Consider the following 72,089-nt stretch of genomic DNA (forward strand, 5'->3'; position numbering starts at 1 on the left):
TATATATATATATTTATCGATGTGACACACATGTATTTATGCTTGAAAAGGGCTTATCTAAGGCTAAAACGCATTGCATCCATCTGTTATTGTGTTCTGTTTGAATAAATCCCTAAATTGAAACACCTTTGGATCTGAGGACTACTTCTCTTAACTGCCCTCACACGCTCCAGTGGGGACTCATGGAGAGATCCCCCTAAACCAGTAAGTGATGTTTTTTATATTACACAGGCACATTCATGCAGTAGCTCATATAGAGATGCTTCCTTAGTGTAAGCTGTTTACAATCTCCCATTGAGCATAAGCCCCTTTTTTTCTTCTTTTCCTGCATTCATTATCCTAGATCAGTGATGATGAATCTTTTAGAGACCGAGTGCCCAAACTGCAACCCAAAACCCACTTATTTATCACAAAGTTCCAACACGTCAGGGGGCGGGGCTTATCACACCTTATGATTTTACCTCTGTTGTTATAAAAAGGACAGGCTGTTACAAAATAGACCGGGTGCAGATTTTGCCTGCTTTTTGGATGCAGAAATGCTGCAGAATTTGCCACGGAAATGTCCACTGAGGACATTATGTAGCATTTCCGCCATGTGTAAACATACCCCAGTAGTAATAGGGACCCCCCACAGTGGCCTCAGCAGTAATAGTGACCCCACAGTGGTCTCAACAGTAATAGTGACCCCCCCCACAGTGGTCTCAACATTAATAGTGACCCCCACAGTGGCCTCAGTAGAAATAGTGTCCCCCAAAATGGCTTCAGTAGTAATAGTGATGCACACAGTGTCCTCAGCAGTAATAGTGACCCCCACAATAGTCCCAGTAGGATTAGTGACCCCCACAGTGGCCTCAGTAGAAATAGTGAGAAAGAACAATAAGGACAGCGCTCCTCCCTCTGATACCAGTATAAGCGATGATCACAATAATGTGAAAAATGACTTACCCGGTGTAGGTGGAAAGGGCCCCCCCGTCCGTATGGGAGTCCTTCCACCTGACACCTCCAAATCCCAGTCTGCACGTAGAATCAATAGATTGAGATCCAGAAGATGAATGGGATGAAAACAGATAGTTCCCTCACTTCCCCGGTATGCAGGAAGGAGCTAGCCCAGGTTAGTTGTATCCCCAAAATGTGAGGGGCTCAACTCCTTAAAAAGGCAGCAATGTAGCAACGGATAAGAAATGGTACCTTGGGCGCTCTAAGGAACTGTAGATGCCATGGTATAAAATGCAGGTATGACCCGCTGAATTTATTGTAAACGATAGTAATAGTACAAATATGCAAATGTGCAAATATGCAACGCGTTTCGTCGCGCCCTATGGCGACTTTATCAAGCATAACAACACATAATAAAATCCTTCATTATAACTCTAAAATGTGGGACTTACATTTTGATGTGAACCAATCCTGGGCCCTCTGTCTCAGTCCGCTTCAGCATGCGAATGAATGCAGTCAGAGGGCCCAGGATTGGTTCACATCAAAATGAAAGTCCCACATTTTAGAGTTATAATGAAGGATTTTATTATGTGTTGTTATGCTTGATAAAGTCACCATAGGGTGCGACGAAACGCGTTGCATATTTGCACATTTGCATATTTGTACTATTACTATCGTTTACAATAAATTCAGCGGGTCATACCTGCATTTTATACCATGGCATCTACAGTTCCTTAGAGCGCCCAAGGTACCATTTTTTATCCGTTACTACATCAGTAGAAATAGTGTCCCCCCAAATGGCTTCAGTAGTAATAGTGATGCACACAGTGTCCTCAGCAGTAATAGTTACCCCCACAGTAGTCCCAGTAGGATTAGTGACCCCCACAGTTGCCCCAGTAGTTAGTGACCCCTCAGCAGCAATAGTGACCCCCCACAGTAGCCCAAGTAGTAATTGTGACCCCCACAGCAGCCCAACTAGTAATAGTCACCCCCACAGTGGTCTCATCAGTAATAGTGACCCCCACAGTAGCCCCAGCAGTAATAGTGACCCCCGCAGCGGCCCCTAGTAGTAATAGTGACCCTATAGCAACCCCAGTAGTAATAGTGACCCTATAGCGGCCCCAGTAGTAATAGTGACCCCCACAGTGGCCCCAGTAGTAATAGTGGCCACCCACAGTAGCCCTGACAGTAATAGTGACCCCTACAGTGGTCTCAGCAGTAATAGTGACACCCAACAGCGGCTTAAGTAGTAATAGTTTCCCCCACAGTGGTCTCAGCAGTAATAGTGACCCCGACAGCAGCCCCAGTAGTAATAGTGACCCCCACAACAGCCTCAGCAGTAATAGTAACCCCTACAGTAACCCCAGCAGTAATAGTGAGCCCCCACAGCAGCCCCAGCAATAACAGTGACCCTTCACAGTGGCCCCAGTTGTAATAGTGACCCTCACAGTTGCCTAAGTAGTAATAGTGACTTCCATAGTAGCTATAGTAGTAATAGTGACCCTCTCGGCGGTGCCAGTAGTAATAGTGACCCCCACATTTGCCCCAGTAGTAATAATGATCCCTACAGCAGCCTCAGTAATAAGTGACCCCCACAGTACCCCTAGTAGTAATAGTGACCCCCACAGCAGCTCCAGAAGTAGTAGTGAGCCCCACAGCGGCCCCAGTAGTAATGTTATTACTACTAAGTCCAATATAAGAGACACTATTACTAATAGTATCCCCTATATCCCTATAACCCCAGTAGTAATAGTGTCCCTCTGAGAACCATATGCTTATCCTCTCCTCCTCATCAAAGTGCCACTGCTCCTCCCCTCAGTGCTGCTGCTGGCGCTGATCCTAGGTGCACAGTGTGACATCAGTGTGTGCGTCCGGATGCTTCCTCCCATCTTCTCTCACGGAACCAAAGAGGAGACGTCAGGGAAGGAGGATCCCGGGTGCACACTGACGTGAGTGTGCGCCTGGGATCAGCAGCGCTAAGTGAATACGGTCCGGGGAGCTGTGGCACCCCGGCCGGTATTCACTACCATGGTGAGCTGCCGCCAGCGCACATGCCAGCCAAAAAGGCTCTGCGTGCCGCCTCTGGCACGCATGCCATAGGTTCGCCACCACTGCCCTAGATGGAAGGCACACGCCTTCCGGTGTACGGGCTGTTTGCTCTCAATCTTGCTGTGGATAAAGGACTTTTGGAACACCTTACCATCTGTCTTTAACTATTGGAGCACCGTCCCGCACTCACTTGTCAACATTGCTAATGTTGTGTGGGATCTATATGCAACAGAAATTACTCTTTTGTGAGTTAAAATATATGATATGTCCAAGTGTTAGACTGTGATCTTAGGCAAAAAGTTCCCAGAGCCAACTCTGGCTTGGCTGATGGAAAGGTAGTTGTTGGCGTGGAAGCCCTCATCAGAGAAATCAATGATAGCTCAAAAAAAGAAGTTAGGTTGATCACCCAAGGATTGATAGACAGATGACTTTTCTAGCTGAGAGCTGAAAAGGGTAATCCCATCGAGAGGGAATGCCCCTCACAGGCAGTGTGTCCAGTAGGGCCTTAAAGTTCAGTGAAGTTGGTGGGTACAATTGGCTAGGTCAAGCATGATGGCGATTGGGGGATACCGCAATAATTCAAAATCTTTGCTGCTTTTCAGGATGGCTTCCTTAGAGTTATAGAGTGCTTAATAATTTTATATGTGCACAATATCTTAAACAAATAAAGTAATTGTGGCATCCATATCATCCTTATTAGGTTTGTTCTGCCTATTACTGACAGAGGGAGCCCACACCACACGTCCATCTTCTGCTTAAATTTAGATAATAATGGATCCAGTTGTAACTTAATAGAAGGTGGGGTTCAAACAGGGGAGATTAGTTGTGGAATTTCCGTGTGGACTCTCCGCACAGAAATTCCACAGAACTTACAGTAGCAGCAAAGTGGACAAGATTCTGAAAATCTCGTCCACAAGCTGCAGCAATAGCCAGCACAAAACCCATATGGAAATAGACATTAGGTGCGGAATTCAGTTCCACAGCATTTCAACTTTGTTGCCGTTTTCCTCAATGAGGGGGTAAATTCCACAGAGGAATTCATGAAAAAAGGGCAGCAAATGCTGCAAGTTTGGAGGCAGGCTTTCTGCGACTGATCTGCAGCAGAATACCTGCTGTGGACATTCCCCTGTAAATCAGCCCCCGTGTGGACCAGCCTTAAAGTGTGCGTTTTAAGCAAACAATCGTGGGAAGCCGCCCTAAGCCTTCATAGCCCTCCATTCTATAAATATATTAGGCTTCCGATTATTTAAAATAAAGTATTCATCCATTCGCCCCAATATGTTTAGACAATCTATTATGTTTAACCAGAAAGCATTTAGTTTCCATAAAGAGCATCCTAACCTGGCTTTTCCAGCATGCTATATTTCAATTGACATTGGTCAGTGGTCAGATAGCGATCTAGGCATATACTGGATCATTGTTATATTGCTGTATAGCAAGGCATTGAGCCCCATTTACACTGGACGAATGTTGGGCAAACGATGCCTGACACTCGTCCCTGTGTGTCCTCGCTCACGTGCTGTTACACAGGAGAAAATATCACTGGCTCTCTGACAGAGCATCCAGCAAGGGGCCAGGGCAGCTGGAGATTTCACTTCTCGCTCGCCCCCGCCCTTCTCTGTTCATTTAACACAGCGGCCATTCAGTACTGAACAGCTGCTGCATATACTGAAGAATCATCGTTCAGGATTTTATGTGTCTTAAAATCCTGAACGATGATCGTTAGTGTAAATAGCAGCCGTTCAGTACTGAACGGCCACTATGTTAAGTGAACAGAGAGGAACGGGGGAGAAAGTCAGCGATACTCACTCCTGTGCAGCAGCTCAGGAGCGAGTACATGTGGGGACAAGTGTCAGGCATCATTTACCTGACAGTCATCTCATGTAAATGGGGCTTTACCCACTGCCAGATCAATATGCGTTAGGGATTGATAGTAGCTGGAGTGCCAAGAATAGTATTTAATTCCTGGATTTCTAATCTGCCATAAAATATATAAGGAGCGCCCACAGCCTTCCAAAAAGAGTCAAGTTGGTGTGTATGCATGCTTATTTCACCAATGGACACCATAAGAATAGGAGACTGGCTGAGCGCAAAAAAGAGGCTACCCGGACTCATCACCTAAACTATAAACACCATAACTTAGTTTACAGTGCTTTTAGGCTACGATAGGTTTCCTTTATTTGTATTACTGGTAGAGAATCAATTAAACGTAAATACTTATAGATTTGTGTGCTATTCTATCTGCCTGTATCACAAACGTAGGTGAAAAGCCTTAGTCCATTGTTGCAATGCATAAGAGGAATGGGAAAAGTTAACCTTGCATAGTTGGGTAAATGCTACACTTACTACAGTCTAATGTAGTAAAGTATGGAATGTGTAAAGTTTGTTGTGACCTAGCCATGGGCCAAGAGAGAAAGGCCTGGAAGCCTGCTGAGAGGTCAGGAGCAGCCTGAATGCGTGAGCTCTGAGAGAATCCTAGAAGGCTCCCGATTAGAGCTAAAAGTACTTTGTCAGTCAGAACAGTCGAGCTATGGTATCTCCAGTCTTTGACCCACCTTACATCATGAAGGCTGTAAATGCACAGCATAGTGTTGAGAGTCCACAGAGTTTCACCTGGTCTGCTTAATAGTGAAAGACTGACTAGCCAAATGTGTAATCTATAAAGAGCATAGGGTAGGCAAGATGGACATAAGGAATGTGTCGCAGACAGGATTAACCTACGGTCTTCTCTTTTTTTGCCCCCTTGATAGAAACATGGTACACATTTTAGAAGATGCAGGTATTCTTCTTGGATGAGTGAGATAAATGGCAGCATCATTCAGAGCACAGAACAGACGTGACCGCGGCTGGAGTTAGAAGCATTTTCAGTACTTAAAAGTGATGGTCCAAGATCAACATCCGTTTTCTTCACTTGTGTGGAATGAAACCCATCAACATTCGTCAGTTGAGTAAGACAGGTGCTGAAGGTGGTATGAAATGTGAAAAATGTGCATTCACGGGTGGCACAGTTCAAAGTCTGAACATCATGTGAGAATGAACCAACTGCAGCAACCAGTCAGAGAACAAGATTGCGTAAGGAGGACTGCTGACTATGGAAGGGACTGCTTGCAAAATCAGCATTGCGATTGGATCTGTGCACACCATCCTGTGCGAAGACCTGCAGATGTGGAAAGTTTCCTTCAGATGAGTGCCATGATTGTTGACCAACTCTCACAAGGCTGCATGTGTGGCAAGGTGGTGATCTTAACATGTGACGACATTAATTATGCCTTCATTTTGTCAACTGTCACACTGGATGAAAAGTGTATGTTGTGTTTCAGTCCTGAAACCAAATGGCAGTCGGTGCAATGGAAGCACACTGACTCACCGCCACCAAAGAAATTCCAGGTTACCGCCAGTACTAAGAAAACAATGGTGGCCATACTTTGGGAACATAAAAACACTCTTCTTTTTTGCATTAACTTAATTTTGGTTTCAAAATACTGATGCAAAATGGGGACCAAACCTGCAATTTATAAGGCCACCTGTCCACGGGCGGGGCGGATTATCATGAGCAGATTTCCACTGCAGATGATCATTTAAAGTCAGCACAATGAACCTATCATTATGATAGGTTCATTGTGGAAATCGCGGCATGCTGCGGTTTTTAGAGGCGAGCGGAAAATCGCGATGGATTTCCCACTCATGTACATTGGGTTGCACTTTCCATAGTTATCCTATTAAAATCCGTGTGCTATTTATTGCGGCGGATCACGCTATGGACTATCGGCCGTGGACAGCCAGCCTAAGGGAGGTCAAAATAGTTCAAAAACAAGCCACATTCTTTCTGCACAGTTAAACTGCATTAAGTAATTTTAGAAAATAACAGACATTTCTTAAACTGTATTTAAGTTTCTTTATTTATCCAACACAATTCTTTGTTTAAAAAAATACAGTTTTATTTTCTCTTAAGGTGGAAAAAGAGCCCATAAAAGGCAGAATCTGCACCATTTTATAAAAAAAAGCATTAGTTAAATTGAAAGAAAATGGCAAAAGGATTAATAGGTGATAAAGCCATAACATCCGATAAATGTCAATGAGAATGATACATAAGACACTGTAAACACATAATAGTATGAACTATGTGCCAGCTTAGCTGTAGGACTTCTTCACATAATGCAGTTTTGGTGGAGGGGTCCATCCACATATACTGGCTTGGTTATGGAAAATCTAGAGGTAGCCGCAGGGAAGTGAATACCGAATTGTATGACTTTTGGTGTAGTTTTTTTTTTGCGTAGTTCCCTGCGTTAAACAGCCAGGCATCTAACAATAAACAAGACCCTCGGTACTCAACTAGCCTGTTCCTTCCAAGGTAAAATTCTCATGTGTTCTACAGGAGAGGGGAGTACTGTGGATTAGTTCTATACAAATATGTTAAAGCTTTTTTTTTTTTTTTTGAAGGGAGGGGGGTGGGTGGGGGGGGGGGGGGGGGGGAGACACGGATGAGGAGGCTTACATCAAATATACAAAAGTTGCTTTTTGTTGTGTTTTTGACTTCCCCGTTCAACTCTGAGAAAAAAGGGAAAATCTGCCAATTCAGAGATTGTCAAACTGTAGACTTATTCTGCATCACAAGTAAACTTCCACACAAAGTTTCCACTGCATGTGGATGAAATTCAATAAAATTGCATTTACTGCTACTCCATTCCAGTGCTAATTTTCAGTCTGAAATTCTGGATGAAAAAAATCTGCAACATTTTTGTCCTGTGTAAAAAAATGCCCATATTTTCAAACTATTTATGCTCCTCTAATAGTCGATGTGTCTCAGTCTTGTAATATAATTTCATTAACACTTTTTTTTACCACTGTTGAAGGCTGAATTACAGCTCCTCTGCATTGCACTGCTTGTCATTCAGCATTCAGCTTCCCTAGAAACAGGGACACTCGGACAATTCCTTAGCTTTGGGAGAAAGACTGCCTTTACAGGCTCAACTTTTCTTAACTTACCCAGCTCTCAGATCTGCAGTCAGTGTGTACATAATATCAGCCTCTCCAGATATTAGATTTACTGATCTGCAGTTATCGCTAAATTGTAGGCGTTAATTAGGTATCCTGTGGTCAAAGCAGCAAACTTCTTATTGGAGTGATCTTTATTAGCTGCTTTTCTAGGTCTTGTATGTTTGCATGATAATAGGAAAATAGAGAGACATAATGCCTACAACATAAAGATAACTGCACATACCAGGTTAGGTAAATCAAACATCAGGAGAGGTGGAGATTGTGTACACACTGACTGCAGATCTAAGAGCTGTGGGGGTGCAGGGAGGCCGAGCCATTAAAGGCAGCCCCTCCCCCACAACTAAGATGATGCGCCAATGCACCAGTTGCTAGGGAAGTTGCACGCCTTACAAGCAGCAGTGGTTTGCAGAGGGGCTGCATTTCAACCTTGATTTTCAGTGCTAAAAATAAGAAAAAATTAAAGTCTACTACAAGATTGCTGAGACACACACACAAGCCATTAGATGAGCACAGGTTGTCTGAAACGTTAGGTACACTTCAAGTCTATGGATTTACTGCTGGTTTTGACAGGTAACAAAAATGATCTACAGGGATCTAATGAAAAGCAACTCTTGTATACTTCGCATATAACTTATTTTCAATATGTCAGCTTGTTACTGAATATAAACATTATCACTTACATTCAGAGACTGAAATCCTGTCCCGACACACTGGCTATTAAGCAGTGCAGCTATGTGCAAGGTTGGGTTAATAAAATATATGTTTTCTAACTGTGGGTCCCCTCCGCCACCCCTTCCCAAAATTAAAAATAGATTGTGTCCCCCTTTCCTGTGTTATTTTTCTCTTAAAAACACAGCATCCTTTAGATATGGACTTTTATGTATGTGGGAAAAAATGCTGAAAAAGGCAGGTGTGGGACAAAAGAATGCCTTGTCAAAGCATGAAAATAATGGCTTTTTTTTTACCTAAGCTGCAACAAAATACAGTACAAACTTTTAAAGGGAGTCCAAGCAGGAGATTGAGGACAGGTTTGCAGTCTCAGAATACAAACAAGTATTTTTTCATTCAATGACAGCAAGCATTCTGAAAACAAGGAATTAAACAAAGTTTACTTTTCACTAGCTAGCGAATCAGCTGCATTTACATGAAACTGGAAAACATTGTTAATAATGGAGGTCACCTTAAAGCTTTTCAGACAAAATTTTGTGGCATAAATCAGAACAAGTTAAACATTCCTATTACTAGAAGTGGTTTGAATCGTCAACCATAATAGTAACACGGATCGTCGGGTATGAAGAGAAAAGTCTACAGTAAATGTAGCATCTGATCTGCATCTGTTACAAAATAAATAAATAAATAGCATTGAAAACCACCGTAGAAGCCTTTATAGATGCAGCAAACACCAAACCAAGGAAAAAAACCTTGATTATGAAATGGGTTGAATATAGCGAGTAAAAAGAGAGATCTCATCATAAAAATGTAACTGTAAACCTGCTGGAGCGCAACAGGTTATGAGATCTCCATGGCAGTGCGACGTATGTAGGATTGTAGAGCCGTAGAATAACAACTCTCCCAACCCAGTCACAGCTTCAGTGCGCTCCGAATGTTAGTCATCTGGATGGGATGACACTGCGATTTCTCATTACATTATAATACTGCAATGTGATGGTTTTAAAGGAGTTAAAAAAAATAGAAAATATGGATACATCCGATTGTCTATGTTGCAAACGATATCTTCAGAGCTCCTATCGCACCATACTTTTACCTCTTAGTCTCACATTAACTTGGCCCCTTCCCAGACATTCATCATCGACTCACTAGAAATACAAACCTCTACAGAACAAAAATAGACGTTTCTTACTTGGAAAAGTTAGAGAGAATATTACATAACGTCTTCGGCTTGCATTACCAACCTGCATTAATGACAACATGTAAGTAATGCTTTAACGTGGTCTCCTGAGTATAATGGGACACACAAAGTATAGTGGACGGTCACACAACACTAATCACATGGCATGTATACTAGGGACAGTGTGAATGTGTTTAATGTTAGGATTCGTTACAAGTCGCCAACTCTCACCGGTGAAGAGATGAAGCACAGAAATTAATGGTTGTCAGCATTTTAAATAAACCAAGAAGTGCTTGAAATACCAGTTGTGGCAAATGGCTCTTTCCTGCACCGGGCAATCTCCAAAAACACACAGACATACTGCCTAATAAGAGCATCGATAGCCAGGGCAAACATGCGTAATAAGATTCTTTTGGTAGTGAATATAACCCATGCTAAGGTAAAATTACCATAAAACACAAATCTTTTAGCCTAAAATGAACGTAAACTTTTTATATGCATCCAAGTGATTAAAGGGTTAAAGAGGACTCTTTTTTTAATAAAAAAATAAAAGAGCTATTACTCACCTCTCCCCACCAGTGGCTCCGAGTTTAAAGGCTGCAGCAATCTGTTTATGGTATGTCCCGGGCTGCTGCAGCCTGTAAACAATACATCAAGCAGCCACTAGTGGGGAATTTGCAGGCAGAGGTGAGTAATACACAAGGGGGACTTGTTTTTACAAAGAAGTTACAAATGAATACGCTGCACAGTTGTACTGAAAGCTGAAAATTAAAAGTCTACCGAGCCTGGAAACAATATTCAACTTTGGTAGGAAATCCAATACATATTATGTGCAAAAAAAGCCCCACAAAATAAAAAACACTTGTACATGAAAACTAAAGCTATGATATAATCCTATACACTGGTTGGTGCAGCGGGTTACACGTGCACAGAAGGTATATAAATGCTACATATGTGAACCACATACAGGGGTAATAATAAAAAAAAAGTGAGTGCAATAAATTAACCTGCCAAAAAAGACCCACAAAAAACCTCCCCAAACACCCAACGGTATGAAGGCCGCGGTCGAGCAGTATTCAGAGCCCGCGAAAACAAACTACACTACAAGAAAGTTACATTAAAAAAAAAAACCAACACATTAAATCTGGAATAGCAACAACATGGAAACACTGAAATTAGTAGGATTAGGGAAAAAAAAAGGAAACAGAAGAGATTCATTGCCCCAAAGGACAATTACATAATGGTTCATGAAAGACTCAGACACTGCCATCTCGATGGGGGAGGTTGGAAAAGAGACTACGGGGAAACTTGGATCAATCTTCGTTACTGAAAAGCAGAAATCACAGGCACAAATAAGCGGCCCTCACAATGCCACAGCAGTGGACTACTTCTAAGGTCTTTGATATGAGCCGCAGTCTCCTGCTAAATCCTTAATATCCAGCAGGTATTCTCAGACGGTAGCAGCATCTTTGCGGTTTTTTGGCCATAAAGAAGATATGGGCATTCAACAGAGCAAAACCTACAAGAACTGATTTGACAAGGTACCTACTGCAGTGGTAAGTGTCTAATAATCGGGCCGTGTTCAGTCTCCGGTGTCAGTTATTGTAACCATAATGACAACCCTGTAGTAAATAATGTATATGGTATTAAAAGGATCACTTTTAAACATTTGTTCCACAGGACTTCCGGAGTTACACAAAACGGATGTCCCACTCTTTGTTGGATAGGCAATGATTCTGGCCTTCCCCAATCAGTTGTTTTATTGGGGCTGAGACATTCCAGCGAGCTAGCACCCCCTCATTGGATACCAAGCACTGTTCTGTAGTGGCTGCGCCTCGTATTACAGCCCAAAGCAGCTTAGTTCCTTGCACACCAATGGGACTGATCTGCAATATCGGGCACAATAAACCATAAGGCTGTGCCTAGTGAACAAAAAATGGGTAGCAGCACGCTAGGGAGCACTGCCAGACCCTTCCATCAGCTGATTGGCAGGGGGTTTTAGTGCTAGCCCACATCAGTAAGGTCCATCTTAAGGATAGGGAATCAAGTTTGTAAGGCCGGATTCATATGACCATATTTGCACACACACAATGCGCAGTGAATAGGAACCATCGATTTTAATGGATCCATTCACAAGCACATAGTTTGCGTGCACAATTCCATTGCGCAGGGAAATAGAACGTATGGAACGAATTAGTCATTTCAGCGGCTGGAATCGTGGTTGCATGTTTACTTGCACGCGTAAATGCACATGATTTGCGCACACAAAAAGTACAGTAAAAAACAGAAGTATGCACAAAAACGCAACACCCAATTTACATGAGTGTGTAAATGTGAATACTCCAGTGTTAATCCGGCCTAAAGCTGGAGAACCCCTTAAATCTCATGATCATAACATGTCTGCATCACGAGAAGGGCAGATATGCAGTATAGAAATTACAATAGAAATGTTTCAAATGAAACAGTCTCCTTGCTGCTGCAGATATTTAATGTATTCCAATTTAACAACCACTGTCCAAATAGATAAAAAATATATACAAGTACGTTTACACCGTGAAGTCAGACACCGATTTTTCAACATGCATTCCACCTCTAAAAACCGCAATGCAAATGTATGGCACAGATCCACATGCAGATTTAGCTCTTTTCAATGGGCAAATCCCATTCAATGCAGAATTCCCACCGCAGAGACATTGTGGAATCTGTACCAAGCTTAAAAGGGAACCAGTCAGCTCCAACCCACTGTCCAATCTGCAGGTATGAGGTTATAGAGCCGGAGCAGCCGAGCAGACCAATATATAGTTTTATGGGGAAATATTCAGTAGAACTTGTATTCACAGTCATTTAAAGGTAGTTTTGAGCTTAGAGGTCCAGTGGGCGGTCCTATCAGGGATTGCTAGTTGTGTCTGAGTACATATAAGGCCAGCTGTCAATCACTAATAGCTCCACCCACTGGACCTTTAAGCTCAAATGAGCAGAGATCTAAATGAATACAATACAAGGTATACTAAATCTTTCACTATAAAGCTATTGATCTGCTTGACTCTTCCTGCTTTATCACATGATGCCTGCAGTTTGGACTGTGTGTTTAAACTAACAGGTTATGGTTAAAGGGGTGCTCCATTTGGGTAATTTTTTTCAATTTTCACCATCCACTAGCTAGGTCTAAACATCGGTGGAGGTACAACTTCTGGGAACCTTGCCAAATCGCCATGAACATGGCCAATCCATTCATTCCAATGGGTCTGCCAGAGATCAGGAGTTCAAGCTCTCGGGGCCCCAAGTGATATTTTTTATGAAGCCAGTGGATGGGTGAAAACAGCACTTAACTGGAATACCCCTTTAAGTTGTTAGTGCTGTAGTGATTGACTAGCTGCCATTGTTCTGAGTGGTTATGGAGTTGGTGTGGTGTCACCATTACCCATAATTTGCCAGTATAGCCCTAGTCTTCCTCCTACAGGATCTTCAGTAAAGGCTAGCCAGTTCACAAACAGCACGTGGCCCAGAAATAAAGCCACGTTTTCCATAGACCACACACAGCCGCATTATAGCTTAAGGAGCTAGTCACATGCATGATTCAACACTAAGGGTCTGTTTACATAGGGCAAAAATGCTGTGTAGAGGCCCATTTGGACAACGATTATCGCTCAAAAGCCATCTTTTGCGCGATAATCGTATGTAAGTGTGCCCATCTTTCACTGTTCAGCCGAACCACGAATTTCAGTTCCGCCTGAAAAGCATCATTCAGCAGAACAGCTGATAAGCAGGACTGCACGCTGTGCTCTGCCCGGGAGAGCTGATAACAGCTGATTGCATTGTATCAGGTGTTCTCAGCTGTCAGCCCTGCAGGCAGAACAAAGTGAAAGTAATCAGGGAACAGCGGGTGGTCTGTTCCCTGATTACAGCTCCTGGCGGTTCACACACTACTCATAGGCATTAGTACCAAGTAGTAGTTTATGCAAAATGATTGCTCTAAAGCCAACTTTTGAGCGATCATCTTTGGGGTGTAAATGCACCTTAATGTTCACTATGGCAATGCTGCAGCACTTCCACATCCAAAACACAGTCACTATCTGTACAGATGGTGCAATGTTTGGACACAGCCAATTTCAGAAGGTATGGCACTTGCCTCTGAAGTCTTCCACCATCAGCACTACCTTCACGGGGCATCCTGCAGCCTTTATTGAGTACAGCGGAAGTGACCAGTACAGGCTGCCGGGAGCCCAGTGAAGAAAGCACCTACAGCGAAAGACTTCGGGGGAGAGTGCTGTATTTTCTGAAATCAGCTGCCAAGACGCAACTGATTTTGAGTCAAAATTCACACCAACAGTGCAGACTTTGTCTACTTTAGGTTGTGGAAATGCAATGGAATTTCGACTGCGGACATTCTGCAGTAATTGTGCCCCATATAAAACATACCCAAAAATTGTAATTTCTCGAGCACTGAGTTATTAGGTTGGCTAGAAAAAAAATAAATAAAAGATTTAGGATAAACATAATTCTGGTTGAAAGTCTTATAAGAAGTTTAGCATGAATATAGACTCCAATAACCAAGAACTTTGAAAGCCATCTATTTCAATAACCAATTCTGCTCAGAAATGTGTTTTCTATGTTCAGTTAATCAAGTATATGTGCAGAACTATACTGCTGCTTGGCAATCAATTCTAGGGATCAGTTAATGAAAAGATGTAAAAAAACAAAAAAAACAAAACAAAACAAAAAAAACCCCACACACTTGACAGGTGAATTTCACGTGACACGGATGCAACATGTAAAACAATCTGGCCAGAGCCACTGCTATCCAAAATTCCTTAAAAAACTTTGGTTTCTTCCCTTCTATGCATGTTACCAGATATTTAACACGGACATTCCCCCTTACACAATTGGTTAAATGGGTATTCCAGTTATGCAGAGTTGCTGTCAAATGAATAATAATCAAAAAGTTTACAATGTGCTTCCTCCTTGGATTTGGTCTGTATCTCCAAAAACAGTCACCTTCTCTTGGCGCTTCAGAAGTGTTTATTCTCAGGTTGCCCTAGGTTACGTCCTGTAGACATTCCAGCACTCAGTTGGAATGACCAGGGACGGCTTTTGTTCTGTTCAGCGCTCAGGACCAGATTACTGACCAACAACGCACAAAAGGAAGGAAGTACACAATGGGGAATTGTGTGAAATTTTCTTTCAAAGTGCACATTGGCAGGGATGCGGCTGCCATCTGGGAAAATAGTGATGCAGGTAAATATCAGAAACAGGGCAGGATAAGAAGGCAACGTCTGCAGGATTCATACCTATAACCAGCTGTGCATAAACATGGTGCACACACCTTCCAGACCTGGAATTTCTGAAATTCCCTTAACTGGAATACCCCTTCAAGACCCCAAACAACATAGAAAATGATTAGACTAAACAGAATTAATCATTTAAGAAAATTCAATCCCCGATGGAAATTAGTTTTTAAAGAACGAGTTTTGAGTAGCAGTTCATGGACAGAGGCTTACCACTAGATTAGCAGAGATTGATCTGTGTCCAAATTCAAAGGGCAGCAAATAGTCGCATTTTCCCTTTCATGCCACGTTGGCATTTTTCACATTCTATGTGGGGCTCTGAGCGATTACATGCAGCGCAAAGTCAGTGAGGAGTATCATGCTGGTTGAAAGTGAGCAACAAACGAAAAGTAAAGAATGGTAAACGATCTTTTTACATTTAGACATAATGATTACCGCGCATTTTCATTAGTTTGAATTTTGCGGGGTAATCGTCCCGTGTAAAACGTCCCTTTACACTTTAATCTAAATTGTCAATTCTAACAGGTTGTCTAGTTTAGAAAACCTACTTGATATACTCTGTAAGGCCATCTTCACACACAGCGGCAAGTCTGAAGTTTCCTCTGCCAGAATCGCAATGGAAACGCCACAGTATTTACAGCACAAGGGACGTGGAGACTTCTAAAATCGCCTTCACATGCGGTGGAACATTCCCACCATAAATCTGCAGTGTTCTTGAAAAAAGCTGCCGATTCTAAATCCACATCATCAATTTTTGCGGCAGCATTCAACCCCTGAAATACAACGGTTAGATCCCACCGCTGACCCGTTGTAAAGACTGCAGCCACCTCCATACCATTTAGCTGCGGGTTTGGCCGCTGCGGTTCTCCAGCATAAGTTCTGCAGGTTTTCTATTGTGGAATGCCCACAGCACCTATGTCGTGTGTGACCGTACCCGTAGGGAATTCTGAGTCAGGGTGGTGGGGGTTCCTTTGTTGCAGATCTTGTTTAGAGCAAGCAGCGGGTTACGGAGACCATCTCTTGCTCTGAATGACCTGTCCTTTATTACTCTAACACAATGGTGTGAATGTGACTCTTAATTTCACCTGTGGGGGGGCTGCAGAAAAAAACAAACCCAAAACCATAGAGAACAGCTGATCGCTGGGGGTCCAAGAAGGTGGATTATAAATGGGATCTTTCCAACAGGTAGCGATTGTCCAGAATAGAAAACAACTTTACGGTGGTTGCACAGGGAGGAAATATTTTTAAACCTTTTCTGCTGCATTTTCTTGTCTTTTTACTTGCATTATTTATTAAAATTTTGATGTAGGTGATGCACTACAATAGGGTGGTTTTTGCTCACTTTGAAGATGCAGCATACTTAATCTGTGGGTTTTGTCATGGACTTTGCTATAAAAAAAAAAGAATGCACGAAAAAGAACACATCAAAAAACCAGGCAAGGCCCCGTGTGGACAGGCTGTGGGAGCCTGGTGGGCACTGTAATTGCTGCAGGGAAGTTGAGAAGTTTATAAATACTTTTCCTGCCAAAAACAAACAGAATTACAATTTGTAGTCAACGGACATCAATGTTAAAGTGAAACTTCAGCTCAAGAGCCAAAAGATTTAGAAAAGATAAAAATATAGGAGGCAGCAGATCACTTTGTAGCTACGATTGGTTTCTTCAAGATTACAGCAGTGTACCAAAAATTATTAATGGGACATCCAAGAAATGAATAAAGGAGCCTTGCAGGCAGCGCCCACGGTCACACCCCCGGGGGGGGGGGGGGGGGGAATTTGAGCGGAAGCTGCTGCTCCGATTCCGCTGTAGGGGCTAACGCTTGTAATTAAAGGCGCAGCTCTGACTGAAATCAATGGGACTCCAGCCTGCAATTATAAGCACAATACCCATTGATTGCAATGAGAGCTGCACCTGCAACTACAAGCACCAGCCACTACAGAGAGGTCAGAGCAGCGGCTTTCCCTCTGAGCCCGATGTCGCCTGGATGGGACAGCTGGCGCCACTTGGAAAACTCTTCCAAGACATCAGATATTTCACAACTAGTATACAGCCGTCAGACCCCCACCCCATCCCCAATCAACCTGACTCAGGCCTCGTTTACACAAGCGTGATTTTAGCGCAATATAGGCGTGTGAAAAGATTGCGGCTATACTGCACTAAAAATAGAGTGACAGGGCGATTTCTAGCTATTAAGTCTCCAGCTTAATTGGCAGTGAGATTGCCCATTCACATGATCAGGAGCTTCGTGTTATGCAGTTCTCAATAGGAGTCTATGCAAGCTCCTGCACATTACGCACCAAAGACAGGTCAGGCCCCATCTTTTCTCACAGCTTTGCCCGCCCACACCTGTCCCATTCTTGTTAGGTGCAAGTTTTTTGCACATATAAAATTCCGTCATGTGAACACTTCTATAGAAAACCATTGGTTCTATTAAAACACAATTTTTTTTCACACGCCCATTCTGCACGAAAACCACACTTGCGTGAACGAGCCCTTGAGTCACGTTTTCTCCATACCAGTCTACATTGACGCATTAGTAAAACAAGCTGGCCAGACAAAGAAGACAGATTGCTCACTTGGCTTAGTAGAGCATGTGCTACCGGAGAGAACAAGCGACTGCAAGCACTTATCACCCTGCGCAACAAAGGACTGGGTACACCGAAAGCCAACAGACCTGGATTTGATGTATATAGTCAGTTTTAATATTGCAGACCCTCCATATTTCTAGGGAAGCGCTAGCACCAGGACAGAACTGAAGCTCTGTGGTGTTGATCCAATGGACAAGCTCTTCTGATTTCTATGGAATACAAACATTTCTTGACTGACCCCAGGAGCCCCCTTCAGTGCAAAACATGGTGACTGTCAAGAGACCGTGGCGTCACCAACATGGCGGTAGAAGTCATCACAGAATGCAGGTTTAGGCTTTATATAAAATAAAGCTGTGGAGGGTTTTAGTAAAGACATTTTCATTAAAATATTTGTGCAGCAATTATGAAAGGCATTCTCTGACATCCGGGATCATTACAGCCAGAATACCTTCAACAGCGTTACAGATGGACAAGGCCTGATGGGAACACAACAATGACACCAGCAGGGGGCGCTGCCGCTCTATTGTGTTGTGTGAGGTCGATGTGGTCAAGGGAGAAAAACTTATATGCAAATGCTCATTCAGGTTTACATGTAGGCTCCTCCCCTGACGGAGCTGCAGATTACACAATGGCGAAAACATTAAATTTTAGTGTTTGTAGAGGCTTGTGACACGACAGACAATTCACTTTCATTGCTAAATTGGAATTGCCCTGAAGTTAGTTTTGCCCCGCACACATAATTTAGTGTTCTTCTATATTTTTACTATTAAATAATGAATGTTATTAGGATATAAACAGGCCCTAAGTGTAAAGGCTGGTAGATGATCACAGCGGCTAGACAACAGGGGGAGAGACGTACTAAAAAGTTACTTAACCTTGCTCGAAACATCATGCAAAATCCCTGATAGAGTAGAAAGAAAGAAAAAAAAAAAGCACAGTACTTGTTGTTTCCACAGTCCCAATAGTGGACGAGTAGGAGAGACACTGCTAAACAAAGACCCCTCAAACCCAACAAATCACAGCATTTCCCTCAAGTTACAGAAAACATTGGATATCTCAGCTTACAGAAGTTGGGGCCCACGGCACCCCAAGACTTCAGCTTCAATACTCAAGCAACAAAAATTCAAATGGGGGGCCAAGACTATGGTACATTAATCAGCAGCGTCCCTCCCGTGTATGATGGCAGTGTGAGAGTACGTCAGCCCACTAGGATACCAATGTCTCTATAACCTAGAAGTCTTAGGAGTCATCCAAGCCAATGGAGTTTTTTCTGAACCCCCTCAGACTGAGTTAAGCACCTTCTCCTCACTTAAGTCATACCCCTGCTGTACCCATGCTGCCATGTCCCCGCTGCCCCACCAGTCTGTTCATCTGACTCCAATGATGTCATCACGACACTCGGCTTCTGTAATGAATCCCTGGCACCGCAGTGTTAAGTCACCGTTGCATCCAGTGATTGGTTGAAGCAGTTAGGTTTAAACATGTCATCACTGGATGCCAGTAGGTGTCAGCACGGGAGGAGAAGGGGATTGGCAGGGTATTCTTTATTTCATAGTAGTTGGAAAACCAGTTTAAACTGGAGGTTTGCTGTAAACGTTTGCAACCAAGCAGCTACCTAAGAGGCACCAGTTGATAACCTCATTGGAATCAACACCTCCACCTAATCATTACAGCAGCTCCATCCATAATTCAATGCTTATAGATTACGCTACAAATTGTCAGATTTACAAGAAGCCGGTGGATCTTAAAGAGGAATGCGGCCCCAGTTCTTAGCCTAGAATAGTGTAGTTTTAGTGTTTCCAACACATTTTTTTTTCATGGAGGTTGATTAAAGCATACCTGTAGTAAAGAGGTTTGAATATTTTCTGCACCTTGCGTAAATGAAGGGGAGCCCAAGACTTTAGAGCTGCCTACTGACGCCTACTCCGCCATTCAGGTCCTAGGAGGCGGACTGCTGAAAAATGAGGCGAGTGAAAATGATACAGCTCAGCCCACCCACCAGGCCGCTCTCCATCTACATACGGCGCAGGAAATATTAAACTTCTTTATACAGGAATGCTTTTATCAACCTCTGTAAAAACAGTATGGGAGACGGAAACAACTCGATTCTAGTGCTGGTATTGGTTTACTAGGCTTAAAATTGGTGACAGGTTCCCTTTAGGTCAACGGCCTCCCACACGTATATTTGGTTTCAACATTAACATAAGTTTCATAAGTCAGTTAGAAGATCTGGTGCCATAAATAGCAAACTTATCAAGACATACATGGTCAGTGGCTAGGAGGAATTGAAACCACTGAAATGCCACTAGTGATTCAGCCAGTCCCATGACCAGTTCCACTTTACCCACAAATATTCACGTAGAACATAGTTTAACATTTGTATGAAAAATAGGTGGCAAATCCTGATGGGTATGTGCTGCATACAGATGCTACTGGATTGCACAGCTGAGGTAAGACACCTTTCCATTCTGTCAGTAACTCCATACATGTAATAGTTCTTCATTGTCAGTGGCAGGCAAAAACATTAAAAAGTGGGTGAGTGGAAAACCCGCATTAAATACTGAAAATATAAATGAAAAAAAAAAAAAAAGTAGTAAAAACACACAAACTGTATAACTGGGTAGATATATAGGAACACGGTAGATGTATCACATGTCCTGGCCTGTGGACGCTTCTGAATACAAACCTGATCCTGAGCAGAAATATGTCAAAAGAAACGTGACTTCACAAGTCCTAATGTGGAAAAATTGTCCACTGAACAGCAGCGGTGTCAGTTGCTGGAGACCAATCTAAATACTTTTATTTGCAAAAAAGGTTAAGAAAACAATGCTTGTCAGTTCTCCGTGAGTATTCCCCTATAGCTTGGTGTGTCGGCCCGGCCGGGGCATTAGGGAGGCGGAGGTTGAGGCGGTGGCGGAGGCGGCTGCGTCCTCCGCTTCTTCCAGTTCTTCCTGCAGCTCCTGGCTGACACTGGATTGGAGGGCAGCAGGCGTCAACCATTCCTTAGGTAGACAGCTTTGTAAAAAAGGTACACAAGAACTAAAGTATGCCAACCGGTTCACCCAACGGGGAATCTCCTTACCACAAAGGATCTGCAAAAAGAAATACAAAAAATGTGGTTAACAATACTTAGGTTGAACTTTGACTCCTATAAAGAGGCTGACATTTCCAGAAATTAATCATTTTTGGTATGAGCCAGCACTACTCTGGCCTACTCTTGCTGTCCAAAATGCTGGTAAACCAGAAAGAATCCCAGATGGCCCACATTCCAACAGTTTGAAATCTGGGACGGAACCTTTGTTATGTACTATGTAACATCATCTAATACATAAACTACCTTAGGGCTGGCTAACACAAGCGGAATTTCTTTGCATATTACACGTACATAATATATGGTGAATGAAGTTAATCAAAGTACATTGATTTTCATTGATCCAATCACACTTGCACCTTTTATTTATTTATTTATTTTTTTAACAAAATACCCCAAAACAAAACACAGCAGGTTTTATTTTACTGTGTATTGTGTAAGAAGGCCCTTTTGTTCTTTATTGGTGCGTACAAGATGCTATACATAAGCAATGTCACTAAAGGCCCTTTTACACATAACGAGTGTTGGGCAAACGATGCCCGACACTCGTCCCCGTGTATACTCGCTCCCATGCTGCTACACGGGAGCGTGTATCACTGGCTTGCTGACAGCGCAACCAGCAGGGCGGCTGGAGATTTCTCTCCTCGCTCTTCCCCGCCCCTCTGCAGGTCACTGTAAGCAGCGTCCGTTCAGTAATGAATGGCTACCCGTTACCCTGAACAGAGTGTCGTATGGACAAGAGTGTCAATTTCTGCATGCTTTTACACGGGACAATTATTCAAAAACCTGTGTAAAAGGGCCTTAAGTGACAGAGCGGTAAAATAACGCTGCTGTACGTGGCAATACTGCAGTAAAACTCTGTTTTACCATACTTGTGTAAGCCTGGCCTTATGCTGGTGGTTTCCAAGGCGGGAAGGAGTGGGATATATTTTTCTATACGGCCATTGTGCCGACTTTCTTCCATCTGGTCAAGACTTCCATGCTCCTCCACATACATATTTGGTTAATACCACTTTTTAGAATGTCATAAAATTTGCTTTTATATTGACATATTTGATAACTGTTTTATTAAAAAGTTTTAAAAAGGGGTTTTCCCCATTACTTAAAATTGCTCCAATCCCCTCTGTCCTGCCTGGTTGCCGCTGGCCAGGCCATGTAACTGCTGCAGCCAATCACTGTCTACAGAAGATCACTGGTGGTCAATGATTGGCTGCTGCAGTCACATGTATTGGTCAGTGGCAACCAGGAAGGATAGAGAGGCTGTGGAGTAATTTTAGGTAATAGGAAACCCCCTTTAAGTTGGGTCAGTAGTCTCTTATGGCTTTGTTCACATGAATTAAAAAGTTGCCCCAGAAGTCAGTAAAGTTTAACTGATAAAAGCAGGTTTGGTTGTTAAGAATACGATAGACTTGTTACTTTGAATTCTGACAGGTGATCAATTGCTAGCCAGAGGAATCCGCCACCAAAACAGCGTGTCTGAAAACAGGAATCTTGTGGGGCGAGAGTGGTAGCAGTCTATTTGTCAGTCTTCTAATTGTGACTGTGCATTGTCAATACAGTCAGAAAAAGTTGTAGGATTTAATTTCCAGCAAATAGTAGATCATCATCTGTGAAAAAGTTATTCTGTTTGTGCTCGTTTGGGGCACAAGAAAAAAAAAAAAAAATCCAAGGCGACTAATTTTGAGGCACTCCATATTTGTGATTTTGATCGAGCTAATCACCCCTGGAAAGTGAGCAGGTTTTATAGAATGGTGCAGGACTTTGTAATTCGGCTAAGCACATGATATATCTATATGGTCCTCACCTAAATGCATCAATAGATAGCTTTGATGGCTATTGTGAAGCATCTAAGAGGAAAAAGTAGAAAGTTATAATATATAGAAAAAAAAACAAACAAAAAAAAAACGGACAAAACCAAAGAGGATCACAGAAAAATCAAGCACTAGCAGAAAGTCATGAAGACATACCTGTAATCCTGCCGTGTGTTTCATGTTACTGCATGAGATGTTAAAATAGGATCCCATATAGATAGTAAATGCAATTGCCCCATGTGAAGAACGCAAAATGCACATCAGGATTGGGGCTCGTTCACATGGCCATATGTGTACGATGCTGCAAGTGTTCTCCTGCAGCGCTGTACACATTACAGTCCATACACTCTGCCGGGAGAGAGCGCGTAGGACCCTGTGACACATGCGAATGACACTCATGGACATGCGCAGTGTGGATTTCCCCCCCCCCCCCCCTTTAATTCCCTGCTCTGTGTATGGAAATGCTGCCCACTTGCAATGTATTGCACAGACAGCGGATCACATGCAGCCATTGACAAATTTAGAATTGTATAGTTACGTAATTTTATTACAAGTTGGATGAATATTCAAGACCTTCAACTAGTGCACGTTTCTTCCTGTAATCCTCTTTGTTCCTTTGTGTATGTGTAGTTTTTATATGGTGTAATAAATATATATAGCATTATACTCCTTTTCTTTTGGTTTTGAGGGTTTAGTAGGAGTAACATGGCCTACAGTGGATCGACAAACTTCGTTTAAAGCCAGAAAATGACTCAAAGAGCAGCACAAATCCCTGTCTGCTCGCAGCAAGTGTAGATTTCATCTTCTGGCTTTACAGCAGACAAAAGTGTGCCCAGTTTATTGTACCTTTTACTCCAATAAATGTTTGTTAATAAAGCTTTCCTTGCATCTTCAGTTTTGGCTACACAATCATTTGACTTTCTATAGAATATGGACATAATCGCTTATAGGTTAGGCCAAGTTTCACGCAGAGGTATATGTTGGGAAAGACATTGGGCATATGCTATACAGCGGCATATAACAGAGGCCTCCCTTTGGAGGTATACATAGCCCACTGACTATACTGATAGTTTAGGAAAGGACGTTATGTACATGTAACCTGCCCAAAAGCTTGTCCGGAGTGTCCCCTTTTGGCACATGTTGGGTTGGTACATGGTAGAGGAGCCCTTCAGCATACTGTTTGGCCATAGCAGGATGTGCCCAGGTTGCACCATTAGTTTGGGGTTTGTTGCAGAAATCTGTCCAACTTGTTAAAACCACTATTACCCTTCCTCTACTACAGTACGAATCCCATCCAAAACGTATGGAACAGATTTTTCAGTTGCAGGAAGGCCTTCAGCCCGAGGGGGTGCAGAACTCCTCATCTTTGAATCTTTAGGTCCTATCAATGTGAAGAGTTGTTGATGTAAATGCCAACCCTGACAAACCATTCCCAAGATCCAGGCCGCCCATACACACGGTGCAACCATATCACAGAGAACTCTAATTCGGTTTTTAGGAATCCCAGAGGTCCTAATGATAAGCTGTGAGATTCTCAGACGCGAATACCCTGTAGTTCTCCCCGCAATGATTATTTAAGAAAGAAACACTGATTTACCTCAGATAAAGCAGATGAGAAGTGGTTGCAGTTTTTGTGCATGAGATGGTAGGCATTTCCTTTGAATTCCTTCCCAAGTTCTTCAACAATTTTTTCTATGTCATTCTCAGTGAAATCTGTGCTTCCCAAAGCGATCGCTTCCCTAAAAGAAACCGTTAGAAGTCAATAAGTTCTCCCAACTTTAAGAATCAATTTGGTAATAGGGTCGAGTCACAAAGTCTTCAAGGAACTGCAAGCAGTCAGAATAGGTAAAGTTGCTGAAACAATATCTAAAGTTATCCCCTGTCCACAGGATGGAGTATAACTGATCAGTGAGGGTCCAACCACTGGGACCCTCACAGATCCCAATACTCCCCGCATGAATGGAGCAGAGGTCACACATCTGTGCTGATGCTCCATTCATGTGAGGACTGTCAGGTCCCCTGGTCTCTGGTTGGGGGGGGGGGGTCTGACCACTGGGACCCCCACTGATCCTAAGTTGCTTCCTATTCTGTGGATGGGGATAATCAGATCATGGTACAACCACTCTAAGCAATGCTGAGCTAAACTGCACATTCATTCCCAAGACAGTCCAGGCATTTAGGGGATCCCAAGCAGAGGGGTCTCACCGACTTCTGTATCTCAAAATAATGTACAAGGAGGTGCCCAAAGAAACAAATAGTCTTCTGGGGGGCAGGTGTTACTACTACAGGCTTCTGTCATTAGGTGAAGGTCTGCGGACCTTCTGAGGCGGTACGCCAGCGGATGTTGTTGGGAAGGTTACATTCAGCTCCAGCAATTTTTTTTCTTTTCAAAAAGTTGCAGTTTTCTCCTGTTTTGTGATGGTGGACTGGAAAAAGTTGCACTGAGTGAGATTGGGTGAATATGGAGGGTGATGCGAGGGAAATGGGGTCCATGCTAGGTTTTTTGGGGGTCAGAAATTCCTTAAAACACTCAGCGCTGTGTGGGCAAACAGAATCTTCCATGTTTTTGAGCAGTAGAAAAGCAAACAAAATTTCACAGCGGTGTGTTTGTAAGAAACGGCCATCACAAAGTAGACAAAATAACTGAACTGGTTGAAATAAAAATAAAATCAGTGCAGTCGAAAGGAACCTTCCCCAACGTAACATTCCTGTTTCTATTGGGCACCCCCTCATAAACAGGCAGAGGTGGTTATCATGATAAACACGCTCAACTATCTATATGGAGAACACACAGCCGTGCTGCTCCTTTACTGAGAACAGGGCTTTGGAGGGGAGGAGGGAGATTCTTAGTATCAATGGATGCAAACAAGTCAGACCCTCAAGCTCTTTCACAAAAGTCTGCTCCTTGTGACAGTACCCCAAGCCTGAACTCACACACTGCCCCTTACCACTTTTACTTTTAACCCCTTGAGTGGCGGGTTTCCTACCACCTTGTCGTGCCCACCAGGGCAGGTTTTTTAAATGGTCTAATCATTTAATTTCAACTAATTTTCCAATCGAGTTCCAAGAGCCATAACTTTTTCATATTCCATTGACCCAGCCATATGAGGGCTTGTTTTTTGCGGGACAAGTTGTACTTTTTGATGGCATCATTTTTGGGTATATATATATATTTTTGTAAAAACAAAAAATGTAGGGAAATTGGGGGGAGGGGAGAAATCCTGCCATTTGTTTTTTGGATTTCATTTTTACGGCGTTCGGCGTGCAGAATAAATGATAACATTTTTTTTGCCATTTTCGTACATTTAAAACATTTCTTTTTCTTAAAGGTCTGCTTTTGTGGCGCCACATTCCAAGAGCCGTATAATTTATTTTTTCCATTGTCAGAGCTCTAGAAGGCCTTGTTTTGTGCGGGATGAACTCCAGTCTTCATTTATTACATTTTTGGGAACATGTAAAATTTTGATCGCTTTTTATTCCATTTTTTCTAGTGGCAAGATTAACAAAATCTGTAATTCTGGCATGTTTTTTTTTTCACTGCATTCTCTGAGCAGTATAAATAATTTAGGGGATATTTAGGGGTTAAATAACATTAACTTCCTTCTTTGGGTCATTATGAACGCGGGGATACCACGTGTAATTTTTCTTTACATTTTTTAGTTTTGGCGTTTATTTTTTTTTTTACTATTTTTTTTCTACTTTAGACTTGCATAATACTTTTTTTCTTTTTAATTCTTCTAATACTCTGCTATGCTAAGGCACAGCAGTGTAGACAGAATCTGAGAGTCATAGCCTAAAGTGGCAGACCCAGAGACTATATCCAAAAGCCTCCGGGTGCCACAGAGACCCATCAGGTTGCCCTGATCACAGCCCTTTACATGCTGCGGTCGCACAGACCACGGCATGTAAAGCGTTAAACAGCAGAGCTTGGAGGTTTTCTCCGTTCTCTACTGTAAGAGCTTGGTGCCCAGCTATGCTCTGACAGCCGATCACCAGCTCTCCCTGCTACAGGGACCATCGGCCGGCTTCTGGCAAGCCAATGGTCTTCCTGCTTCTTTTTTTTTTTAAAGTCCTGCACTGTTCTCTGTGGGACTGTGCAGGTTGGTGTGTGTGTGCGTGTGCGCGTGGGGGGGGGGGGGGGGGTCTTACCACAGCCGTGTTTCTGCGATTTTGTAGCGTTGGTGATGCGTTTTTCTTGGGAAAAATTGTGCATCGCTTCGCTGCCAGCGACAAGCTCGCACAATTTTATTCAAATTCTGCTCAGCCAATCACGTTGTGCAGGTGGGATTTATGAATTAGCCAATCAATGGCGCAGCTCAGCCAATTCATAAATCCCACACCTCAACGTGATTGGCTGAACAGAGTTTAAAGAACGAGTCACGTTGAGGTGGTGGGATTTATGAATTGGCTGAGCTGCGCCATTGATTGGCTAATTCATAAATCCCACCTGCACAACATGACTATTTTCAAAATCTCCTCAGCCAATCAATGCAGAGCTGAGTGAACCAAGCACAGCCATCGCATTGGTTCATCAAACACTGATTGGTTCATCCAGCGCTACCCAGCCAATCAGAGCATCGCTTCCCGGAGGCGGGATTTTTGAATCCTACAACCAGGAAGTGATCTTCTGTGGGAGCATGAGGACTGCAGGACGCACTGCGGAGCTCCGGACAGAAGCAGGAGGACCCAGACTGAGCCTGCCAAGTATGCCTTTTCTCAGAAAATGCAGCTATGGCTTATTTTAGGGGTAGGGAAACATATCGCATTGCACAAGAATCGCTAGTTCGTGAAATGCAATGCGATAAACAAGGAGGCTCCATAGGGAAACATGGGCTTTAAAAAAAATTTAAAAAAAACAAAAACACGCAAATAGCTCAAATAAAGACCATGCCGCAATTCTTTTCCACTCACAACATATCATAGAAAACATTGCGAGTGCGAAGGAACCCATTGGAAACCACATGCTTCATGTGGGTCATTCCGTGTCAGTTCAATCAACGCTCCCGGTCGACCATCTCAGATTTCAATGAAACTTTGCACAAAGATAGAACCTGGCCCTAAACTAAGATAGCCAGAATATTAGGCTTCAAAGTGCTTTGGTTCACGAGCTACAGGTCTTAATCTAGGGGGTTGTCTTGTGATTACAGCGCACAACCTGAAAAAAGTGGCGATTTCAATCCATTGCCAAGCCAGTTCCAATGACTCTAGAGCAATGAAACTTCACACACTAGGAGAACTTTTGGTGATGAATCCAGCTAAGCTACTCAGACTGCCACTCTTCTTATCATTCTGCCACCATTGCATGTCAAAGTAGCTGAAAAATTCTATCGCGCAAAATAAAACTCATATTTTAAGCAGTAATAACTCATAATCAATGCAATCCAACTCAGCTATGAATTTATCAATGTGTACTCCATAGAAATGGTTCTCATTATTCACATTATGGACCCAAAAGGATGCATAGCTCTTAAGATACAATGAGTCAAAAATGGCAAAAAAAACCAACACTTTTTTGCTAATTTTTCCCTTTTTCAAAGGCGAAAATCGGAATGTACTCCATTTTTATTTTTTTTTCATTTTTGTTCTATTTGAAAGAGAATTTTTTGCTCTACAAGATTCGATGTTTTTCATTTTGTTCCCAGACCTTCTAGATGGGAAAATATCAATGCCTGTGAAGGTCCTATGCACTCACGGAGGTCAAATAATAAAATAAGTGTAAGTTTTGCATGGATGTATAATTAGTAGAGATGAGCGAACGTACTCGGTAAGGGCGATTTCGCAATCGAGCACCGCGATTTTCGAGTACCTCACTACTCGGGTGAAAAGTACTCGGGTGTGCCGGGGGGGGGGGGGGGGGGGGGGGGCAGGGGGGGCGCGGCAGAGCGGGGGGTAGCAGCGGGGGAGCCCTCTCTCCCCCTCCCCCCCACTCCCCTCTGCAACCCCCCGCTCACCCAAGTACTTTTCACCCGAGTAGTGAAGTACTCGAAAATCGTGGTGCTCGATTGCGAAATCGCCCTTACCGAGTACGTTCGCTCATCTCTAATAATTAGTTTAGAAATCATGAGAAGGTAAATTATTTTTGGAATGAGACAGCTTTTTGTGCTCAAAAAACTTATATGTGATCAAAAATTGCATGGCGAGTTCAGGTGAGCCACAAGCTTTGGCCTAAGATGGTCAGAATATCATTGAGTGTTGCATAATGATTGTGGTATATTACAGTGATCACTGGGCTTATTTAGCACTCTATCCATATTGGATACTAAGATTATCTAAGGCTAGCATTTGTGTAATAAATACCGTTATTTATTACACAAATGCTAGCCTTAGATAATAATCTTAGTATCCATATATAGTTCTCTATTGCCCCCCAGGTGCTGCTCGCCTGTTTTTGGACCACTTTGCTGCCAGGCTCCCCCACTTCCTATCCTGTGAAATTCCAACCCTCATCTTAGGTGATTTTAACATCCCCACTAATGACCCCAACTCCCCATCTGCCTCTCAGCTTCTTTCACTCACCTCCTCCCTTGGTCTCTCTCAAATAACAGCCTCTTCCCCTCACAGGGATGGCAATACTCTGGATCTGGTCTTCCTCCGGCTCTGCTCTGCTGCCAACTTCACTAACTCCCCTCTCCCGCTCTCGGATCATAACCTCCTCTCTTTCTCTGTCACGCTCCCTAACATCTCTCCAGACCCACCTACCTACAGTACCTACAGGAACCTTAAGGCCATTCACACCCAGAACTTTGCTGAATCCCTACAGTCCTCTCTGTCCACCATCTCTCTCCTCGCCTGCCCCAACCTGGCTGCCGCTCACTACAACACCGCTCTCAAACATGCCCTGGATGAAGCGGCGCCCCCCAGGACCTGAGCCATCCGATGTAGACCACGGCAACCCTGGCTCACGCCTCAAACGCGCTTCATCCGGCGGTGCTCTAGAAGTGCTGAACGGCTGTGGAGGAAATCGCAAACGTCCGCAGACTTCCTCAACCTTGCCCAGAACCTACAACCTTGCCCTCCACCATGCCAAACAAGTCTATTTCACCTCTCTAGTCTCCTCACTATCCCACAACCCTAAACGTCTCTTTGATACTTTTCACTCCCTTCTCAGCCCTAAACCACAGCCCCCGGTGACGGATCTCAGTGCCGAAGAGCTGGCTGCTTACTTCAAAAAGAAAATTGATGACATCCGTCAGGAAATAACTTCCCAACCCCAGACTAGCCCTGACCCTAGTCTTGTCAGCACTGCATCTAGCTCCTGCTCACTGTCTGTACTCAGACCAACAACAGAGGAAGAAGTCTCCAAATTGCTCTTCTCTGTTCGCCCCACCACCTGCGCTAGCGACCCCCTCCCTTCACACCTCCTCCGTTCCTTCTCCCCAGTGGTCATCTCCCATCTCACCACTATATTCAACCTCTCTCTCTGACCTCTGGCATCTTTCCCTCTTCTTTCAAACACGCCATCATATCCCCACTGCTAAAGAAGCCGACTCTGGACGCGACTGATGCTGCCAACTACCGACCCATCTCAAACCTCCCCTTCATCTCCAAACTACTAGAACGCCTGGTTTACTCCCGCCTTGTAAGCTACCTATCAGAGCACTCTCTCCTAGACCCCCTACAGTCTGGCTTTCGACCTCAACACTCGACAGAAACTGCCCTTACAAGGGTATCCAATGACCTACTGACAGCCAAATCGAGGGGCGATTACTCCCGACTGATCCTCCTCGACCTCTCCGCAGCATTTGACACTGTTGATCACAAACTCCTCCTCAGTATGCTACGCTCCATTGGCCTAAAGGATACTGCCCTCTTCTGGTTCTCTTCCTACCTATCTGACCGCTCTTTCAGTGTCTCCTTTGCTGGCTCTACCTCCCCTCCTCTTCCCCTTGCTGTTGGGGTCCCCCAGGGCTCTGTCCTCGGCCCCCTTCTTTTCTCTATCTACACAGCCCCTATTGGACAAACCATCAGGAGATTTGGCCTCCAATACCACCTGTACGCTGATGACACCCAGCTATACACCTCTTCCCGTGACATCTCTGCACCTTTACTCCAAAACATCACTGTCTGTCCGCTGTGTCTAACACCATGTCCTCTCTCTACCTAAAACTAAACCTCTCTAAAACTGACCTGCTGGTATTTCCACCCTCCACTAACAGACCTCCTCCTGACATCTCCATCTCAGTGTGTGGCGCCACCATAACTCCTAGACAACATGCCCGCTGCCTTGGAGTCATATTTGATTCTGATCTCTCTTTTACCCCCTACATCCAATCTCTGGCCCGAAAATGTCAGCTGCACCTCAAGAACATCGCAAGAATCCGCTCTTTTCTCACTGTGGACACGCTAAAAACGCTTACTGTTGCCCTCATCCACTCCCGGCTCGATTATTGCAACTCGTTGCTGATCGGCCACCCCTGCACCAGACTCTACCCTCTCCAATCCATCCTGAATGCGGCAGCCAGGCTCATCTTCCTGTCCAGCCGCTACTCGGACGCCTCGGCCCTGTGCCGGTCACTGCACTGGCTGCCCGTTAAATACAGAATTCAATTTAAACTCGCCACCTTCATCCACAAAGCCCTCCACAGTGCAGCGCCCCCCTATATCGCCTCCCTCATCTCAATCCATCAACCAGCCCGGGCTCTCCGCTCTGCTAATGAAACCAGACTGAGTGCCTCTTTAATTCGAACTTCTCATTCCCGCCTCCAAGACTTCTCCAGAGCAGCACCGGTCCTCTGGAACGCACTACCAAAGGCTACCTGAGCAATCCAGGACTCGCAGAACTTCAGGCGTGCTCTAAAAAACACACCTCTTCAGGGAGGCATACCAAATTCCCTAAACAAACCCCTCTGTACTCCGCCTGATAACATGCTCCCTGACCTACTGACTGCAATCCCTGCTAGCCATCATAAACCGCTCCTGCAGTCATACTGTTTCTGCCGTCACACGGCTAAATGTCTGACCATTGTCTGTGTATATCACCCCTCACTTTCCACCTCGCCATACAGTGCACATCTCCACCTCGCCATACCGTGCACATCTCCAGCCCCTTTACCTTCTGTATCACCTCATTACTTCTAGTATGTAAGCTCGTTGGAGCAGGACCCGCCCCCCCCTATTGTTTCCATCAATTGATTACTATGTAACCGTGGGTCTGTAATGTTTGTACTTTTGTCTTTCTGTATCCCCCTGTCTATGTAAGCGCTGCGGAATATGTTGGCGCTATACAAGATTATTATTATTATTATTATTCTCCAATATGGATAGAGTGCTAAATAAGCCCAGTGATCACTGTAATATACCACAATCATTATGCAACACTCAATGATATTCTGACCATCTTAGCCCAAAGCTTGTGGCTCACCTGAACTCGCCATGCAATTTTTGATCACATAAGTTTCTTGAGCACAAAAAGTGGTCTCATTCCAAAAATAATTTACCCTCATGATTTCTAAACTAATTATACATCCATGCAAAACTTACACTTATTTTATTATTTGACCTCCGCGAGTGCATAGGACCTTCACAGGCATTGATATTTTCCCATCTAGAAGGTCTGGGAACAAAATGAAAAACATCGAATCTTGTAGAGCAAAAAATTATCTTCCAAATAGAACAAAAATGAAAAAATAAATAAAAATGGAGTACATTCCGATTTTCGCCTTTGAAAAAAGGGAAAAATTAGCAAAAAAGTGTTTTTTGCCATTTTTGACTCATTGTATCTTAAGAGCTATGCATCCTTTTGGGTCCATAATGTGAATAATGAGAAACATTTCTATGGCGTACACATTGATAAATTCATAGCTGAGTTGGATTGCATTGATTATGAGTTATTACTGCTTAAAATATGAGTTTTATTTTGCGCGATAGAATTTTTCAACTACTTTGACATGCAATGGTGGCAGAATGATAAGAGTGGCAGTCTGAGTAGCTTAGCTGGATTCAGCACCAAACGTTCTCCTAGTGTGTGAAGTTTCATTGCTCTAGAGTCATTGGAACTGGCTTGGCAATGGATTGAAATCGCCACTTTTTTCAGGTTGCGCGCTGTAATCACATGACAACCCCCTAGATTAAGACCTGTAGCTCGTGAACCAAAGCACTTTGAAGCCTAATATTCTGGCTATCTTAGTTTAGGGTCAGGGTCTATCTTTGTGCAAAGTTTCATTGAAATCTGAGATGGTCGACCGGGAGCGTTGGTTGAACTGACACGGAATGACCCACGTGTGATATTGTTGCTCGTGTAAAAGCTGCCTGAGGGCTTATTTAGACGACCGTATATCGGCTTGGTTTTCACGCCAATGACATCATATAAGATGAAACAGTCTAGAGAAGAAAACCTGCAGTCGAGTCCTATAAAAGCCAACTAATTGCATGCAGGTGCCCTACATGGCCCTCAGCCTCAAGCAAATAACCCTGTTGTGTGTGACATCTCGTTTGTGTTTGGATGCAGTCCGGCGTTTCCTTTGAGATGCTAGAAGCGTTAGTCCGGGGTGCTGCGGCTCTCCTCCCACATGCTCAGACCAAGTCGGGCTTTTATACTTTGCTGTAGACAGGAGTCCTGATATTTAGGTGCAAGTTTTACAATATTTGGATAAATAAATACCTGGGGCGACAAGATAATTATTATTTTTATTATCCAAGGAGCAGGAGGTCTGTGTAATACTGGCGTAATTAAACATCAAAAACTCACCCACTTCCCCTGTAATTTTTGTTGCCAATAGCAGCCAATCACAGCTCATCTTTCACTTGTTATACTGCTGAGGTAAAATGAAAGCTGAGCTGTGATTGGTTGCTATGGGCAACACAGATTTCCTTTTGGACAGCTTTCATAAGAGTGGGTGCTGGGTTCATTTCTGTGTGGTACATAGTGGCTTAGGGCTGGTGGGAAGCTGTGTGGTAGTTGGAGCAGAGGAGGAGGTGGTTTGTAAGATATTATGTGAGGAGCAGGAGGTCTGTGTAATAGATTAGTGTATGATGAGGAGGTAGTCTGTGTTACACAAGACTAGAATAAAAACCTTCTGCTCAAGTGCAATTCTGGCATTCTGCCCTCTCCACCCCAGGGGTAGTGGGGCTGTGTTATCCCCACCAAATTTGTTGCCATGGGATGAGTTATATATGTACCAAGTTGGGTTGAAATTGCTCCAGGCATTCATGATAGTTTATAAAAAGAAAAAGGGTTTAGTTTTTTCTTTTAAAACAGGATTCTTTGTCTCTTCAAGAGGCTTAAAGATGTAATTGTACCACTTATATATATATATCAGTGTGGTGTAATTTTCACTGATCAGTAATCAGCATCCGATGGACCGGCATGCCTGGCAGATCCAGAGGCCTTAAGAGGCCCCCGATGCAAAGTTACTTAAGTATATACTGTATGTTGTGTTTCTTGTTCAATAAAAAAAAAAATAAAAAGAAGAGGCCCCCGCCTGCCATGGCAATCTATCGGTACCCCATGATCACATTGCGGAGTGCTGATGGACAACAGGAGGAGCTCCCTTCCCATCACCGGCTTACATTACGTGATCGTGGGATGTAAGTGGTTAAGTGGTGGGGAACAGAGATTTCTCAGCTGTTAGTGTAGAATTACTTCTTTCATCCGACATCTGGGACCCGGCTCTACTTGGCATGGGATTCCTGTGCAGGCCTTAGATTAGGCCACCGTATAAACATGGAAGACTAGCCCAAAACCGCATGGGTTTTCATGGAGGTCACTAAGGTGTTAGAGAACGTATATTCTTGTGTATACCTGTTTAAATTGATGTACCATTTATGAGTGGTTTATCTTGGTACCTCTTCCCGTAATACTGTTATTATGCTTTTGATTTTGCAGAGAGTGCACAGTCTCCTCACACCACATGTGTCCCCATAGGTACCAGAGATGTCCCCCCAACTCGCACCGGATGCTTCCCTATCGCTACCAGAACTGCCCAACTCACATGCATGTGTCCCCATCAGTATCAGAACTGTCCCCCAACTCGCACTGCAGAGACTCCGTGTGGAGCTGCATCTCAGATTACACTGGAGATTCTGCCCATAGAGTGCGGATCTAGGAATTTTATAACTGCAACTAATTATTGTAGCACGCGCCTGCTATATCATTACACTGGTATTCTGCCAAGATAAAATTATCCCTTATCCACTACCTTGGTAAGTGAATGCAGCCGCAGTGTGCAGGCTTGGCCACCACTCCTTCCATATCAACACAAGTGCGACAGATAGCTGAGCACTTCAGCTTTGTCATAGTCAACAGTACCCTTGAAATTTGTGGAGCAGCGGCTGAGCAGGGAAACATGAGACCCTTAGTTCTGGGGATCAGTGGGGTCCCAGCAATCAGTTAATTCCCCATCTTCTGAATGACTGGGCATGAATGTTTGTCTCCCTGATCGGCCCATGTAAATACGCTGTTTATGTATTTGGTTCATCCCATTCATTTTTATAGGATTCAAAACGGACGCCGCAGTGCATGAGTCTTGCAGGCATACACACCTATTCGGCAGGCTTGAGAACTCACGGTAGCACAAGTTTATTCTACACCCAATCCCAGCAAACAAAAACCAGGTCTACTTACTTAAACTTGAATGTGTCTCCAAGTTCTGTAGAATCCCCGGGGGAGATTTCAAACACACCAGAGAATGGATATGGGTGACCGCCATAAGCAAATTCTGCATGGACAAAAAGCAAGACATTTTATGGTTTATAGGAGCATATTGAGAAGGAGGATAAAATAATAAGGATTCATACAAAACCTATAACCGTATATTAATACACTCTTGGGTGTACTACGCTCTGGCTCTAGAAATACTAATTCCAAATGGACTTGCTATATATGGGGACACAGACTGTTACAGAACCTTTATTCCCCACCCTGGCTGAGAGAGTGTATGAACATACAGTCAGTGACTACCACAAGAGACTAGTGTCCTAAAAGGTTGGGCTGTTCCAGGATTAGACAAAACTTTGTGCATTCAGCAACCTCTATACAAGACGCCACATCTCTCCTCCACCATTAAAATGTGCCAAAGCCTAAGGCCTCCTGTCCACGGAGAAAATGAATTTTAAAAATCTGCGCAGATCTCACGTGCCCATAGGAAATCATTGGGCACCTACAGGTAGTTAAATACCTGCGGATGCCATTTTCCCCTGGCATGCGGATCGCACACATGGGAAAACACCAGCAGCACGCTCCATTTTCTGAGGTATTCCCCACACGGATGGCTTCCATTGAAGCTGTCCGGTCCGCGACACAGCTACGGATGTGCCGCGGATCAGCAGGAGTTTAAAAAAAAAAAAAAAGAACTAAAAAGGCGGCACGTCACATGCGGTCGTCACACTGCCAGCGTCCCGGATGCATCTGCCGTGCAGAAGCAAGAAGATCTGGCCGCAATGGAGGAGACCAGCACTGTGACCAGACAGGTGAGCAAGATGTAATTTTTGGCATCGTGGCTGCGGGCCGGGTGGAATCTGCGGCGGGATTCTGCACTGGGAAAGAGTGCGTGCCCAGGGACACGGGGCCTTCAGATACACTTCAGTAACGTTTACAACCAGCAATATTCCTGCTTCCACCAGTTATACAAGCAGCTACCGGCCCTTTCCCCTTTATTTCGTAAGCTCTTATGGGAAGCGCCCTCTGTCAGTTAGCCGGTGGTTATTGCACTCATTTCTATATTTAGTCATGTTAGACATTTAAACCTCTGTCTTCAGCAGCGCTTGGAGCACTAAAGGCGCTATAAGCCCCACAAACACAGATTTATAACAATTGCAGTACATTTAGAATAATGTAATAGAAGAGGACGTACCTCTACCGTAGACCTGAATACCCGAGTGAAAGACGCCAATCCCCAGGGAGGAGGTGTACTCGTTGATCCAATACTAAAAAAGATGAAAGACGGAACCTTATCAAGCTATAGAAACACAGAACAAGCCATTTGTTCAGCCCCTCAGGTGAGGCGATGCCTGTAACCACATCCTTGTATGGGCACACAAGCATTGATGTAAAAGCACTGGCGTTCTGTCTTCGAATTCAACCAAGGGCAACATCTGCATGGAGTTTGTATGTTCTCCCTGGATATATATTGGGTTCCTCCCATGCTCCCAAGTGGGGTGGGAAGGGGCCCATGTGTAAATGTTTTTGAGATGGGGAGTTTCAACGGAGTCCCATAGGCGATACCGACTGATGCAAGTACTGACAATGTGTGCAGAACATGCTACGGTCATACAGGCAAGAGAAATACAACAAACATTGGACACAGAATATTGACGCAGTTACTAGATCCTTCTCTATTACAGGCCAAAAACTCAAAAAAAATAAATAAATAATCGTCAAATAGTACTATGTGGCCATGAGTATGACCAGAAAATACATACATGAAAACCGCATGTCTTAACACCCCAATGCAAATCAATGGGGTTTAAGCTGTCCTTATTTATGCATGTAAATGAGCCCTCACAATTACAAACGCCCCTTTGAAGGCAACCATAATGTTGAGGATTTTGACACCGCTGGTCCAGAGGATGAGGGCAGGGAGAAGCCAGCGCAGCGCTGTCCTATAAGGCCTCCTGTCCACGGCCGTTGTGGAATATCGCCAGCGATATTCCGCCGCGGGGAAGGAGGGGGGGGGGGGGGGGTGTGGGTTCACTCAATTCTGACAGATAGGCTCACCACGGAGAATCACGGCATGTGGGCGCTATGGAAAGTGTTTACTGCGTTACATGCGGCCGGATTATCGCCGCGGGTAACAATGAACAAATGCCCATGGACAGGCAGCTTGGTTCTGATTCGGACTTATAGAGTATGGGTACTTTTACATGCAACGAGAAATTGTTCACTTGAGCGATCATCCGAGTGAACAGCGTTTGCTCAGGTGGTCAGTTGAAACGCTGAGTGTTCAGTTCTCTGTACCTGTCAATGAGAACAGCTGAATGATCAGTGTTAAAACTAAACAATTAGTGAACGAGCCAACGATGAGGGTTATACTTTAATGAAATGAACAATAAGTGAACAAATTACCATTCGTCGGTCAGTTGTTGGCCGCGGTTACACTGAACGTTATCGTTCAAATGCAAAGGTTCCAGCGATTTTTCTTCTCTTTTCTCTCAATCGTTTCGTATAAAAGCACCTGTTTATTCCCAAACACCTCAGGGTTTCAGACTACAACATACAAGGACTCGCCATACATGCCCGCCGCTCCCGGGCTACACGCAGACTCGCCATACATGATGAAATCAATGGGGCCTTGCAAGACATGCACTCGATATTCGAGTGGAGTCCGCTCTATCTTTGTCCGTTTAGCGCACCGCATCACCCATTACAATGATGGAGAGCACTAAAACACGCTGTTGGCTGCAAGGAGCTGCGGCCAGAAGTAACATCACAGCAAAGTCCTGCGTTCATATGCAAGAGCGGCCTTAGACGCCTCCAACAAAAGGAGTGCTTTCAATATTAGTGGTTTTATGGTCAACACACACACACGAATGGAAACTTGACGCCTTAGTGACCCCTTTTAAAAAATTATAACTCCTTGATTTATCCATCAATGTAGCTGGATGAGGGCTTGTTTTTTGCAGGACGAATTGTATTTTTCAATGGTACTAGATCATGTACCATGTAATGTACTGAAAAACTAACAAAATTCTAGGAATAAAAAATAAAAAAATTATTCTGCCATCTTTGAGTGCATTTTGCTTCTACGGCGCACAAACAGCAACAAAAGTGAAATGATAAGTTTTATGGGTCGGTACGATTACTACAATACCAAACAGGTTTTTTTTCTGTACTAGTATTTTTTCTCAAAAATATAAAAAAAAAAATTTAAAATTAATTTTCTGCTACCATCTTCTGGACGCAATACCTTTTTTTTATTTTACAGTCGACATAATTGTGCGAGGGCTCATTTTTTGCTGGATGGCCTGTAGTTTGCGTTGGTACCATGTTGGAAAACATACGAATTTTGTTTCACTCTTTCTTGGAGACAGGGTGACCAAATGGGAAAAAAAAAACAAAAAAAAACAAAACGCATTTCTGGCTGTTTTTTTCCTGACGTTCACGGTGCGGGGTAAATAATAACAACTTGCAATGCTTTGATCGCTCCTGCAGTATGATGTAATGCCATAGCATTACATCATACTGCGATGTGACAGGCAGTCTATCAAGCCACCCCAAGGGCATGGCTTGACAGGCATTCTGACAAGGTGGCCCCCGGCTGCCATGACACCCGCACGGCTCCCTGCAATCTCATAGTTTGGGGCATTTAAAGGGTCAACATGTGGCTTATCAGAGCTTTTGCCGCCTGTAAGAAACAGCTGGTGCCCGCGATGTATGGAGAGAGATTGCCACGCAATCCCTGTCCACACATACCCCCAGTGCTACAGGCCATCAAAGACGCATCAGTGGTCTGCTAAGGGGTTAAAGGGATATTTCAGGTAAGCAAGTTTGCTGACAAATGAATACTAAAAGTTACAGTTTGCAATGTGGTTCCTCTTTGGATTTTGTGTCTGTTGTTCTATAAACCATCACCTTCTCCTGGGGCTTCAGAAGTGTTTATTGTCAGGTTGCCATTGGCTACAACCTGCAGACATTCCAGCGCTGCAGGTCAGACTTGCTCAGTCGACCAGGGATGGTTTTATCTCTTCAGCCCTTGGAGCCAGATTACTGACCGCTAGAAGGGCAGCACTTAGCGGGGCACAAACAGGAAGGAATACAGAGCAGGGCAATGTGGTAAATGTAATTTCACATTGCATGGCCACCCCATCCCTGCAGCCATCATGGAAAATAGTGATGCAGGGAGAAGTGCTGTGTATAAAGAGGTCCGCACACACAGACCCTTCAGATCTGGAATGTTTTACAGTTTGCTGAACAAGTGGCAGACCCTGTAAGTGTCCTAGTGGAAACCACAAGCACATTTTAAGAATTCCAAGTGGCTAAAAGAAATTTACATTTCAAGTATCTTAATACAGGGTTATCAGCCACTTCATACAGCAGTTTCCTGTGGGACAAGTCGCTTTCCAGCAGACGTCATGAATCAGATTCCCAACACCAGAGAAACCCAAGTAGCAAGAACACCGCGGTGTATATAAGACGCGAGGCTGTCAGTCCCGGCTATGCCCAAGCCACACAACCAAAGCCATGAATTCACAGTTCTCCTTTCCTTCTACTAAACGCACTAAAGGGATTGTCTGCCCACGCTGCGGTAACGGGTGGTGACATGTGCGTGTGGCATAGGTGGCAAAGTCATTTTGCATTTCAGATAAGATGACAGTACACATCTGAGAAAACCATGAACATCCATGAGAGCCAAAGGTCTTGGCTTCTCACCTGCACACGCCAATCTGTGCATCAGATAAAACGTAACATGACAGCTTCACATCTACTGTATTCACACCCAGTGACAAACACCCTGGAGGACCTTTTACCAATCGTAATCTCTGCAAATATTTACTTGGTTACCCCATCAGTGCGTCGTGGCACTTGTCCGACAATTATTGTGTGTGCAGTATCCACACATTATTCCCTGATGCATGGAGGGGACACGTCACACATCTCCTTTCAGCTTAAAGAAAGTCTTTAAAGGGGTTTTTAATGGGGGATAAACCACATTCAAAAAAAACAAAAAAAAAGCAAACAAAAAAAAAAACTAAACAAAACACACTCACTTCCCCGCTTAGAATGGTTGCATTGGTCACATGGTCGTATACGCCAGTGACTGCTGCAGCCAATAGGCGGCCCTGACAGGGCTCATCAGCAAGGTCTCCTAAACCTGCCAGGGATTCTACATTACAAGCCCACATGACGGGTTTATGTAAGGAGACATCGCCTGGCAGAATTTTTTTATTTTTTAACCCCCACCCCCACCCCCACACCCGGCAGTTGCATGTTGGTGAATAAAACTCGGCCCGATATCGCGCTTGGCCGGGTGTAGGAAGCCTTAGACAAAAGGGAGTCTCCTTGGGATCTAACCAGTAGCGCTGCCCGCAGGTCTCTGCCTGTGTTACAGGGGATAAACAAAGGAAATATACAGGGGATAAACTTGCAGAGCTGCTGACTGTATTGGGGTGTTGTAGAGAGGTTGATGGGATTTGGAGATAGTAAGGGAGAGAGGGGGAGAGGTGGGGAAGAAGTAGGTTTTTGGGGGGTTTTTTTGGGAGGGGGGGGGGAAGCAATTACACGATTGGCTTAAAGAGACAGTCACCATCTTTTGCACCCCTCTCTGTGGCAGCACCAGCTAGTGACAGTCACACTAATCCTTTTATGGGCTGCAGCACATACATAGAGGATGGAGGCTAGCCTCACTCACCCCGCCCTCCGGACGCTTACTGACAGTTGTCTGCCTAGTACTGTGCAATCATTGGTGGAGGGCGGGATGGGTGTGGCTAGGCTGGAGCTCATGAATATGCAGGAATAGTTGCATGTCTGGGTGCTACTAATAACATGCGAGTTTCTGTCAGTGTGGCTGGCACAGCTTATGGTGCCCTCAGTGAGGGCTGAAAAAACATGGCGACAGTCTCTTTAAACAGAGCTAGGATTAATTGCATTGTTTGGGTGGGGCAACCATGTGTTTTATGTCCAGCAGGCTGATGCATGCATAAAGGTGGAAAAATTGAGGGGTAATTGTACTCAAAAATATAACTTTTTGAAGTGTTACACTTAAGGTGCATCTACACACAGAGATGATCGCTCAAAAGGCATCAGAAGTTGGCAGTTCGGAGCGATTTTTTTGAATAGGTACTAATGGGCTAAGAAGCCCTTTAGTACTTCATGTGTATGTATTTAGAGAGTAGAGGGTGGTCTGTTCTCTGAATACATTGCTATTCACCAGCGGGACAGTGGCTGTTAAAGAATGTTATCAGCACTGCCCATGGAGAACACAGCGTGCGCTCCGTCTTATCTTATCGTCCTGCGGAATGAGGATTTCATGCGGACCTGAACACAGCGATGGACGATGCACGGTAAATGCACGATGGGCGCTCATTTACACACAACGATTATCGCTTAAAAGATGGCTTAAGCCAATTTTGAGCAATAATAGGTGTGTAAAAGGGCCTTAAATGTCTATTGACACTTTATTATTTTCAATTGCATGTAAAAGGGCCTCCTTTGTTCTTGCACAGGCTGTAATCTCCGACTCCCAAGCAGAACACAGCATGTGGTCCTGTTATCTTCTCTCCGGCTGAACTATGGATTTTAAACTCACCTTACAATCATCGTTCAGCCGAAAAGGTGAACGATGGGCGCGTTTACACGCAATGATTATCACTCATATGCCATCATTTGAATGAATTTTGAGTGATAATCATTGTGTGTAAATGGGCCTTTACATGGCGGCCTTTGTCAGGCTACCAGCTGCCATGGGAAACCATTGATACCTTGTGATCGCACTGCAGGGTGTCCGTGACAGAAGTTTCCCCTTCCCCTGTCCTCTGCTTACATGCTGCAGTTGCTATTGATTGTGGCATGTTAGGGTTAAACTGCCAGGATCTGAGGAGTCTCCGCCACTGGCTGTTGGAGCAGAAGCCGGGCCGTCAGTAGTCAGACAAGCCACCACCTTAGAAGATGTGTGTGCAGGTATAATGCCCAGTAGTGAGGCCAGTAAAAAGGCCTATGAGTGGTCACTAGGGGGTTAACGAGAGCCAAGCAGATAATGGCGCGGCCGCCATCCAATAACCTGCGGGGACGCTGCCCGCTGAACAGGATTGCTGCCACCCTAAAGGACTCACGGATGCCAACAGGCCACCACACCTGCCATCCTTGTAGTCACTTACCAGAGGTGACAGCGCCGTCCCCAGGCCTCAGTGGGGGCTGCAGCTCCACAAGCAGCCGGCAGGTGTTCACAGCGCTGTGGAGCCCCAGGGTGCAGTGCGGCATACTCACCATATCATACACATTGAGGATGACGGGCTGGTTGGCCATCTCTCCTCATGTAACCGGACGGAGCACCGCGGGCCGCCGGAGCAGCTTCTCTCTTCTAGGGCGGTTACAGCGGGGCCATGGCCGGACAGCGGGGGGGAACGGGCGCTTCACAGAGTAGTGAGTGAAGCCGGGCGGAGGCGGTTATATGGCGACAGTACAAGCCGCATCCTCCCCGCCCGCACTCCGGCGCCCGTTATACAAACATGACTGGGATTAAACAATGATACGCCAAAGTAGTTCCGGCGGAGCCGCCGCTGCTCCTTCCGCCACTCCACCGGCTGTAATGTCACTACTGCTAGCTCTGCGGTGACCACTGACGGAAGCCGCGGAGGGACATTTCTATGGGGAGCAGCTGCTGTAGCTGACGGGATGATCGAGGAGGGGAGATGACGTCAGGAGGTGGGCGGGGACTGGAGCCAGCAGGCTGCTCGCACTAGTATGAGCGGGGGCGGATAGACAGAACAGCCGGTGCAGGCGGGAGGATGTTGTAGATGAGATGTGACCATGAAAATGGCCACATATTATACGAGCATTGTAGCTGTAAAGCGTTATTTTTTCATTTATTTTTTGTTCTTGATGGTAGGCACTAGGATAACATTACTCTTCCCAAGGATATCATTACTCTTTCCTAAGATAGCATCACTCTTCCATAGGATAGCATTACTTTCCCCAAGGATAGCATCACTCTTCGCTATGATAGCATTACTCTTCCCACGGATATCATTACTCTTCCCTAGGATAGCATCACTCTTCCCTAGAATATCATTATTCTTCCCTAGGATAGCATCACTCTTCCCTACGATAGCATTACTCTTCCCTAAGATAGCATCACTTCCCTAGGATAGCATCACTCTTCCCTAAGATAGCATCACTCTTCCATAGGATAGCATTACTTTCCCCAAGGATAGCATCACTCTTCCCTATGATAGCATTACTCTTCCCACGGATATCATTACTCTTCCCTAGGATATCATTATTCTTCCCTAGGATAGCATCACTCTTCCCTAGAATATCATTATTCTTCCCTAGGATAGCATCACTCTTCCCACGGATATCATTACTCTTCCCTAGGATATCATTATTCTTCCCTAGGATAGCATCACTCTTCCCTAGAATATCATTATTCTTCCCTAGGATAGCATCACTCTTCCCTACGATAGCATTACTCTTCCCTAAGATAGCATCACTTCCCTAGGATAGCATCACTCTTCCCTAAGATAGCATCACTCTTCCCAAGGATATCATTACTCTTCCCTAGGATAGCATCACTCTTCCCAAGGATATCATTACTCTTCCCTAGGATAGAATCACTCTTCCCAAGGATATCATTACTCTTCCCTAGGATATCATTACTCTTCCCTAGGATAGCATCACTCTTCCCTACGATAGCATTACTCTTCCCTAAGATAGCATCACTCTTCCCTAGGATATCATTACTCTCCCCTAGGATATCATTACTCTTCCCTAGGATAGCATCACTCTTCCCTACGATAGCATTACTCTTCCCTAAGATAGCATCACTTCCCTAGGATAGCATCACTCTTCCCTAAGATAGCATCACTCTTCCCAAGGATATCATTACTCTTCCCTAGGATAGCATCACTCTTCCCAAGGATATCATTACTCTTCCCTAGGATAGCATCACTCTTCCCAAGGATATCATTACTCTCCCCAAGGATATCATTACTCTTCCCTAGAATATCATTACTCTTCCCTAGGATAGCATCACTCTTCCCTACGATAGCATTACTCTTCCCTAAGATAGCATCACTTCCCTAGGATAGCATCACTCTTCCCTAAGATAGCATCACTCTTCCCAAGGATATCATTACTCTTCCCTAGGATAGCATCACTCTTCCCAAGGATATCATTACTCTTCCCTAGGATAGCATCACTCTTCCCTAGGATAGCATTACTCTTCCATAGGATAGCATTACTTTTCCCAAGGATAGCATCACTCTTCCCAAGGATATCATCACTCTTCCCTAGGATATCATCACTCTTCCCTAAAATATCGTTACTCTTCCATAGGATAGCATTACTTTTCCCAAGGATAGCATCACTCTTCCCAAGGATAGCATCACTCTTCCCTAGGATATCATTTCTCTTCCCTAAGATAGCATCACTCTTCCCTAGGATATCATTACTCTTCCCTAAGATAGCATCACTCTTCCCTAAGATAGCATCACTCTTCCCTAGGATATCATTACTCTCCCCTAGGATATCATTACTCTTCCCTAGGATATCATTACTCTTCCCTAGGAAGAGGCAGCTGTTATGGGCGCCACTGTCTAAGGCTGCATTCCCACAAACGTATATCGGCTCGGTTTTCACGCCGAGCCGATATACGTCGTCCTTATCTGCAGGGGGGGAGGAATGAAGGGCCAGGAGCAGGAACTGAGCTCCCGCCCCCTCTCTGCCTCCTCTCTGCCCCTCTGCACTATTTGCAATGGGGAGAGCCGGGAAGGGGGTGGGGCTAACTCGCAGAACTTAGCCCCGCCTCCTTTCATTGCAAATAGTGCAGAGGGGCGGAGAGGAGGCAGAGAGGGGGCGGGAGCTCAGTTCCTGCTCCTGGCTCTTCCATCCTCCCCCCCTGCAGATGAGGACGACGTATATCGGCTCGGCGTGAAAACCGAGCCGATATACGTTCGTGTGAATGCAGCCTTAGGGCGCCCACCCACTGGCGTTTTTTTACCTGCGTTTTGCGTTTTGCGTTTTTCCTGCACAGGCATAGAGATAACATGTGTTCCTGTCCACTGGCGTTTTTTTTGCGTTGCGTTTGCGTTTTTAACATAGGAACATGTCAGTTGCATATGTGTCCTTATTTTTCTCCTAATGCACCCATTAATGTCAATGGAAATTAACGGAAAAGCCGCGAAAACGCTGCGAAAACGCTGCGTTTTTCCCCGCGGAAAACGCAAACGCCAGTGGGTGGGCGCCCTTACTTCCAGGTTATACGATCATATGATAAACACATGATCACTATAGTCAACTCTGACCTGTCACATTACAGCCAGCACACCTTTATAACTGCGGGTTCCATCCTGACTAGCTACAGTAAACATCTCCTGTGCTTACTAGTTCAAGTTAATTAGCCCTGCAGCTGTTAGCTGAGGCAGTGTTCCTGATCAAGTAAGCTTGCCCAGTTCTCCTGTCAGTCTGTCTCCTGTGTTTCAGTCTGTCTTACATTCTGTGTTCTCGTCTTTTATTTATTGTTACTTTCTGTTTGTCCCTGTCCTTGTGGAAGCAGTAGGGTCATCTCTTTCAGGACGGGTGCTCTGTTGCAAGGTGGGTTGTGTCGGAGGGGTTCAGAGTGCCCCGCTCTGAACGTTACCTCTTGTGTCTGTCTCTGCCTGCCTCTAGCCACCTGTCTAGCAGGCAAATACGTCAGTCCCGACTGTTCCAGCAGTCCAGGACTAACGTAACACGACCTTAGTGAGGTCGTAAATGTTTGCAGCGATCGTGTCTTTGTCACATGATCACGCAATGTTGAAATCAGCAGTTAACAGCGCGCCCATTACAGCTGCTGGGGAGCAACAAAGGAGGTGAGTATGGACTTTTTTTTTTATTTTATTACGTACAAGAAGATGTTGGGAGCAATATTTTTTACAGATGCACAAAAATGGGGACAGTACTACTGTGTGGGGTATCACAGGTGGCATTATTACTATCTTGGGGACTATGGAAGGAGGGATTGTGTAAAGGTGTAGATAACATATGGAGGGTGTTGGAAAAGCGAAGAGCCAAAGATGCTTGTGTGTCAAAACCACAGAGACACGTTTGGGCTGTGAGAAGTTGTTATGGTGGTCTGGGCCTGATAGAATAGAAAAGGAGAACTGAACAACTCCAGCCCGAGAGGACATCACCCGTAAGGGTTAGCTAATAACAACTGATATGACATAAGAGTTGAGTGATTGAACTTAGTGAGCTGATGGGATGCCCTTGGAGTCTCCACGATGAAGGTCCGATTTTCCGCTGAGTTATAGCATGGTGTATGCACATACAACTGAACATATTCAGAGTGTCTGGATCGCATGCGCAGTACAGGGATGAGCTCAGAGTCCGAGCTGAGCGTTCCTGTTATGGCAAACGTTGGCGCATGCGCCGTACTGGAAGGTATTTATGTGAGATTTGGTGTTTTCAGAGAGCTGTAACTCATGTATGTGGAGTGAGGAGCCATGGACGCCGCTGCCCAGTGGGTGAAGCCGAGCTGGTGTCTATCGTAGTAGCTTTGGAAGTGCCACATCGGTATGTAAGACAGTGTGCACCTGCTGGGCGGAGGGCTTTGATGGGGTGTTGCTACTCTCGGCCACGGGATTTGCCGTTTGTATTATATTGATTATATATAAGTATGTGTCTATCACACGTGTGTCTAAGCTTGTAAAAGACTCTGTGGATTCGAAATGTTCCTTCCACCATAGAAGAATAAAGTACATCTTTTGATGTTTTTGCACCAATCTGCAGCCTCTCTCTTTACTTTTGGAATTACTCTGAATCTGTGATTTGGGTTCCTTTGTGGCTGTGCACCATAAACCGCCTCGCTGAGGACAGCCATCAGGTCTGTGCTGCTGACAAATCTGCTTTTTCTTGTCTCCGCTAGTTGTTAGCGCTCGTGCAGAGCGTTTAGACAGGCAGGTGACCGCAGACTTCTCGCTCAGCGCTTAACATTTATGAGGTGCTACACGGGTAGTGATGATTTTTATGCTGGTTGAAAGTGAGTGATGAATGGATAGTAAACGATGGCTTTGTACTTAGATGTAACGATCATCACGCATATTCATTCGTTTGAACGAATTTTGCGCACTAATCGTCCCATGTAAATGGGCCTGAAGTCTGAAGTTCTTAAAGCAGCACAGACCTGACTGAGCTGTTTTCGGTAGAGGGGAGCTTTGAAGACCATATTAGTTATTGTATTCTCATTCCTGTCCTCGTATCTCTGACAGTGATGTAAGCAAGAACTCAGATCCCGATAACCTTATTGCTGAATCTAAATTTATGGTTAATTTGTTATTTTGAAACTTTTGCAGGTTAAACATATATTATCCAAAATTCCTCGCAGGACCATCAAAATAGGAGCAAAAAATGTAACATGTACATAAGTAACCACCAGCACCTGTAGGTAGTTCGCCCCCACTATCACAATGTTTAAACAGCAATGAAGAAAGCAAAGTGTGGGCCACATGTGATGATTCATCTATTAAAGAGTAGGATGAATTCCAATCCTAACTACACAACAAGAATAGGAGGATAAGGCTAAGTTCACATGGGCAAGTGCCATCCATGATTCTCGGCCTGATATCGCGCTCGCCAATATTTCCCCGTGGATGTGAGACGGTTTTATATCTCAAATAGCGAGACCTCACATCGCATTGAAAACAATGGGAGATGCGATGCAAGAGCACCCACAAAGATAGAACATGCTGAGATTTGTTTCCCACATGCGATGCGGGATGAAATTGCTCATGCGTATGACCCCATTCAAAAGCATGAGGTTCATATTCGTGTGAGATTTGTGTGTCTCGCAATGCACAAATCTCACGTAATTTTCCGTGTGAAAGCGGCATTATAATAAGAAAGTGGTAAATTTAAAGGAAAGAGAGAGAAATAGGAGAGCAAGAAAGAAAAGAAAAAAAGGGCACACCCCTAAAATCAAATAAAGGGATAGGGAAAGAGTGGGAGTGTTAATGTGAAGTGTTAATGTCAGACTAAGACCAATTTCACACAGGACCTCGAAACTTGACCAGATGTCGTGCTCGCCAACGTGCAATGTCCCTGCCGGATGCGAGGTGTCTTTTGTGTTAAAACCACCTTGCGGCGCTTGGTGAGTTAGCGGCAATGGATCACAGAATATTTTCCCAGTGTTTTAGGGTGCGTTCAGACGAGCGTGTTTTGGTGCGTGCGTACGCATGCACAAAAACACGCTTGTATTTACAACACTGCATTCCCTATGGTGTGTGCACATGTCCGTACTTTGCAGGTGCGTGCCTGCAAAGATAGGACATGCGTGCACCATAGGGAATGCACGCATTGTTTCCAATGGATCCGCGGCTGCTGCTGGCGGCTCCATTGAAAACAATGACCTACTGGCTCCCTGCATTCCTTTTCAGGGAAGGACTATACATATAAGCCCTTCCCTGAAAAAGAAAGGTTTTAGTGTAAAAAAAAAAAAAAATGCAGGCATTCTCTTCAATGGAGCCGCTTCTGCTGCCGGCGGCTCCATTGAAGACAATGGTCTGTGGCACACCTTAATTGTTTTTCAGGCAAGGGCTTTACATATTAGCCCTTCCCTGGAAATCAATTAAAAGTGATATAAAAAACAAAAAAAATAGATACTCACCTCCCTTCTCCTGCTGTCCCCTGCACTGTGGTGCTGATCTAGTGCTCAGCCAATCACAGGCAACTCTCCCTGAATGAATGACAGGTGAGAGTTGCCTGTGATTGGCTGACCTCAGCCAATTACATACAACTCTTTCAGCAGGCGGGGATTTTAAATCTCCGTCTGCTGATAGATCAGCTGTTCAGCAACACAGTGCAGGGGACAGCAGGAGAAGACACGGCTGTGCGGCAGCTGAAGGGAGGTGAGTACCTTTTTTTAAAAAAATTTTTACTATTTTAAAAGGCTTTTCAGGGAAGGGCTTATGAAGCCCTTCCCTGCAAAGCCACTGACAGCTGCCGGGGCTCAGCAGCGACTTCTGCCGCTGTCCCCGGCTCTGTAGCGCTGCTGAGCTATCAGCAGCCAGGGATTTAAAATCCCCTCTTGCTGGTAGCTCTGATTGTGATTGGCTGAAGCAATTCAGCCAACCACAATCAGAGCGACCAGCAGGCGGGGATTTTAAGTCCCCGGCTGCTGATAGCTCAGAACTACAGAGCCGGGGACAGAGCTAGAAGTCGCGGCGGAGCCCCGGCAGCTGACGGGAGGTGAGAATTGTTTTTTTTTTTAATCTTTTGCACATTTTAAATGGCTTTTCAGGGAAGGGCTTATGAAGCCCTTCCCTGAAAAGCCATTGACAGGATGCTGGCAGCAGGATTCTCTACCGCAGCTGTCATGTGTGACAGCTGCGGTTGAGAATTGAAGAATTCCTTTTGCTGCATCTGCCACAGATGTGGCAGATGTAGCAGCAGGGAATTCTCTTAACTAGCGGGGGTGAAGGATACATCGACCGCATGCGGCAGATGTGTTCTTCATGCCCGCGGGGGTCACAGCAGCGGCGGACAGGTAAGTTTTTTGTTTATTCTTTTTTGTTTTGCACTAAAATGTTTCATTTTCAGTGAAGGGCTTATATGTAAAGCCCTTCCCTGGAAAAGAATGCAGGGGACCGGCAGAGCATTGTTTTCAATGGAGCCGCCGGCAGCAGCTGCGGCTCCATTGACAACAAGCACGCAGCTGTGTTCACGCGTGCTTTTGCTCGTACCTAGGTGCGGACGTATGTACGCACCTAAGTACGCACCAAAACACGCTCGTCTGAACGCACCCTTAATCTGTAAACCCGCGTTGCACTTGCGTGCACATCGCACGCCGTGCGATGCTGTGCCGGCCTCACTGAAAACAGGGGGCAATGCAATGCGTTCCAAGGGAATGCCTAAACATAGGACATGCTGCCATTTTCTTCCTTGTGTATGACCCCATTCAAAAGAATGGGGTTCATATTCACGCGAGATGTGTGCATCTCGCAACACATAAATCTCACGTGCTTTTCTCGGCCATTTGAAAAAAAATCAAAGCAAACCCTTTTCCTGTGAACCAATTGAGCCGGGGGTATGGAAAGAAGAGCAACTTGTGAGTGTTGTTTATCGTCTTCCGATTAAAGGGGTTGTCCCGCGAAAGTAAGTGGGGTTATACACTTCTGTATGGCCATGTTAATGCACTTTGTAATCGTGCATTAATTATGAGCCATACAGAAGTTATTCACTTACCTGCTCCGTTGCTGGCGTCCTCGTCTCCATGGAGCCGTCTAATTTCAGCGTCTAATCGCCCGATTAGACGCACTTGCGCAGTCCGGTCTTCTCCCTTCTGAATGGGGCCGCTTGTGCCGGAGAGCTGCTCCTCGTAGCTCCGCCCCATTACGTGTGCCGATTCCAGCCAATCAGGGGGCTGGAATCGGCAATGGAACGCACAGAGCCCACGGTGCACCATGGGAGAAGACTTGCGGTCCACCATGGGTGAAGATCCCGGCGGCCATCTTCGCAAGGTAAGTAAGAAGTCACCGGAGCGCGGGGATTCGGGTAAGTACTATTTTTTTAACCCCCTGCATCGGGTTTGTCTCGCGCCAAATGGGGGGGCTATTGAAAAAAAAAAAAAACCCGTTTCGGCGCGGGACAACCCCTTTAAGTTGTATACAGAGGATATTTTTTCTCCCAAAAGTTTTTATCATGTTACAAATCCAGCAGACATGTATCATGGTGTATCTATCGGTTCTACAGTGCCAACATGCATCCGAGACTGAGGGAAACCTTGAGTGGAGACAAGTTGGGTATCCATACCACCTCGTCAGAATTTTATTTTATTTTTCCAGAGCAGCGCAGGATATAGATAATTTGTGATTAAAGATACAGACCTTTTACCAGTCATTCTGGGTGATATCAACTTCTAAGGCTATTTTCACATGACTGAAAAAATCGTACAAGATTTGTGCATTGCAAGACGAACACGAATATTAACCCTAATCTTTTGAATGGGATCATACACATGAGTAATTATCCTATCTTTGGATGTTCCCTCAGAACGCCTCGCGCATTGATTTTGATGGGGCCAGGAAACACATTGCACAGCATGCGATGTGCACGTGGGTGCAATGCGAGGTTTCCCATTGGAAACACTTGCTGATCTTCCGACATGGCTGAAAGCTACCCCGGTAGATCGCAACTGTACTGAAGTGATGAGAGGTGTTTTTGACACAAACGCCTTACATCTGCTGGTACCTCGCACGTTGGCAAGCACGATATCAAGTGTCATGGCACAATATGGTGAGAATTCAACAGTCATGGTGCACATTGGTGCCAATGGCAAAGTCAGAGGTTGATGAAGGACCCTCAAAAATTATTTCAGGGATATAGAATCTAAGCTCAGGCCGAGGACCTCCAAGGTAGTTTTCTCAGAAATACTACCTGCACCACGAGGCACACCAGAAAGGCAGCAGGAGATTAGGGAGGTAAACAAGTGGCCCCAGAGTTGATATAGGAAGGAGGGGTTTGGGTTCCTGGAGAACTGCGCTAACTTTGCTGGTGGCTACAGGCTCTACCGTAGGGACGGGCTGCATTATGCTTAATGGGGAGGATGCAGCTGTGCTGGGGCAGAAGATGGGTAGAGTAGCTGTTGCAAAGGCAAATAAAGACTTGGGGTGCATTAAAAGAGGTATAGGGGCGAGGGACGAGAACATTATTCTCCCACTATTTAAGGCACTTGTCAGGCCTCACATGGAATACTGTGTACAGTTCTGGACACCGGTGCTCAGGAAAGATGTTGCAGTGCATGAAGGGGTTCAAAGACCGGCAACTAAATTAATAAACGGAATAGAAAGACTGGAATACCCAGAGAGGCTATCAAAATTGGGATTATTCACCCTGGAATAAAAACGGTTAACCCCTTGGGTGGCATGCTCGGAAATTTTCCGGGACGAGCTCCACTGCCCATAGTGATATAGCCCGGCAGATTTACAGGCTATGTTTCAATATGGGACCATGCAGGGTACTGGTCTATTATATCGCCACCGGAAGTAAGGGGTGGCGACATAATACAGCTGTCAATGAAAGTACTCACGCACCCAGCTTCTGATTAGCTGGGGGCGTGTTTAATTCCCCCAAAGGCCAGAAGAGACTGAGACAGCAGGAGCAGAGCGGCGACTGTGGCAGAGGTCGCAGAGGAGGACCCAGACGGCTGGAGCAGAGCGGCGACTGTCGGAGAAGCAGAGGCAGACTTGCCGCAGGACACCGCGGACGACGCCAGCGCCGCAGGGACAGCCGTAGGACAGGGGCCAGTCGCGTTCTCAGAGGGAAGGAGCTGAGCAGAGAGTCTGGCAGTGGCAGAGGGAGCCACGATCACTATAGTGTGTGACCTGCCAGCCGGGCTGGAGCAGACTCCTAGTAGTGGACTGGATGAGAGGTCAGTGCAGAGGCAGGATGTCAGGCTGAGGGAGAAGGAGAATGGAGTCGTGTCAGGGGAAACAGCAATATTGTCTGAGGGGGGGGGGGGCAGGAATGGTGTGTCAGGGGTGGGGGGCAGCAATGGTGTGTCGTGGGTAGCAGTGGTGTGTCGGGGGGGGGGGCAGCAGTAGTGTGACAGGGGAAGTAGAAGTGTCAAGAGCAGTCATAGTGTCATGGGCAGCGGTGAGGGGGCAGTATTAGTGTCAGGGGCAGCGGTCAGAGAGTAGTAATAGTGTCAGGGGCAGCGGTGAGAGAGTAGTAATAGTGTCAGGGGCAGCGGTGAGAGAGTAGTAATAGTGTTAGGGGCATCTGTGAGAGAGTAGTAATAGTGTTAGGGGCATCGGTGAGAGAGTAGTAATAGTGTCAGGGGCAGCAGTGATAGAGTAGTAATAGTGTCGGGCAGCGGTGGGAGAGTAGTATTAGTGTCAGGGGCAGCGGTGAGAGAGTAGTAATAGTGTTAGGGGCATCTGTGAGAGAGTAGTAATAGTGTTAGGGGCATCGGTGAGAGAGTAGTAATAGTGTCAGGGGCAGCAGTGATAGAGTAGTAATAGTGTCAGGGGCAGCGGTGAGAGAGTAGTAATAGTGTCAGGGGCAGCGGTGGGAGAGTAGTAATAGTGTCGGGTAGCGGTGGGAGAGTAGTAATAGTGCCAGTGGTAGCGGTGGGAGAGTAGTAATAGTGTCAGGGGCAGCGGTGGGAGAGTAGTAATAGTGTCAGGGGCAGCGGTGGAAGAGTAGTAATAGTGTCAGGGGCAGCGGTGAGGGGGCAATAATAGTGTCAGGGGCAGCGGTGGGGGGCAGTAATAGTTTCAGGGGCAGCGGTGAAAGAGTAGTAATAATATGAGGGGGCAGTAATAGTGTCAGGTGTAGCGGTGAGGGAGCAGTAATAGAATGAGGGGGCAGTAATGGTGTCAGGGGCAGCAGTGTGAAGGCAGTAATAGTGTGACGGGGTAGTAATGTTGTCAGGGGCAGTAATAATGTCAGAGGCAGTGATAGTGTTGATAGCAGTGGTGCGGAGGAAGTAGTAGTGTTGGGCAGTGGCATAGGAAGACAGGTGCTATCACTAAGGAGGTGGGGGGGGGAAGAAATTTTTCTGCCTTGGCACTACCTGACCTCGCTATGCCACTGCTCTGTGGCACCCGGTGGCTTGAATAGAGCAATCTCCGCTGTTTAACCCTTTACATGACGCAGTCTGTGCGACCGCAGCATGTAAAGGGCTCTCAGAGGGAGGGGGCTCCCTCTGTGATCATCAGCCCTCCTGCAATGTGATCAGGGGGTCCTGATGAGTCTCTGTGGCACCCGGAGGCATGAATATGGCCTCCGGGTCTGCCAGCTTAGGCTGTGAAACTCAGACTCTGTTTGATTGTCATAGCCTTTCTAATACTCTGCTATATAGTATTAGAAGACTAAAAAAAAAAGTGTTATGCAAGTCACCTAAAGGGACAAAAATTTAAAAAAAAAATTGTCAAAAAATTATAAAAAAAATTAAAACTCCCAAACCCCAGTTTTCTCCCTTTACTTTGAAAAAAAATAAAAACAAAATTACACATTGGGTATCCCTACATTCGTAATAACCCAAAGAAGGAAGTTAGTACATTATTTAACCCCTTCATGACGCAGCCCTTTTTTCCCCATTTTTGTTTTTCCCTCCCACCTTTTAAAAAATCGTAACTCCTTTATTTATCCATCGACGTCGCTGTATGAGGTCTTGTGTTTTGCGGGACAAGTTGTATTTTTCAATGGTACTATTTAATGTACCATATAATGTACTGAAAAACTTTTTAAAAAAGTGGAGTAAAATGAAAAAAATAAAATATTCCACCATCTTTTTGTGCGTCTTGTTTCTACAGTGCACAAACTGCAACAAAAATGACCTGATAACTTTATTCTATGGGTCAGTACGATTACTACGATACCAAACTTGTATAGAATTTCTTTTTGTTTCTGCTGTCGTACTTGTACGTCCTGGAGCGGGAAAAGGTTAATCTGCAGAGTACACGGCATGAATAGAAAAATTTTATTTTTAAACTTGGCAAAAATAGCTAATTTAGCTAATCTCACCATACAAAAACGGAATAGAAAGTGATAAAAATGCTGCACATATCAACAAATGGTACTAATAAAAAGTACAACTCATCCCGCAGAATAAAAACCCTTACACAGCTCCGTTGATTAAAAAAATTAAAATGCTAGGGTTCTTTGAATGCAGCAATTAAGGAAAAAAAAAATATTTTTTTAAACTAATAAAAGTAGCAAAAAAGAAAAAAACGATTACAATTTGGTATTGGCATAATCGTACCAGCCTGTAGAATTACTTTAATAATATATTATTTATACTGTTCAGAGAATGCAGTGAAGAATAAAAATAAAAAAACATGCCAGAATTACAGATTTTGTTAATCTTTCCCCTTAAAAAAAATGGAATAAAGAGCGCTAAAAATTTTACATGCCCCCAAAAATTAGACAAATAAAGACTAGAGTTCATCCCGCAAAAAACAAGGCCTTCTAGAGCTCTAGCAATGGAAAAATAAAATTAACACGCCTTTTGGAATGTGGCGACACAAAAGCAAACCTTAAGAAAAAAAATGTTTAAAATTTATAAAAATAGCAAAACGTAAAAAACCTGTATAAACTTTGTATCGCTGGAACCGTGCGACTCAGAGAATAATGTTATCACACTATTTATTCTGCATGCTGAACGCCGTAAAAATGAAATCCAAAAAACAAATGGCAGAATTTCTATTTTTCCCCTAATCTCCCTACAATTTTTTTACAAAAGTTATGCAATACATTATATATACCCAAAAATGATGTCATCAAAAAGTACAACGTGTCCCGCAAAAAACAAGCCCTCACATGGCCGTGTCAATGGAAAAATGAAAAAGTTATGGCTCTTGGGATGCGAGTTGACATTAAATGATTGGACCATTTAAAAAACCTGCTCTGGTGGGTCTGACTGGGGACAATACAAGGATCTCTTTCATGACCTGTTTATACCCAGGACTGTGACTGTAACAAGGCGTCCTCTAAGGCTAGAGGAAAGAAGGTTTCATCACCAGAAGGAGGTTCTTTACTGTAAGAGCAGTGAGACTGTGGAACTCTCTGCCTGAGGACGTGGTGATTGCAAAATTGATAGAGGGGGACTAGATGTCTTTTTAGAGCGCCATGATATTACAGGATATAGACATTTAAATAACCGGGGTTGTTGATCCAGGTCTTAGAGTCAGGTAGGAACTATCAAATGTTGATCCAGGGATTATTCTGATATTATGGACTCGGGAAGGAATTTCTTTTCCCCCAAAAAGGACTAAATTGGCCTCTGCCTAAGGCCTCCTTCCCACGAACGGATTTACGCCGCGTAAATTCGCGGCAAAAATCCGCTGCGTTGCCCCCTGCTATTAGGTTCTATTGAACCTAATAGCACAATGCTCACGATGCGGAATTCCACCGCGGAATTTCGCACCATGAAATCTCCCGTCCTCACCCGCAGCATGCTCTATTTGCCGCGGGTGTACGCGCTGACGGCTTCCATTGCAGTCAATGGAAGCCGTCCGTTCACGCTATCACCCGCTGTAACACAGCGGAAGATAGCGTGAAAACGCTTTCCCGCCTACCGCCGCCGCGTCATATGACGCGGCCGCCGCGTCACGTGACACGGCCGGCCGCGTCATGTGACGCGGTGGGTGTGTCACATGACGTGACGGCGGTGGGCGGGGAAGCGTCTTCACGCTATCTTCCGCTGGTAAGTATGGGGTCTCTGGGGGGCGCCGTGACGGGCTTCACTGTGGAATATTCCGCAGCGAAGCCCGTCACGCTCGTGTGAAGCCGGCCTTATAGGGGTTTTTTTTCCTTCATCTGGATCAACAAGGGAGGTGGAAACAGGCTGAACTGGATGGACATTGTATTCTTTCAGCCTAACATACTATGTTACTTTGATATGTCGCTCGGCCAAGTGAAACTAGCCAAAGTCATGCCCCAAGGCCCATTTAACCTCTTAATGCTCCAGGATGTACATTTATGCCATGTAGATTCGGGGTTCAGTCCCATTGCATACAATGCTGGTGCCTGCTGTTTCTTACAGCTAACACCTGCCTGCAACAGCTCTGTTAACCCTTTAAATGCTGCTCTCAATTCTGGCAGCGGCATTTAAATGTCACAATTGATGTTCAGGCGTCCCAAATGGCCCCCTGCGATGAGATCCTGGAGTTGCTGCTCGGTTGGCATGGCAGCCAGGGGCCTTCTGAAAGCTCCGCAGGGCTGCCATTGCAGTTTGCTTATCAAGCTGTAGCTGTGGCATGGCTTTAGAGATTGTCATATCATGGTATGATGTAATACTATGATATTATATGATACTGCAGGAGCGATCAAAATGTAAAAATCAGTTTAAGCCTGGGTTCCCACTGGGCGCATTCCCGCCGGAAATCTCGTGGTTTGGCCGCAGCAAAAACCCGCAGTGGCTTTGAAGCGGCCCGGCCGCTTGCTCTTCCGCTGCGGCCGGCGCTCCCATAGAGGAGAGCGCGGCCGCATCGGAAAGAATAAAGAATGGACATGCTGCGGTCAGCAAAGCCGCGGCTGCGGTCGGCGAAGCCGCGCCGCAGCCGTGGTTTCGGCCGGATTAACCGCAGTGGATTGGCTGTCCCGTGTGGACGAGATTTCTGAGAAATCACGTCCACACGGCTCGCTAATCCCTGGATTAGCGGCCGCAGGCGGATTTGCCACGGCGAAATTCCGGACGGAATTTCCGTGGCAAATCCGCCCTGTGTGAACCCAGCCTAAAAGTTTTTTTTTTAATAAAAAAAAAGTTAAAATGAAAACTTTTCCCATATTCATAACAAAAAAATCTTAATAAAACCCCCCAAAAACATATAGTTATATGTCATAGAACTTTATATGTATATCTGCATTTTTCTCTTTTTTTTACACAGTTCTCTTTTATAAAATGGCCAGAAGGTTATATAGTTTGGAGGAGGCATATGATATGCCCTGCTCTGACTCAGATTAAGAAACCGAGACGGACGCTTTTTCAGATTTAGCTTTCCTCGTGAGCGACAGCGCTTCCCATAACTCTTGTAGGGCTGCCAGCACAGACATACAAGGAGAATACGCAGGTCCCAGTAGCGCCGCAGCACAGGAAATACTGGTTCTTGCCACTGAAGTCGCTAGTCTTGTGTGGACACCCACCACATCATTTACCCCCAAAATAGCTGACTTCACTGCCACACCAGGAATAAACCTAGATGTCATAAATTTCTCCTTCATCGATTATTTTTCACTTTTTATAAGTGATCAACTCCTGATAAACATAGTCCGCAAAACCAATCAGTATGCTAGACAGCATATTGCTCAGCATCCCTCTTCTACGCATGCAAAAAATTGGAAGCCCACAACTCGGTACAAGTTTAAAAAATTCTTGGGGCTCACATTAAATATGGGGATTGTCAAGAAGCCCACGTTTAAATCTTACTGGGCATCTAGTCCCATGCATGCCACCCCTGTCTTTGTTGCAGTAATGCCCAGACACCGCTATGAAGAAATATTACAATTTCTTCACTTCAATGATAATCTGCAAGCCCTTCCCAGAACAGATCCAAACTTTGATCATTTATTTAAAATTCAGGCATTAATCACATATTTAAATGAGATATTTAAAACTCATTACACCCCAGAAAAAACCTCAGCATTGATGAATCCCTAATGAGTTTTAAGGGGAGACTTCATTTCAAGCAATATATAGAAACTAAAAGGGCACATTATGGAGTGAAGTTATATAAACTTTGAAAGTGAGACAGGGTATACTGCCGCTTTCAAAAATTATGAGGGTAGGGACAGTAAAATCAATCCTCCACAGGATTCCCCTAATTTGTCTATAAGTGGTACAATTGTCTGGGAGCTAATCAAGTCCTTCCGGCACAAGGGGTGTCACCTCTACACGGACAACTTTTATATAAGTGTGCCTTTGTTCAAACACCTGCACACATCAAACACCGGAGCATGTGGAACAATCTGTAAAAATTAAAAGGGCTTTCCACAGAGGCTGGAGGAAAAACAAATTTCGAAGGGAACATCCTGCTTTTTTTCAAAGTGACAAACTGATGGCAGTCAAATATAGGGAGAGAAAAGATGTGTTTGTCTTCAGCACAGTCCATACAAATGCCACAGAGGGCGTCAGGGGAATGTAATTGCACACCTCCTCTTTCAAACTGAAGACCCCCGACTTTGTCATGAATCTGAAGATGCCCCAAGACTAAGGCCTCATGTCCACAGGGAAAATCAGGCCCACTGCAGATTCTTCATGTAGAATCCGTAGCGGGTCCCTCCTGCCCCGCGGACATAAGGCCTAAAAATCAGAATAAACTCACCTGCTCCGGACGATGTGGATCTTCCTTCCTTCGCGGCCGGATCTTCTTTCTTTGGCCCGACGGATGTGCTCGGCACGCCGGTGGCCTGCCGCGTGCATGCGGCGGGCACATCCGCCAGGCCGAAGAAAGAAGATCCGGCAGCGAAGAAGGGAAGAACCGCATCGTCCAGAGCAGGCAAGTTTAATTCTGGTACGGGTCTCCCGCGGATCCGGACGGCTTCCATAGGCTTCAATAGAAGCCTGCGGGAGCCGTCCCCGCGGGTGACCCACGCTAAAATGGAGCATGTCTATTCTTTTCCCGCCCGCGGATCCGCGCCTGACGGGAAAAATGACATCCGCAGGTATTTAACTACCTGCGGGTGTCCAATGCATCCCTATGGGGCGCGGATCCGCGTGCGGGAGAAACGCTGTGGCTTTTAAGCTCGTGGATATGAGGCCTAACAGAAAAACATTCTATTTGCCGAGTACCCATCACAAGTTCACAACCAATAAGACAAACCACAGAAAAGATGCAGAGTGTGTAGCAAACAGGGGAGACGTAGTGATTCCCACTACTATTGCCCTAAGTGTCCCACAAAACCTGGCTTCTGCAGCTTCCCATGTTTTGAGAGGTACCACACTCTCCCACATTATTAAAAAAAATACTTTTCATACAAATCCCATGAATCCCATTTTTTAAATTCACATAGTATTATAAAATCATCTCCTGTAACTGTGTGAAATTGGTGCTTTTTCTTCTAGGCCCTGATACATGATACTTTTTGATAAGCAGAATATCACTAACCATGAACAAAAATGATGGTTTAGCATAATGCATATTTTAAATGTTACAAATTCAATTTTTCCCATAATCTAAACTTTCTAAATTTTCACTATTACCCATAGATCAATGTATTAAGGGGTCTACTTCTCCTGCTACTCTTTTCATTTTGTGCCCTGCCATATGTCCACACATAGGATTATGGCCACAGTGGGCATATATCTAAACACAGGAGAAACAGGGGCATCATTTTTGGAGTGCATATCTCTGTTTTCATGTGAGCTGTTTACAAAAAAATGCTCACTATTTCCCTAGATGAATGAGTAAGGTTGTCTAGTTTTCAAAATGGGGTCATTTGCTGGAGTTTTCTCTTGTTTTAGCAGCGCAGTGCCTCTACAAGCGTGCAATGGGGCCTGCAGGATTTACCAACAAAATTTGTGTTGTGAACACTCCCAGGTGCTCCTTTCATTTTGGGCCCTGCCATGTGTCCCCACATAGGATTATGAGCACAATAAGTATATTTCTAAATACAGGAGAAACAGGGGCAATAGTTTGGGGGTGCATGTCCCTGTTTTCATGTGTGCTGTTTGAAAAAAATGACTTTAAAATGACACATTTGTCAAAAAAATCCAAATCGTAATTTTTTGACAACTGCTTTGCATAAAATCACTCAAAAATAGTGGGGTCACAATGGTCACTATTCCCCTAGATAAATGCATAAGGTTGTCTAGTTTTCAAAATGGGGTCATTTGCTGGGGTTTTCTCTTGTTTTCGCACTGCAGTGCCTAAACGAGCGTGCAATGGGGCCTGAAGGATTCACCAACAAAATTTGTGCTCTGAATGCTTCCATGTGTTCCTTTTTTGGGCCCTGCCACGTGTCCCTATATAGGATTATGGCCCAACTGGGCATATTTCTAAGCACTGGAGAAACAGGGGTATCAATTTTGTGGTGTAGTCCTCAGTTTATATGTGCTCTGCACAAAATAAACTTTTTTAAGAGGACACATTTGTGAAAAAATGAAATTTTTATATTTTGCACATGATTAGCATTAATTCCTGCAAAAAATGTGGGGTAAAAGTACCAACAACACCCCTCAATAAATACCTTAAGGCAGGGTTCCCCAACTCCAGTCCTCAGGGACCGCCAACAGGTCATGTTTTCAGGATTTCCTCAGTGTTGCACAGGTGATGTAATTATTGTCAGTACCTCACACATTGCCACAGGTGTTCTTACCATAGGATAACCTGTTGGTGGTCCCTGAGGACTGGAGTTGGGGACCCCTGCTTTAAGGGGTCTATTTTTCAAAATGGGGTCATAGTTCGGGGTGACTATCAGTCTGACACCTACGAGCCTCTGCAAACTTGGGTCGGTGTATAAAAATAAAATGTACTTCAAAATCTTCATAATTGCTGTTAAAGTTGTAAGTCTCCTAAATTGGGCAAAAATTAAAAAAAAAAATTACAAATGTGTTTCCAAAATAAAGTAAACAGATGTCGATATATATTTTATTTTAAAAATTTGTACAGTGTATATATATATATATATATATATATATATATATATACACATGTGATATACAGCTGCTGAAAATAGGAAAACACGACAAATTTTTAAAATTTTCCGTAAATCGTATCAATCTACTTTTACCACCTAAATGAAGTACAACATGTGTCAAAAAAACAATGTCAGAATTACTTGGATATGCAAATCTTGTAAAGAGTTATTCTTTGTTAAAGTAACACATGCCAGATTTCCAAAATTTGGCACCGTCCTTAAGGTACAAACAGGCTTGGTGCTTAAGGGGTTAAAAAAAACACCTTGTGTTTGTTTTATAACCACTCGGGACAGACGGGGCTAAAATATTTTTTAAAGTACAATTCTTCTAGAAGACAACGTTCTGGGTAGTAGGGATAATATTCCCCCAAAAAGGGTCTCCCTTCAATATCCCCCAGTGCTTCTTCAAAACAGATCTTTATTTGGTAATGAAGGTTTGCAAGAGATTATAATATGATATCACTTTAGGAAGAGGATTTCCCTATTGTTTATAAATGACAAGCCCTTTTTGTCCTTTGCCCCTTGCCGTTGCAGGCAGTTTAGCATCTCTTCTGTGATGAGAGTGGGATTGTGCTTGCTCCTATACTTGGACTGCAAAATCAACGTTAATAGTTCTCTTGTGGAACACACTACACGGAACATGATGTCACGGTTACGCTGTGCGTCCTGACGCTGTGACATGATGACGTCACGGACAGCGGAAATCATTCCGGCTATTTAATGAGTGAATCTACAGTAAGAGGCACATTTCACCTGCCACACCAAAAGCTTTTGGCTGCTTGTTAGTGTAGTTGTGTTTTTTTTTGTTGTTTTTTTTTGTGATTAGAATAAATTAGTGACATACTCTAAAGAGGTCTGGATTCCTCTGCATCGGCAACTATGATTTAAAGGCTCACATTCCGAGATTGGGGGATCTTCATGGAGGGGACCTCCTACAAAGGTAAGTGCTTGAACTTCAATTGAAGAATTTAATGCTCTGCTCCTGAATGGAGTGCAGGATCAATTTTTCTATTTTCATTAACGTCACAGCAAACAACCAGATTGTTTTTCTTCTCAAAAAAGGAAGCAGATCCCTCTGACGTTCTCTGTACTGTGAGACCCTGACATCATGTTGGAGAAGATTCCATTGCTGTAGTCTTGACCCTAGAAGTCCCACCTTTTCCTTTGACAAGTCAAGGTCTCAAATAAGTGTACTCAATTCCGCTTGACTCAGTCTGTGCGGTGTATCATCTTTTACCTCAAAGTCAGGGTCATGGGATGTGAAAGGCTTGTTGGGTTCTTCTTTTTCCACACTTTCTTTATTTTCTAAGTCAAGCTCATAATGTTGGGGTGGAGTAGGAACTGGAAAACTATCTGAATGTGAAATAGGTTGAATAGCAGATGGAAGATTCGGATATTGAACTGTTCCTGTTTTCTTCATTAGCAATCCTGCCTTTATAGGCAGAGTCAAGCAGAAATAGCAGTCATCTGTAAGGTTTGTAGGCTCCCGCCAAACCATATGCACAGCAAGAGCCATGGGTCGATTTTTTTTTTTTACTTTTCAGCCATTCTCATAGTTTAACTGAACAAGAGTTGCAACATATATATGGAGCCCATGACTTATCCTGGTACCCTACCTTCAGACCAAAATAATGATGATAGGCAGTCTTCACAATAGGCATCAGATTGGGTTTCTGTGATGAAAATGTTATTTTACTACAAATGTAACAAAAATTATTCACTAAATTTACACATTTTTGTGGCATTTTGATATAGCAAATTTTATACTCCAAAAGCATTCACAAAACGAGAAATTCTAAAAAATAAACCAGAAATAATATGAAACTAAGTCATTGCAACATTTTATTATATTTATAAACTACAAACATATGGAGAACATTGTGTTATGTCAGTTGAAAGGTGTGACAACTCCCCCCCCCCCCCCCAAAAAAAAGTAGACTCTAAAAAAGACATGTCACTGTATCTCCAAAGCAAAAGCTTATCGGTTATTTTTATGGTGTTTTTTGAATTCAGCAGATGGAAATAAAGAATACGCTAATTTTGAGCCTAAAACAAAATCATCGTTGGGCAGTGTTATTTTCTACCGCCACGTCCAATAACAATCTATTTTGATCTGCAAGGGAGAAGGTCATAAATATCGAAGCATGATGTGGCCACACTATGTCTCCAATAGAGGCTGAGAGATGTGAGGATAAGGCATGATGGCCAATTAGAAAATGTGGCTATAGGAGTTGTGTAGATGTGAAAGAAAGTGTAATACTGTATCTATCTTGTGGGTGTGATATGCGCCACACATCTACCAATTGGAGGGTATGTAGCAAGTTTTTGAGCAATCACACTTGTCTTCAGGAAACCCCACCTCGGCCTGTCATGTTGTCAATATCGGGATTTAGAGTCAGGTTGCAGCTCCCTCCAACAACGTGTACCCCCTCAGCAAAATCGGCTGCTGAATGTAGGAAGGAATGGCAGGGCATACCAATTAGCGATAATAAATTTAGTTGACCCAATAGTTAATTGGATAAATGTGTATCGACCCTGTGTATCTAGGTGTTTGTCAATGATGTGGTGAGCTAATGATTTATGTAGGGCAATGGACACTCCACCAGAGCAAGAGTCCAGATTGGTGCTGTGGAACCAATGTGTGTATAAACGGTCTTGTGTGTGATAACGGTTGTACATAAGGAACATATCCCACTTTAAAGAGTGTTTCCTAAAGCAACAGCACCTGAACCCTCTGTTTGTTCATATGATACAAGACCTGGGATCGCTTTTGTGGGATATTCAGTTCTCTTATGTTAAGTGAGTTGTGCTATTGGTTAGGAAGGAAGAGAGGAAAAGAATTAAAAACTTGGGGGAGGGGAAGAAACTAGTAAGAGACAGTAGGCTTTACACTGAGTAACAAAGCACAGGCTTACGCCACTGAAAAGGATGAAATGTCATGGGATAAGAAATTAACCTGCATCCAGGCACTTAAGGATGCAAAGTTAGTGGGCTTTCTAACAGACAAGCCTCCATTTACTCTGGTAAGCCATCTATAAACTTATGTTATAAGTTGCAAGACATTCGTTTCAACATAAGGCCTATGCCCAAAGAGGTAAATAAGTCTTTGTTTAGGACCCCTAGTGACGCACCACCCACAACACATCTTCTGTTATAATCAATAGAAGAAGCTACTGTGCCCCCCCCCCCCCCCCCATTAAAAAAACATAAACAGTGTCTTGTGGAATAACAACAAGAAGAAAATAAATAATATATAAGGGGTATGGCAGTACACATAATACCCTGCAGAGGGCATGAAATAAGGCATTCTGTGTGTTGAATTAGCTGGGACAGCTGTAGGGGTGTGAGTGGAAGAGATAAAATCTCCAGACACACTGCTGCAAGGAGGAACGAAAACAGACAACTTAGGAGAGCTGAAAGAGCTGCAAGCCCGAGGTCTGTTGTGGTCCCCTAAAGGCCCCGAGTCTGATAGGAAGAATGCACCTAGACTCACACCCTGGTGGAGTACGGAGAATTAACTTTGTTGATGTTATGGCATTGTGATTTCGGTAAAATTAAAATAAAAGGTTGGTAAATCCAATAAGACACGGTCTTGAGGTGAAATTCTTGATGAGTTGCTACCCATCTTGTACCATTAAACCCTGAGGGGAAAATATCTTCGAGTGTGAGTTCTACTTGTTAGGCAAAGATGCACCTCAGGCGGGAATCTATTCAAGAAATTTGTGGAGTGGGCTGAGGGCTCCCAAGAGCCCCCAACTGATACAACATAACCGGTCTATGTTGGTGAAGGGCTAAATCACATGTGTCAAACACAAGTTCCGCAGGAGAGGACTCGGGTAGGAAGCATGCCGAGCGCACACACTGTTGTCAGAGTGTAGCCGGGATCAGCGCGAGCAGAAGGAGAGCGGCGCTGACTGCAGGAAGCAGGTAAGTATAAGGGTTGGGGGAGGGTTAATGTTACTGCTGCGGGGGTGGGGTGGGGTTAATATTGGTGCTGGAAGGGGTTAATATCACTACTGCTGCTGGGGGGGGGTTAATATCACTGCTGCTGGGGGGGGGGGTTAATATCACTGCTGCTGGGGTGGTTTAATATTAATGCTGCTGGGGGGGGTAATATTACTGCTGCTGGAGGGTGGGGTTAATATTACTGCTTCTGGGGGGGGGGTTAATATTACTGCTGCTGGGGGGGGTTAATATTACTGCTGCTGGGGCGGGTTAATATTGCTGCTGGGGATGATGTTGCTGAGGGGTTATTACTAGTGAGGGGATATATATTACTGTGGGGGTTACTATTACTACTGGAGCCACTGTGGGGTACCCTGTTACTACTGGGGCCACTGTGGGGGTCGCTATTACTACTGGAGCCACTGTGGGGTGCCCTGTTACTACTGGTGCCACTGTGGGGCTCGCTATTACTAATGGGGCCACTGTGGGGCTCGCTATTACTAATGGGGCCACTGTGGGGGTCAATATTGTTACTGGGGCCACTATGAGAGTCACTATGACTACTGCGACCAATATAGGGGTCACTATTAGGGCTCGTTCACATGGGGGCGTAATCGTATTTTGGTCGCACAAATACGCTGCATATTTGCGAAATCGAAAATCGCTTATGCCTGCATATTTGGGCGCGCAAAAAAGAACACAGATGGGCCCACTGAAATGGTGCACAAATGTATAGTGAATACATCAGTTTCCTGCGCATTCACCACATATTTGCGCGTCCCATTCACTTCAATGGCATATTGGGGTGCGTAGGACACAACAAAATAGGTCATGCTATGTGAAAATATATATCATGTGAATGAACTCATTGAAATCAATGGCTTCTATTCACTGCATATTATGTACGCAAATACGCTTGTGTGAACAAGCCCTTACTATACTGTCTTACAGTCGGCCCTTTGAAGGTTACCATAAGCCTGATGTGGCCCTCGGTGAAAATGAGTTTGACACCCCTGGGCTAAATAGACCTGAGCTTTGTCTCCGCCCCATTTTTTCCCATGACATTGGCTAATTCTTCAAGGATAAGCTGATGCTCCTTCAGGGGGAGCTGCTGGGAGAGTAGGCCAATCTTAGATTGCTGTTGAAGGGATGCCTAAAGCCAAACTGTAGACAGGGATGTTCTCTGGGTTCTAGAGGACATGTAGACCAGCATGGTGAACTTGTAGCCAGAATGTGAATCGTCAGGTGTTTGATAGGTTGTGCTGATGCAAAATATCCATCAAAGGACTAAGAGGTGCGTGATAAAACAGGGAGTACCTATATACGTTTTCCCTGCTAATATATAAGGTGTTGTTCCCATGTCTTTTTCATTACGTAATACCAGTGTACACGAGAGAGAATATTGCTGGGATGATTAGGATTGTTCGACCTAGGGCCAAGAGATCAGGGAGCACAATCAAGCTCAAGAAGGAAGTCCGGAGACACCTCCAGGATGAACTTAAAAATATGACAAAGCTTTTCCTCCACGTTTTCTTGCTCTGCTTTTTTGGGAATATCCTGGACTCTTATGATTTTCCTCCTTCCCCGGTTTTCCAAGTTGTCTAGAGAGTCCATCAGAAACTGCATTTGATATTCATGGGAAGTCATCAGTGACTCCTGTGTGATAATTCTAGTTGTTAGAATCAAGGAAGTCTCTGTGATTGTGATTCTCGCGTCTATTTCTTGTATCTTGGTACGGACAGAGGCTAGTTCTACTTTATATGAATTGTCCAACTTAGAACTGTAGGTCTCCATATTGGTATAGATCTAATATGAGAACTGAGGGCCATTATTTCTGCCAGTGCTGCTGTACCTTGGGTTGACTCGCACGACACAGGAGTTAATAAGACTGTTGCTGACATCAAGGGAGGTGAACTATTGTCCATGATATATGCCTGCTCTCTACTTGCAGTGGATGATGTGAGAGTAGTGGGGCTAAAAGTTGCACGTCTGAATGTAGAAGAGCATGTGTGGGGAGAGGTGCCAGATACCTGTAGTTCTACTTCTGGAATCTGTAGATGGCTGCGAGAAATCACACTCTCCATGTACCCCTCGGTCCCCTGTGCTTTCTGACCATGTGCAGATGCTAGGCTCTCTCTTCCCTTCCTCCTCTTCTCTGGTGAGTGTGGTGATGGCTCTCGCTACCACTGTGCACGGCGCTCATCAGCCTGCACAATGTCTCCCACTGGGGAAGACTGTTCTGCTATTCCTCCATCTGTTGGTGGCCGGAGAGAGGAAACGCTCCATTTCTGGTGCTTCTCCTTCCTCCTTCGTTTACCCATTAGTTGGATGAGAAATGCCGTAGTCTAATGATTTCATGGCTTGAAATCCTATGGTAGAGTTGGGAAAAAGGATGTTTGCATCCTCACTCCTCCATAGCCAGGTCACACCCCGCCAAATCTAAATTTTAAGGATTACTCCAATAGTTTTGGTGGAGAATGTGGATAGAACGGATTTGCATTTCAGAATCCGTAGTTGGCATCGTGGATCCACAGCAAATACCGTTCATTAAATGCAATTGAAAAGCGCTTCTTCCTGCACACTCATGAAATCGAATTGTGATTTCTGTGAGCAGAAGAAAAAATGCAACATGTTATATTTTAGTGTGGATTCTGCATGGACGGCTTCCATTGAAGTCCATGGAAGCTGTCTTACTTGCAGCCCTTCTGCAACTGACATTGTGGAAAGGTTGCGGATTCTGCGTCATCACCTAGGAATGGCGTGGAAAAAGCAGTGATTAAAAAAAATACATGTGAACAAGCTGTACAAATAAATATAGCACACTGTGAGATTGATCCATGCTGGATAGATGTACATTGTGTCAAAGGGTTCAATCTCATACTAGTAGGTTTGTGCTTATTCGGTCTAAGGGCTACCTGATTGGCAGATTACTAATGGGTTAAAAGACTTCAGTGAAGTTTTAGTCAGCCATTCTGGGAGTAACATTAAAGCTGGGATTCTGGATTAGCGCAATTCTGGATTAAAAGACTTTGGGGAAGTTTTCGTTAGAATTACTCGTTCAGGGAACGATATTTGTAGCAGCATATTGTAAAGAGTGAGTTAAATGTTCGAGAGACAAAGAAGATGATCCACTGTAGGTTATGCTTAATCAATCTGACAAATGGATACTCTGAGAGTGCCAAAAAGATGGATATGCTAAAGACTGGATGTTTGGGTGTGGATAGATAGAGAAAGTTTGCAGAATGAAGGAATTCATATAGAAATCCCTGCTTGGAAAAATGAGAGATTATGGTCAGAGCTTGAAGAAATGAGAAGTAAATCTGGGAAATCTGTTTATACAATTCCGTAACTTAACAATAATAATAATAATAATAATCTTTATTTGTATAGCAAAAAAAAACCTCTGCACTCTCAGTGACAGACTCCAAAAGTTCCTCCATTCTATTATAAATCAATCCTTTATTCTTGTGCAACGCATTTCGTCACTCTATGCACGACTTTATCAAGCATAAAAACATACATACTAATCTCCTTTTATATATAAAATTTCAATAAAAGTAATCATCATTCACTTACATTTGTGCAGACATGTGGAAAGATATGGCGGTTTAGCATTTCCGGGTTCCCAGAGTGTTCCTTACTACGTCATCACACCCTGTGGAACGCAGCGCTACGGGATTGACGTTCATGCGTTCCACAGCTAGCGTGCCTATTTCAGTCATTCTACTGATACCCGTCAATTAACCTGTTCAATTGTCGGAATTCTCCTTGTCATAATTTACCATTATTAATACCTCCCAACTAAATTTTTTTTCTTTTAATAAAAATAAAATCCAACTGGTAAATATAAAAAAAATATATAAATACCTATCTATTGTTAATATTATGAATTAATCACATATAACTATACACACATGTACATGTTTGATAAAAATAATAATCCATAATAAAAATACTCAATTTATAATTAATTAATAACAATATACATGGTTAAAAATACCTGATCATTACCTGATAAATTACACTTTTTCCAACATCTCATTCAATCCATTAGGTGTTAGAGTACCAAGTTTAAATATCCAAAATATCTCTTTAGGTCGTAGCTCCTGTATTGATTTGGTATGGATATAGTCAATTGGGGTTACTTTTAAACCAGTATAATCACAACTATGCCGATTAAAGAAATGGCGTGAAATGCTATGCTTTGAATATCCTCTTTTAATATTATTCCTATGTTGAGAAATTCTAATTCTAAGGGCATTAATCGTCCTCCCGAAGTACCGAATGCCGCAAGGACACTCCAACATATAGATAACAAACTTCGTTTGCCCGGTTAACCGCTGTTTAATAAGTATAGGTTCATTATTCTCCATTTTTATCTCTTTTTTCTTATTGACTATATTTGCACAACATTTACATTTTTTCACTCCACATTTAAATACTCCAATCTCTTTGACCCTTGTAGCTCCATTCTTGTCAGGAATAATATTCCTATTTTTTTCCTTTTTCGGACGTGAGGGAGCGAGTATATTTTTTAGTGTTCTATTTTTTCGAAATATACATATAGGGTTTTCAGTTACGTTTTTTCCCAGTTACGGGTCTTCTTTCAGAATAGACCAATTTTTCTTTAATATTTTCTTGATTAATCCATAATGCATACTGTATTTAGTGATAAAAGCCGTGCTGAATTGTTCTTTACTCCCTACTTTATCTTTTCCTTTTTTTCCTCTATTTTATACGTTATACTTTAAAATCATTTGGATTGTCTGTTTTGTGGGTCCTCTACAGAGAGAACACGCACAATCTGCAGCTCCCCTCGTTCCAGGGTAACGGGACGGCAAGACGATCCGACACAGATTATTACATGCCTACTGGGATGTGGAGGGGCTAGTGGGGTATCCGAAAGGAATTCCACGGGCTACCCGGTGAGTTCCTACCTATATTGTTTATACTACCTAGACTTGATACAGTGGAGCACTGTCCTGATTTATATTAATTTTATTTGTATAGCGCCAATTTATTCCGCAGTGCTTTAAAGCATGGGAGAAACACAGACAATACAACAGTTACATGTGATTATATAATCAGTTTGAAACTAACAGGGTAGGGGTGGCACAGGAGGTAAAAGGGGGGGGGGAGAGGGAGGGGGTGATTAGGCATGGGGGAACACAGGCAGTATGGAAATTACATGTGGAAATCAAGTATTAGAAAGTAAATGGGGTGGGGCGGAAAGCAGAAGGGGTAGAGGTCAAATGTCATAAGCAGGGTGGAAGGTGTGGGGAACCATAGGGAGGGGCAGGGGAGTACTAGGTCAGGAGAATTGGTATGCCTCCCTGAAGAGGTGAGTTTTTAAGACTTATCTGAAATTTCGTGCATCGGGCATTGTCTAGATGCCTTGGGGTAGAGCGTTCCAGAGGATGGCTGCTGCTCAGGTGAAGACCTGTAGGTGAGCATGTGACATTCGTATTAGAGGAGTGTTTAGTCTGAGTGTGTTAGTAGATCGGAGTATGTAGGCTGCGTGGTTTATGGACAGGAGGGCGGCAATGTATGGTGGCGCGGCGCCATGGAGAGCTTTGTGGGTGAGGAGTTTAAATTTAGTTTTGCAGTAGATGGGCAGCCAATGCAGTGACTGGCATAGTGCAGAGGCATCTGAGTAATAGCTGGATAGAAAAATGAGCCTAGCTGTCACATTTAGTATGGATTGGAGTGGAGAGAGTCTGGTGCAGGGAAAGCCAATGAATAGTGAGTTGCAGTAGTCGAATCGGGAGTGGATGAGGGTGACATCGAGTGTCTTTAGCGTGTCCGTGGTGAGGAATAGCCGGATTTTAGCAATATTTCTGAGGTGCATGTGGCATGTTTGGGCCAGAGATTAGATGTGGGGGGTAAAGGAGAGGTCAGAGTCCAGTGTGACCCCAAGGCAGTGGGCATGCTGTCTGGGGGTTATGATGGTGCCAGACACTGGAATGGAGATGTTGAGGAGAGGTTGGTTGGAAGGTGGAAAGACGAGAAGGTCAGTTTTAGATAAGTTAAGTTTGAGAAAAAGAGAGGACATAGTATTAGATACAGCAGACAAACAGTCAGTGATATTTTAGAGGAATGGTTCAGAGATCTCACGGGAAGTGGTGTATAGTTGGGTGTCGTCAGCATAGAGATTGTATTGGAGGCTGAATTTGAGGATGGTTTGTTCAATAGGAGCTGTGTAGATAGAGAAGAGAAGGGGACCAAGGACAGAGCCCTGGGGTACCCCAACAGGGTGAGGAAGTGGAGAGGAGATAGAACCAGTGAAGGAGACGCTGAAATAGCGGTCAGAGAGGTAGGAGAAGAACCATGAGAGAGCAGTGTCCTTTACACCGATAGGCCTTAGTCAGACCGGCGTTTTTTCACGCGATTTGCGGATCGCATGACGGATGCGCATCCGCAAATCGCGTGACCGGTGCGCGCAAGTCGCCCGCAAATCGCCCGAAAATCTGCTCCTAGCCGCGTTTCATTAGAAACGGGCCGGAGCTGTCCAGTGCATTGCATTCAATGGAGACGGCAATACAGCCGTCTCCATTGAAAGCAATGCGCTGCGGGCGAGCCCGGGATGAATTGTCGGGAAGGGCTTAAATATATAAGCCCTTCCCTGCAATTCATCCTAAAATGTGTAAAAATAATAAATATATATGTACTCACCTTCTCCCGGCAGCCGGAGCTCCGCGCGGCCGTCCTGCAGTGGGTGTGAAGGGGGTGTGAGTCAGACCTGCCCCCTGATTGGCTCAGCGCTGAGCCAATCAGAGGCATGTCTCACTCACACCCATTCATGAATTCATGAATGGATGTGAGTCAGACCTG

The 72,089-nt window shown here is 44.3% G+C and overlaps 1 protein-coding gene across 1 annotated transcript; it reads right to left on the reverse strand.

The window, feature by feature from the left end:
• Positions 1-20,028: 20,028 nt before the first annotated feature.
• Positions 20,029-42,858, reverse strand: DESI2 (desumoylating isopeptidase 2). The gene is made up of 5 exons (XM_066596116.1): positions 42,465-42,858; positions 36,397-36,469; positions 35,169-35,262; positions 24,204-24,345; positions 20,029-20,796 (listed from the first exon to the last, which is right to left on the reverse strand). The coding sequence occupies exons 1-5, from the start codon at positions 42,501-42,503 to the stop codon at positions 20,560-20,562; spliced, it is 585 nt and encodes a 194-aa protein (XP_066452213.1). The 5' UTR covers positions 42,504-42,858; the 3' UTR covers positions 20,029-20,559.
• Between the last annotated feature and the right edge of the window lie 29,231 nt (positions 42,859-72,089).

This window comes from Eleutherodactylus coqui, chromosome 3 (genome assembly GCF_035609145.1).
Source record: "Eleutherodactylus coqui strain aEleCoq1 chromosome 3, aEleCoq1.hap1, whole genome shotgun sequence".
In the NCBI taxonomy this organism is placed as follows: Eukaryota; Metazoa; Chordata; class Amphibia; order Anura; family Eleutherodactylidae; genus Eleutherodactylus; species Eleutherodactylus coqui.

Excerpts from the sequence above, each read along its gene's own strand:
- DESI2 (XM_066596116.1), bottom strand. The coding sequence starts at position 42,503 with ATGGCCAACCAGCCCGTCATCCTCAATGTGTATGATATG. Across the intron at positions 35,263-36,396 it reads TATTCAGGTCTACGGTAGAG|AATTTGCTTATGGCGGTCAC; the intron begins GTACGTCCTCTT and ends TTGTCCATGCAG. Across the intron at positions 20,797-24,203 it reads TCTCATCTGCTTTATCTGAG|ATCCTTTGTGGTAAGGAGAT; the intron begins GTAAATCAGTGT and ends TTCTTTTTGCAG.